The sequence below is a fragment of the Poecilia reticulata genome, chromosome 7 (assembly GCF_904066995.2).
Source record: "Poecilia reticulata chromosome 7, P_reticulata-male-v2, whole genome shotgun sequence".
Classification (NCBI taxonomy): Eukaryota; Metazoa; Chordata; class Actinopteri; order Cyprinodontiformes; family Poeciliidae; genus Poecilia; species Poecilia reticulata.
The window spans coordinates 5490155-5562243 of record NC_088836.1 but is presented as its reverse complement, the minus strand read 5'-3'; the positions used below and the strand labels follow the sequence as shown (position 1 = coordinate 5562243).

The window sequence follows — 72089 nt, the reverse complement described above, 5'->3', positions numbered from 1 at the left end:
TACACATCACTCTCTGTCGTTTCTCCTATTTGTGTTATCTTGTTCACACACTCATCTGTCTTCCTTGATATTTTTCTTTCTTTACTCTTTACAAAATAGTTTTCTACTCCTTTATGTCTTTTTTTTAAAATCACTTATTCTCATGGCATTTTTTTTTTTGCTGGATAAAATGCGCTATCATTTCACTTTCGTCTTCTTCCTTTCTCCTTGAACTTACAGCGGTTATCTACTTATTTCTTAGATCAGCATTTTATCCCCTTATGTGCTCAGTTGTTCCTTGTGAGGGCCAGGGTCGGGGTTGAAGTGCGAGTCCCACAACGCCGTTCTCCAGGAGCATGAGAACTGGAACAACCGCCCTTCAGGAATCACTTTCTTAGTCCAAAACCTGAGTCAGCATTGGATCACCTTTGGGAAGGAAGATGTTAATGGACCCATTTCATTTCAGAACACTGTCTACGGATGAGCCGCAATCTTAAATGCAGGGAAACAAGCGCGACTTACACAAATGATCATTTCCTGACCCGGTACTTTTTTGAAACAAAATATAAATATTCACATCAAGATTGGATCATTGTAGTCGGACTTTGGGGTAGACTAAAAAAAACAACCAAAAAATAACAAACAGTCAATCATCTACTAGGTTATGCAAAGTGTATTTTTGTCAGATGTTGACTTGACACATGGCTGCAATAAACAAGTTGCAGAGATTGCAAACTAGCATGAACCACACATCTCAGAAAAATGGAGAGTACTTTCTCTTCTCTGGAGTTTTTGACATTGGATAGGAAGGGTAAGAACCTTTTCAACAAATGTGTTTCTATATCCCCTTTTTGCACATAAAGTGTTTTTTCAGAAAAGACAAAAACCTCCTCTAGCTGGTGCAAAAAACCTTTTTACAAAAGTGAGAATATTGCCATTTCCGTCAGTTCGATTTTTCAAATTGTGCATAGAAAAACCTTTGGTAGAAACACGGCTATTGTTACAGCAGATCTGAAAAAGCCTTTTACCGAAGTCACTGTTGTTGCATGACTGTTTCATAAAGAGGATGATTTTGGTTGCCCATAACTGTCTTTATTTTATGAAGAATCATTTTTAGCACAATCAAGAGGCTCCACACCTCAGTAGTCTCCAGTCCAGTAGCAGCCTTCTTTATCAGCTTGGTGAGCTTTTTTTTAAATCCTTGGCTCTGATGCTTTTACCCCTACAGATGGCAGAAGAGACTGCACTCTGCACAACAGACAACAGAAGACATGCAGACTGCAACATATTGCTGCATACACCCAAGGACTCAATCTCCCTCCAGATGTAAAGTCTGCTCTGTCCCTTCTTGTAGACAGCTTTACTGAGACTCCAGTCCAGTCTGTTGTCCAACATAGAGAAGTTTATAATCCTCCACTTCTTCTCTCATGAGGACAGTGTTTGACCTAATCTTCTTGAAATTTACAATCTTCTACTTTGCTTTGTTTGCATTCAAAACAAGATGACTCTTCTCCCAGAATGACACAAAAGCGTCCTATGGATTAATCTGTGATACACTCAGTTACTGTCAAGTCATCCCTGCAGATGACAGGATTCTGTCTTGTACTGGAAATCTGAGCTACGAATTGAAAGGGAGTGGTAAGAGTACAGTACCTTCTGCTCCTGAGACGCTGACCACCTGGTTAGACACATGAACATTCATTGTCACAAACTGAATTGAATCAATCTGGGTACTTTTAAGGGATATTCTTGGACAAAAAAATTAAATCAGATCTCAAGGTGTGAGTTGAAGTCAGAGTACTCATGTCTTCCTCAATGCTGGTCAGTGGTAATTAGAACTAAAAATCATTTCAGTCCAAGTGCTTAACAGAATTCCTGTGAGACTTTTGAAATTAATTGTGGGTGTATGTCATGAGGAATCCTTGGGACACATGAAGTTAGAAGTTTCAGCAGCTCATGGCAATTCTTCAGGGGGACCAAGTATCAGTCAGACTTTGGTGATGGTGAGGATGACAGTCTTTTTCTTAGAAGACCAGTGGCAAAAGTCAGGAGCTATGTAGGACTATTGGAAATCTGAAATGGAGAAGGGGTTCTGTTTTTACATCTTTTGAATCTGGGCAGAAGATGATGAGCTTAAATCTCAAGAAGAACATAATTCATCTTGACTGTAAAGGAATGACTCTTTTAAGAGGCTGCAGGTAGAAACTATTTTTATGGTCAATCAAGATGATGAGGGAATGTTATGCTCCCTCCAAGCAATGTCACCATTCTTCCACAGTACCTTCTTTGTCACAGTCAGGCATCAGCAGGATCCCATGCTGGCCTGATTAGGATCAGAAACAGCTCCACCTTCACAGAGAATGGGGCACCACAGAGTAGGAGTGAGAGAAAAACATACAGAGAAACACGTTATTTGCTGCATTGCAGACATGCATGTCTGCAATGTGTCCTGGATCACATGTGAAATTCAGATTTGGGTCAGGAAGTGGATTTCTTCGGTTCAAAACAGAGCAAAATGTATCGCAGCGAGTAGCTAATGCCCTAAATGATCTGGCACAGATGAGGTATCTCGAAAACATATCCGTATATTTAGGACGTGATCCATATTGTCTCAGTAAAAGGACTTGTCATATAACCTTGAGGATTTACCCGGCTTCGAGGCGCTGGACGTCACTAACTATCTGGTGCTGCAGACCTGATACGATGAGCAAGATGAACGCTTTCAAAAGCCTGGAAGCATACAATTATTTAGTTTCAGGATTGGTCGACCATTTAGGATCAAAAGAAGCATTAAATGGCTGCAGACTTGTTTTTGTCTGGGTGAGACGTGAATTATGCTGTTTTAAGTAACTGCATGATGATGACGCTATCGCTAATGCAAACAACAAGCTAAGCCATGTTATTTCTTGTCATGATCCGTGTTTCTATGTGTTTATTTTCTAGTTTCTGTGTGATTCTGTTCCCTGTTAGTCCTGTCTCTGCGTCTTTCCCCGTTGATTGTCTCCCAGGTGTGTCTCGTTCCCGTGATTGCCCCGTGTGTATTTAGTCTCCCTGTTGTCTGTGTTCTTCGTCGGGTCCTTGTCAACTGAATGTCGATTGATGTCACCTGTCTCCGTGCTGCCAGTTTTTCCTCGTGCTGTTTCCCTGTTGTTCCTTGTTGAGTTCTTTGTCATTAAATTCATCATTTTCCGTCACAACCTGGGCCTAAGCGTCATCTCCTCACCGCAATCAACCACCCCTCCTGACAGAAGGACCCGACCAAACGAACGGTGAGGAAGCTATGGCGTACTGCCCCCCAGGTGTGGGACCACGTCGCCACGAGCGCCCTAAACCGCTGGAGGTCCCGGCCCCTGGGCGCTGGAATCACCAGCGCTCTGAGCCGCCGGAGGTCCCGGTCCCAAGGCACCCAAGTCACCAACGTGACGACAAGCTGAGTCCCTGGTGGGGAGCACGTATGGCGTACTGCCCCCCAGGTGTGGGACCACGACGCCACGAGCGCCCTAAACCGCTGGAGGTCCCGGCCCCTGGGCGCTGGAATCACCAGCGCTCTGAGCCGCCGGAGGTCCCGGCCACTGGGCACTGGAATCACCGTCGCTCTGGGCCACCGGAGGTCCCGGTCCCGGAGCATCGACGTCGTCGCCGCCCTCGGCCTCCGAGGTTTCCAGCGCCCGCTGCCGGCGTGCAGCTACCCGAGCTTCCTGCACCCGCTGCCGGCGTGCAGCTCCCCGAGCTTCCTGCACCCGCTGCCGGCGTGCAGCTCCCCGAGCTTCCTGCGCCCGCTGCCGGCGTGCAGCTCCCCGAGCTTCCTGCGCCCGCTGCCGGCGTGCAGCTCCCCGAGCTTCCTGCGCCCGCTGCCGGCGTGCAGCTCCCCGAGCTTCCTGCGCCCGCTGCCGGCGTGCAGCTCCCCGAGCACCCTGCGGTCCCTCCAGAGTCCCCTAGTGTCCCTCCAGAGTCCCCTAGTGTCCCTCCAGAGTCCCCTAGTGTCCCTCCAGAGTCCCCTAGTGTCCCTCCAGAGTCCCCTAGTGTCCCTCCAGAGTCCCCTAGTGTCCCTCCAGAGTCCCCTAGTGTCCCTCCAGAGTCCCCTAGTGTCCCTCCCGAGTCCCCTAGTGTCCCTCCCGAGTCCCCTAGTGTCCCTCCCGAGTCCCCTAGTGCTCCTCCCGAGTCCCCTAGTGCTCCTCCCGAGTCCCCTAGTGCTCCTCCCGAGTCCCCTAGTGCTCCTCCCGAGTCCCCTAGTGCTCCTCCCGAGTCCCCTAGTGCTCCTCCCGAGCTCCCAGCGCCCGCAGCAGCCGGCGCTCCGCCAGAGCTCCCAGCGCCCGCAGCAGCCGGCGCTCCGCCAGAGCTCCCAGCGCCCGCAGCAGCCGGCGCTCCGCCAGAGCTCCCAGCGCCCGCAGCAGCCGGCGCTCCGCCAGAGCTCCCAGCGCCCGCAGCAGCCGGCGCTCCGCCAGAGCTCCCAGCGCCCGCAGCAGCCGGCGCTCCGCCAGAGCTCCCCGGGTCCGCTGCCGGTGCGCAGCTCCCCGGTGCTCCTCCCGAGACTCCAGCCGGCCGTCCTGCCGGTTCCCCGGCCTCTGCTCCGCCCGAGCCCCAGTCTCCAGCACCTGCAGCAGCCGGCGCTCCGACCGGCCCGCCGCGGCTCGAGCTCCGCCTCCTGCGTCGCCGCCCGCCGCGGCTCGAGCTCCGCCTCCTGCGTCGCCGCCCGCCGCGGCTCGAGCTCCGCCTCCTGCGTCGCCGCCCGCCGCGGCTCAAGCTCCGCCTCCTGCGTCGCCGCCCGCCGCGGCTCAAGCTCCGCCTCCTGCGTCGCCGCCCGCCGCGGCTCAAGCTCCGCCTCCTGCGTCGCCGCCCACCGCGGCTCAAGCTCCGCCTCCTGCGTCGCCGCCCACCGCGGCTCAAGCTCCGCCTCCTGCGTCGCCGCCCGCCGGACCTTCCACGAGAGGTCTACCTCCTGTGCCGTGGACGGCCCCCGGAAGGGTTTTTGTGTTTGGATCCCTGTTGGGATCTGGTTTTTGTTTTCTGGACTCTGGCCCTCCTGCCGTCGCCCCTCCGCCCACCCTGTTGGGTTGTTTTTTGTTTGTTGGACTTTTTCTTGTTGGGCGCCTGGTAGTCGCCCCTTGAGGAGGGGGTACTGTCATGATCCGTGTTTCTATGTGTTTATTTTCTAGTTTCTGTGTGATTCTGTTCCCTGTTAGTCCTGTCTCTGCGTCTTTCCCCGTTGATTGTCTCCCAGGTGTGTCTCGTTCCCGTGATTGCCCGTGTGTATTTAGTCTCCCTGTTGTCTGTGTTCTTCGTCGGGTCCTTGTCAACTGAATGTCGATTGATGTCACCTGTCTCCGTGCTGCCAGTTTTTCCTCGTGCTGTTTCCCTGTTGTTCCTTGTTGAGTTCTTGTCATTAAATTCATCATTTTCCGTCACAACCTGGGCCTAAGCGTCATCTCCTCACCGCAATCAACCACCCCTCCTGACATTTCTATGTGCTTGGATTTACTTGTAAAACATTTATTTATCTTCTGTAAACCCAAATTCATTCTACAATGTAGGTCAACCTTTCGCAGTGATCTACAGAAACCCCATTAAAAACATGGTATCTTACATATATGTATATAAAATATCTGATAAAATATCTGAAAATACAATCTAAACCATGCGATTCTTACCTTTTAGAAAGTGGTCACTCCAAACTCTGGCGTTGTTGATCCACTTTTCTTGTATTTTTTTGATACGTTTTCTAAAATTAACTCCCTTGTGACCAACTACCTTTTGGAGCACAAAAATGTTTACCTTTCTTTCTGTTAGACCAGTTGAAACAACCGTACACGACACAGACCTTAGGCATTTTGAAGCTGGATCAACATAACATATTTACTTCCTGACTCCCAGCTGCATTGTGTGACGTCGGTACGACACGTCATCTGAAAGCCAGCAAATATTCTGCATGTCATATTCAAGTTTCTTTTATATATTACCATTCATGGTGGTGATACAAATCTATATGGTATAATCTGATAGCAAAGCAGACGAAAATTTGAAAAGAAACACACTTGGCCAAACCTTCATTACCAAATGCCTGGATTTACTTTTCCTTGAATGGAGAGAGAGCTAGACGATCTCGAGGCTGCTGTTAAATCTGATACAGTGAATCCTTCATTGGTAATGAAGTGGGAGATGACAGATGAGAGTGGATAGTGCTAGAGTCCTTCAGTGAGGAAAAGCTGAGGTAGATTCATGATGTTTTTGCCCAGTGGGAGCTACTTCATCACACAGCTTTTGCTGGCTGAAGACCAGTGGCGGGAAAATACTGGAGGCGTTAGAAAACTGTAAATGAGCCCAGCTTCAGACTCCATATTGCATTTTAATAGATACTGGAACATGCATTTAGCCCTATATAAACTGTGCCAAATGTCCTTTAGGAAGGCAGAGTATATTTGCATATCCACATATGAACATATCTAAAACCAGGATCCAAGGTCGAGGTTGTACGGCCTTTATTGTTGCTATGACTCTCAAAATCAGATGTGTCATTTTATTTGGAAAATAAAAAGGCACATTATTGCAGTATTTGATTCAAACAAGTTTGGGACTTTGAGATTTTGGTACTCTTCCATTTTTAGTAAATTCAGACATAATTAAAATACAAAAGCCAGGCTAGATGAAGCAACACAGTCACAGACTACATTTCCATTAACCACAGAATTGCGCAAATTAAAATTACAAAAATAAATTGGGTTAATGGAAACATTCTTTCTGCACCATACGAGGCAGTGATCAACGGCCTGATGTTACTATTGGCCAAAATAGCAAAGAAGTGGTAGGAGAATGATGATTTGTCTTTTTGTGTGTTTTCTTTTTTTCATACAATGTGCAGCTGGCTCTATCAGATCTCTCACAACATCATAAAAAGTTGTGTGTCATTCCAACGTGTTCAATCCACAGCTCTTCTGTAAAATCGCAGACTACAACTTCCCTAAACACCGCATACGTAGCCGCTCCCAAGTAGGCTTGTCGCTAATGCTATTATTTTGTTCTTGTTTATCTTTGACAACTGTAACATGTAGATGTGATGTGGAATTGTGTGTTTTTTGGTTCCGTTACAAAAAATAAAACAAGGAAACCAACACACCAACTCTGACAGATTATCAGTAGAGCAGTTGTTTAAATTAGCTGATGAGCCACCGCTGTGTTAGATTAGCTAATAGCAGCGGCACACTATAGCAAAAATAAACATAAAGTCTAAAAACATAATATTGTAACGGACTGAATGTTCTATTGGTGTGGGAAATGTGTGAGTGTTTTTTGGTGTTGAATTATGAAACATATAGTGACGTCAGTTATTATGGCAACGAGTCAGCGTGTAGCAGTCGACAGAGAGCGAAAAAAAGATGGGTTTGAGTTGTTGTTTACCAGTTTTCCGAGTTATTTTTCCCTTTGCTATTGCACACTGGACTAAAATAACAATACTTAAATCTCCAGGTATCAATTAGTTAAAGTTTAGTGTTTCTCTTTGCCTCAGTCCAGCTGCCTTCACCTATTTTCACCAACAACTTGAATACACTGCTGAAAGCATCAATTGGACTTCTAAGTGAGTTTCCTAAATACTTTGCAGCTGGAGGACTGACTTTTTTCCCTTCCTGAGTGGGACATAAAATTCTTATGACTGAAGAGGTTTTTTTCTTCCCTACTTTGAAAAAAAAAAAAAACCAAAACAAATCCCAGACAGCACTTTGTGCAGAGCCTCGAGCAGGCCGGTGTCTGAGGGAGTGAACCAGTGCACAAGGGGAGGCTTTTTTTGACACATCTGAATGCATGGTTGTATTTTCGATTTATGAATATTAATTGAGATATGACACTGTTATTGCCTGCAATACATGCTGAAAGATGGCACCTTTCCCAAATCGTCTATAAGGCAATAAAAACTTAAATTGGAGTGCTGCACCATATCCTTTATCTATGATTAATGTGTTTTTTCATGACTATAAGCAAAATCTAGGAATATGGGGATTTTAAAAAATACCTAAGCGATACAAATGCAGCCTTACAGCACCAACCACAACAAGGCTGGGTAATTATTCGATCACCTGAATAATGTGTAGTTGCGCCACTGACTAAACCTGATGGCAGACTGATGGAAACTACAGATTAAAGAGAAGCAACTTTATTTCAGCAGAAAGTTGTGGTATTTTGAGTTTCCTCATTCTCTCTCTGCGTCCATGAAGCTTCCTTTTCAACTCCTCTAGGATTTGCAGTTGTAGTTTCAGTAATCATTTGAGATTTTGAGTTGCTCCCATTAGTAAAAAAAAATCACTTGTTTCCACAGTTAAGCATCAATTGTTGAAAAATAAAAAGGTAAGAGCAAAAATCCCTCCAGCTGCATCTGGAGGGAAAAGCGATGCCTCAACCAAAATAATTATGAACAAAAGTCTACAAAATAAAACAATAACGTGCTGCTGCAATTGAAACTTGACATTTTTTTGTTGCTTTGTTTTCCCTGCTTGTGAAGAAAATCTGTTCTCTTTTTCTCTTCTCATTCTCAATCATAGTGCTAAGGAGTCGGGCCTTGATGATGCCTTTTAGACACCTTCATTTTTAGCAGACATTGAAGAAGTCTATCCGAGGCAGCCCAACAGGCGTGAAATGTGAAAAGGAAGACATTCGGGGACAGAAAAGGCGGGAGGACTCAAATTACACCCCTCATCGCTTTAATACCTATCACCTCTTAGCTCATTCACTCCCCTCCCAGACACTTTTAAACCGTCATTTAATCCCACCTAATGAAATAGAATTCCTTTTTCGCTTTGTTGTTTGAGTAGGGCTTAACAATAATTGAATGGTTAGTACTTCTTTACATAATTTTCTTGTACTAAGAAAAGATGGAATAAAAAACCCATATGAGAGTTTAATGTAAGCTTACTAGGAGGAAACTGGCCTTGAGCCCACAGAATGATTTTATAAGCAGGGAGCGGTGCAGCTCAATTCCTGCCTGGACCACCCACTTCCTGACCTTTCTGAAATGGACTTTAATGCATAAAGTGGAATAAACCCAGATTAATCATGTGTTGGGACATGGGTCATGGACATGTGTGTAAACAGATGGTTGAGTGGTCGTTCTAGAGTATGTTTCTGGCATAAGTGGGGTGATCCCAACTAACCCCAAAACACACTCAGATACCTGTGCCAATACATGTGATTAGAGTGTTTTTTTTTGTTTTTTTTTTACTATTAAACAAAAGTGCAGGTAGGGTGGATACACTCAAACAGCTCAATTGTGAGTTTGAAGAGTTTCAAAGGTAAACAATGCGGTCTCAGTCAACGGTAAACATTTTTTTCTCTTCTTTTTCCAAGAAGTAACATGCGGAAGGGTTGGGAAGCTGAAAGGGGCAAAACGTTTATTAAGGCACCTGAAGATAACACCTAAACCAGGAGAGGTCACAACCTTTGTGCACATGAATGTGGCCGTAGACATGAATACGTAAACGCCTCGTTGAGAGGGATCAGCCCGTTGATGCAATAAGTAACAGCGTCCGCCATATTGAATGTGGCGTGCCTGCGACTCAGAGCCTTGCGACTTGATTTGGACTTAGTCCTTGACAGTTTCAGATTTGCTTCTGACCTGGAAAAGATGACTTGTGAATATCTCGGGCGTTCACACCTTTAGGTGTTACCAGTTCAAATGTCAAGCTGTCCTTCATCAATATCTTAGAGTTCTTTTTTATTCTCAATACAAATTTATTTTCAAAAGTAATTCCTTACAGTTTTTCTCTGGTCGCTTTGGTGCCTATCTCAGAACAGAATTGAAATCCTCATAACTGTTTCTTCAATCTTCAAATCATTGTGTCTCTTCTACACATAAAAAAAAAATCTATATTACAAGGATTTGGCCGGGGTCAACAGCCATAGAGAAGAAGAAAAGTGAGATTGTGGTGAAGGAGCGATGAGGCAAATCATAGGAAGAGTCAGAAGAGGCTGAGGATGCATGCCCCTCGTACGCCATCGCTCCGACATCGTCAGGATGTGGTTTGTGTATTGATCATTTTGATGATGCCATTTGACGAAATGTAACATTTATTGCTTGTTTCACAGTTGGTGACTGTATGATGTTTTTGTCATGTAAGGCACTTTGAACTGCCTTGTTGCTGAAATGTGCCATGCAAATAAACTCGACCTGTCAAAAGACGCTGATGGAGTTCATCTCACCCAGCTCTTCATTCCTTAACCCCATTGAGGATTTTGCTCTCAGTATGAAGATGGAAAGTATGACCACCAGACCACCAGAACTGTATTTCCTACAGCACTAAATGTACAGTTTTCCTTAAGGAGATTGTCTTATCTTCCCATTTCTACTTTTTTCTCACTTTGTGCTCTGAAGCGCTGTCTTTTCCTTTCTATATCACAGTGACTTGATAGGTCAACAAATTACAGTGAAAGCATAAATAACGTTTATTTATCTTGAGTCCAAACCTCTTACCATTGATTCCCCACTGTTACAATTTAGAATACCCGTCACGACAACTTTAGCCATGGTTTACAGCAACATCCCTCAAACGTACATGGTTATATTGACAACATGACTCAGCAATTTAATTCTTATTAGTAGAAAATGAAACAAGGACTTGTCATTCTTGGATCTGAGGCACTGACATGTTCATTGACATAGATATTTACTTTTGCGAGATGAACTAAGGATTGTGTTTTGTTGTTTGTACAAATTGCTTTGATAAATGCACTTACTGTTTTGCAAATGTCGAAGATGACTTTAGACATGCACTGAAGCGACAGAGAATAACTGCACCATAAGTCAATACAAAACGAGAGCTTTAAGTGTTTTCCAGTCTGAGTTTGAAGTTGCATTGAATAAAAGCGGGTTTCTTAGCATATTAATGGTCATGTAAGAACGACTAAAGCACAAGAGTCTGTGCTGTTAAATGTGCGATAGAACAGCCAAAGCAGCCAACTGAAGATGAGCAGGGCTTGGAGGTCCTTCTCTCCTCTGATCCATCAGAGCCTCACCGCCACAGACACGCGTAGGGGACTCGCCGCTGTGGCTCCGAGACCCCGTCTCTCTGCGGGCGAGAAAAGCTGGACTCGACCCAAGAGCAGCTGAGCCGGGGAGAGTCATAACACTTCAAATAACGTGTAAGGGTTATGTGATCCTCTCGGAGCCAGTGAGCCACTCTGCTGTGAATCTGAGCAAGAGGAAAATGAAAGGTGAGCCAGTGAGTGTTGGGTTAGGAAAGGAGGGAGAGAGAGAGAGAGAGAGAGGAGAAGAGGAGCAGAAGTCATAAAGAATAAATCACTGTGCTAAATGAACAAAGGGACGAAAGAAAAATGAGCATGAGAACAGAATGTGTTGAGAGGACAGAAAAGGAAAAGTGAGGTTCAACGAAGGGAGAGAAGAAGGAAACAGTGAGTGTTCGGTGTTAAAGGCAGCATAGTGAACTCTGCAGTGCTTCAGCAGACTGTCAGCATCTATAGGACATTGTTCCTGCGTACTGCAGGCATGCAGCATATGGGTGAGAGTGCAAACAAGTGAGTTAGTGTTTGTTTTTGTTCAGTAACATGGCCATTCTAAACTAGGGTCAGGTATGAGGAACAACTTCATATTTATGCATTTTAGACTGTATGTGCGTGTGTGTGTGTGTGTGACTGTTATGTACTGGCAGTAACTGCTCAGTTGGGTGGGAAATCGGAGCAACGCTCCTCTTCGTGCGTCTGCCGCAACACATCAGCGCTACCCTCACCATCAGATGCGACGGCACACGACTGTCAGTGTCCTCGCTAAAACAGTCGCCGTACGGCTGTGACAAGCCCCAGTGGCGGAGCTCTGCTACAGCCGCCGACTGAGGCACATTTCAGGTTCAGCTTGAGGATGTAGAAGGGAGTGAAAATGCTTCAAGTGATTGCATTTTTAACATTTGTTATTTTTGTTTTGTGATTTGTTACACTCATTTAGTTCATTTAGGCCCCCACATACTCGGGCGTACTTCACTCATCTGAGGTTGTTCTCTCTTCTCTATTCTAGAATGCTATTAAAAATTGTTGACTAAAATGGTTTTAAAGGCCAAAAAAGTTAAGAATTTCATAGATTGTTCTATCGTATAAAAGCATTCCTTTGGGGTATCCCAGCACTCACTCCCTGACCTTTGAGCTTTAAAGCCTCCTTGTAGACCTTTACCAAACTAGACTCCTCAAACCAAGCTGAATTTCTTGGGAATTCTGTCTACTCTGTAACTTGTGCAGCTTTTATTACCCTCATATATCCAGATCCTTCATGCCACCGAATGTTGCTGATTCCAATTTTGCAGTCTCAACTGTTCCATGGCATTCCATTGGAAAGCTCAGCAGTGTCCTCTGCAGACTAAGGGTCTGACACAGTGTTATACTCCAATTAGGTCTTGGAATATGTCCATGGCATTGTCTTACTTCATCACAGTAATGTAGACTGTCTACACTGTGCCCACTATGAAGTATGATGAAGTATCTGATTATGGCAGAATATGGGTGTCAGCTGTACAATATTTGGTAACACTTTATTTGAAGGGGTGTGAATAAGACGGACATGACACTGTCAAAAACATGACATAACATCTGTCATGAACATAAAGAAGTCTTTATGAATGTTTATGACAGTTGTCATGAAGTGTCATTTGCTAAATAACGCTTTTAATGCAAAGTTGCTCTAAAAGTTGCATTGAAAGTCCAAGTGCCAACTTTGCATTAAATTATTATAATTTACAAAATCATGCAAAGTTGGCACTTTTAATGGATTTTTAATGTAACTTTTAGAGCAACTTTGAATTAAAAGTGTCATTATTTACCAAATGACACTTAATGACAACTGTCATAAACATTCATAAAGACTTCTTTTTGTTCAATGCAGGTGTTATGTCATGTTTATGACAGTGTCATGTCAGTCTTATGCACACCCCTTCAAATAAAGTGTTACCCAATATTTTAATGTTGTGTTTTTACCTTATTATATTCTAACCGTGGCATCTACTGATCTAACCATGCCGATTATCAGGACAGCTCTTACAGTAATGTTGAGATATATTCCTGCCCTGTGTGGTGTGTTAAAAGTGATCCGGTGCACTCACAGAGATGATGGGACTGCTCCAATCTAAGATACGGGATATTGGATGTGCTGGTTTGTCTTGGCCCAATATTGCAGTGTGTCTGGAATCCTCCCCAGGACAAACAAGCATGCAGCCTGTTGAACATGTGACGTGTAAACCACGTCACTAAACAACAACTACAGACAAAACAACGGCCATGGCAGAGCACAATGTCCTGTGGATGCTATAGACTTCTTTGCATTGTTTTTCTCTATTGAATATGGAGCACAATCACCATTACTTCTTCCCATTCAGCCGTATTTGTTTACTCTGAACTCACAATGGGAATAAAGAGGTTTTGCGAGATTGGTGTATGGTGTCTTACTCTTCCTGTGTGTCTGGACACCACAAACTGTACAACCAAACCTCATACCAAACATTTTTTTTACTGCCTTGTGCGTCTTCTCTCTGGTTTAGAAAACGTTAAAATCTGGCTGTGTGTACCAGAAATAAAAAAAATCTAAACATGACTGCTCCTGAGGCATGCCTCACTAAGAGGAGATGCCAGGGAAGCTCCAGAGCTCTCTGGAGGAAGTACTTGTCCCTTCTGCAAGGCTTTGGGACATCCCACAATTAAATAGTAAGACATCCAACTGTTTATCTACTGGACTTGGTACCAGTGGCACAAAAAGTGGGTATGCACTTTGTGATGCAATGGAGCATCACAAAGTTTTTTAAAGAAGGTGGGAATATTTTCAAGAGAAGTTAAGGTGATTCAATGTCTTACTAAGCCGGATGAGTTTGTGGTCCATTTAGGTCCTAATAATAATAATAATTGGTCCAGACAAAGCCTACTTTTAACCCAGAAAAGGATTTAGAACAAACTTAGAATTGTGGAGTACTCACTTTAACCCAGAAAAGGAATTAGATCAGTCACTCTTTAGCTTATTTTATCAGAAACTATTTAGAAATGGTATTAGATACTTAGCAACCCTGAACAGCAGCACCTAGTTTACATACTTTAGAACAACATTAGATTAGTTTTCTTTCCTTTGGTTTGTTATTTTGTTTGTATTTCCTTTTAACTCACGTAAAGCACTTTGAATTGCCTTGTTGCTGAAAATGTGCTTTATAAATAAAATGACCTTACTTTACCTAATGTCTAACCTCTTAACAAGTGGGTAAACACACAGAGTAAGAGAGTAGAAAGAGATTCACCCACAGCATTTCTCACAATCGATCTCTCCTTTTTAAAGAGCTTCTGTCAAACCTGCTCATTTAACAACCAAATCATCTCTTCCCTCCTCCTTCCACTTTTATTCTCTCCTCTACCTGCAGTCCTATGTAAGGTTATCTATAATGAATGAGATGTATTGGAGAGACACTGTACATATTAATATACCTCAAGTTTCTGTACATAAAATGTCTGCAGCCAGAAAAAAAAATCTAAGACCATTAGTCATAAAATTACCTGAATAACCTAAGCCTTAAATAAAATCCAACATTACTCCAAGAAGAACCATTTACCCGCTTACTGAGTCTCTTCTGGTTTCTTTTCTCCATTCATTTTGTCCTCTGTTCACTCTTTAGTGAACAGAGTGGGGTGCATTAGAACAGAGTGTGCAGCTGGGAGGACTTGCTGGATACAGAGAGTCTATGAAAAGGTTAAAGGTTGTTAATGAATGTTGTTTTCCTCCCCCTGCTGATACTGTCCCTCTGCTAAGCTCTTGTCTTTAAAGCTGTCAGGTGGCAAGCCGAAACCATTACTGCCTCGGGATAAATATGGGCGATTCATGATGTCGCTTTGTGCGCGAGCGTGTGCTCATGTGTGTTAGCGCCTTCTGCTGAGGGTGATGTTGGTTCAGTTTCTTTGTGCAATTTTTCTAGATGGGAGGAAATCTGGTTGAGTTGGGAGAAAAACCTGCAGTGATGCGCAAGTATGCAAAAACAGACAAAAGAGAATCCCTGAAAGACGCTTAAAGTGCAAAGATATCGACAACATCAAGAGTGCTGCAGAAGGCAGAGAGGGTTGTGGAGCTATCTGCTCATAAATCATACTGAACCAGTGAGACCAGTGCAGGGTATGCTAAAACTCAACTGGGTTCACTTGGTTTTCACTATTTCAGACCTTCACCATCTTGCACTTTTCTCTTTCTCTAATCTTCCCACCCCTTTTCTTGCCTCAACATTTCCCCCGTTTTCCCTTCTTTTCCATTTTCAACGTCCTTTTTCATCACACTGGATTATCCCCTCCCATCCCTCTTCTTGTCCTCTAACCCTCCTCTGCTCTTCTTCTCTCTGCGTTCATTGTCTCTCCAATCATCCACCTCCACTTGCCCATTTTTTCCCCTGTCTCACGTGCAAACTGATATCAGGTACACCCCAGCCCAGCCTGCTCCGATCCATCTCTACAGAGAGCTGCAATTTCTGATATCTGGGTTCGCCCTGCCCCCTCCATCCTCTTCTTTTTTTTTACTCACCTGCACCAGATTCCCTGCCCTTCCTCCTTCACTCGCCTGCTGCTTTCTCCACCTCACCATTTTCAATATCCATTACTCTCTTACCTCACATTCAAGACATATAAAGAATGCTTAGCCTGTCCAGTATGCATCCATCTTCAGCCTGAGTGCCAGTCTGTTCTCGAAGCCGTTTCCACTGAGGCTCAGATTCAACAATAGATCTTTTCCTGGAGGATGATAACTACAACTGCCCAAAGGTTCAAGTGGTTTGAAAACCGCAGTCACTTGTAGTCAAATATAACCATACACCCGCTGGTTTTCCTACATTTAATCACCTTTCAACCACAACTTTGAAGTACTGCAGTGTCTTTATGAAGTGCCTTGTTTCTAAGATGAATTAGAATCAAGCTTACCTGACATGTGAAATGAACTGAAATAAAGACATCCAAGAACTGTGGCCAGGTTTCATCATTGTTTTTTACGAACATTTTCAAAATGTTGCATTAGAAAAGATTGAAAGCGGCAAAATGTTACGTAACTTCCTCAATTTCGCAAAAAAAAAGTTTTCACATTATTTGATGTGGTTTGTGGCTTTTGTAAAAAGAAAAAAGTTAATGCACTACAGGGGGGGACCGAAACACCTTTGTCAAATAAATTCTGATGTTTGACTTCACATGACTGACCAGCTGTTTCTGCTGTCAGCATGTAACATTGCAAATACTCATTGTCATGATGGAACAATTCCACTTTGCCCAGTGGCAACACATTGAAACACCTCTCTCCATGTTCCTGAGATGTGTGGTCCAGGCTAATTTGCAGCCTCTGCTTCCTGTTTGTTACAGACATTCATAGCGTCAACATCTGACAAAATTACACGTTGCAGAGCCTGGTTGATTCCCTTTTCTTTTTTTCTACGTTTTAAGAGTTTACTCAAAATTCGCATGACAGTTCAGGGTTTCACCCGGAAAACTTGCTAAGCCCAGTGACAATTGATCTTGATTGTTGAGTTTGATTGTCTTGATAAAGAAAGCCCACTGATCAGTCCTCTTTTATTCGTAACTGGTTAACTTTTGGTTCCATGCCACCACGCTAACATCACATGTCTGTCTTTGTGGTGGTGCTCCCTTCCTGCAACAGTGAATAAGTCTGCAGGTCTGACCAAGTGAAAAAGACACAATGCCAAACTCCTTGTAATCCCATTTTTATTATTCAATTGAATTTAATTCTGCTTCAGTTCATTTACATATAACGCCAATTCATAACACGTCATCGCAGGGCACAAATCAGTTTAGTTCAATTATACATCATCGCAACTGACGATAGTTATCAGACAATGCTGCTAAGTATAGTTAATTTGAGTTCCAACATTAATGTATGGTCTCATAAATGTGACTCCGGAAGAATGATCAGCCTGATGTGTAACAGCTACAAGGGGTTGGCTGACATAATTTTGGACCTAATAGAAATAACAATATGATGTCACTGTAATTTATTTGAGAATAGTGAGCATCCCAAATTTAGTCCACAATGTCATAAAAATCTGATTTTGTCAAAGATGACAAAGTCTGCACTCTGAACAGGTGCAGAAAGTAGGTTTTTCAATAGAGCTGCGTAACCGTGGACACGTCCTGGAAATAAGCAAAGGAGCCAAAGAGAAAACAGATAAGTTAGAGGAGAGGTGCTTTATTTTATCAGACTGCCTCGGCCTGCAGTGTATTTACAGGAACCAGGACCTGCTGTATCAAACCTCGATCTCCACAAAACTCTCTTTGCCAGACCTTTTAGCTTTTTCGTCATAAGGGACTGTTCTTTCACTTTAGTCTGCACTGCTCTATTGTCCAGCTTACATTTGGTGCATCACCTCTGAAGATGAGATCGTAGAAACTTTTTACAAGAATTGAAAAAAGTTGACAGCAAGGTTAAGGAGCTGAAGTAAAATAAAACCTCAGTACAAGCTCTGGTTCATAAAAAATAGCAAAATGGACTGAACATACATAGAAATGTTCTAATCGTACTGATCATTCAAAGCTATTATTCATGTTCAGTCCTCTGCATCCACAGTGTTCGATCCATACATCAGTTCACTGTATCAGTATGCAGCTCGGGGGTTACTGTCCTGCCTGAGTACTTTTTGTCATATAGTGGGAGGAAACTGGAATCGAGCCCACAACCTTCCTGTTCCCACCGATCCAACATTCTGCATACCTGGACGTTGGTAGCCACACTTTAAAACACAGCTGCATACATCTTGTTTGTCACATTTGCTTAAGTCCAGGGCTTCCATCTTGTCGAGCGACTTGCTAATTTCAGGACCCTGAATGCAGCGTTGATGATAAATCAGAGCTGCCAGCACCAAAATACACACAGATTCATCACTGGATTAGCATTCTACTTTTACTCATCTCTCTTTCGCTTCCTTGCACCAATACAAAGAGACATGCATCGTAGACAGTCTTTTAGGGCCTTTGAATGTGCTTCATTAACTGCATTGGAATGCATTCCAATGCATTGGAATGCATTGGAATGCATTGGAGTGACACTGAGCCAATCTGCATATTTGGCCAGGAGATTTTTTTCTGCGACTGACATGACTAGAAAAAATGTAAGACATTTTACTAAGACCACCATGGCAAAATAAAAACCACCACCTCTTCAAAATGAAGTTTGAAATTTATTTGAACCCCTCATAGTCAGTTCCCATACAACAGCATGGTGGATGTCTTTTTCACGAAACCCAGAAAAATAAAATGATCTCAGCCGGGTTGCAAACTGTTCCATCTGATTACTACAGAGGAGTTGTAATTTCATCTGTACTGTGTTAATATAAGTGAAAAAATGTTTTTCAAAAAACTTTTACTTTGAAATGGTCCTATTTAAAAACATTTTGTTCTACAGATGTGTGACAGCATGAAGCTTGGAAGACTGAAACATCTAGGCTAACAATGCTAATGGACACACTATTGTCTGCTGTTTGTAAGGAAGTCAATACAGGAACACCATTTATTTATTTTTCCTTTGTACTGATTGGCTTTCCTCCCAAGAGTGGAGCTAAGTGGAGGAATACTGTAGGTGTTAGCTGCTGCAGTACTGCTGAGGCAGTTTCCGCTGAGCATATTAATGCACATTATAATGTATTTGGTGTTTGAACTACTAAAATAGGTAGTTCTAGGTGTTTTTGATGGGGGTCTAAAATATTTTACTATTTGCAGTCATCCCTAACTATTGCGAATACCGGGGTTCCAATTTGAGGTATTTGTGACCAAGGTGTGGTGATGAGGCTTTAAAGTGGGAGCGACCACTTTAAAGGTAGAAGGCTAGGGATTTGCATATTCTCCTGTGTGGATGGATGCATACGTTTAAAGTGGATGTTTGTGTGCAGGCTTGTTTGTTTTGCATGCCATTCTATTGGTTAAGCCATCCATATTGAAACCATTTATTTGGTTGTAACTGGAAAAATTAAACTTAAGACACATCTACAGGTTATATAATGGCTGCTGTATCAAGAAACAGTGATGGGGACTATGAGGTGACTTTACCTCTTTATTGTATATACATTATCACTGTTAGGATGTTAGGCTGCACAGTGACGCAGTTGGTAGAGCTGTTGCCTTGCAGCAAGAAGGTTCTGGGTTCGATTCCCGGCCCCGGTCTTTCTGCATGGAGTTTGCATGTTCTCCCTGTGCATGCGTGGGTTTTCTCCGGGTTCTCCGGTTTCCTCCCACAGTCCTAAAACATGATTGTCAGGTTAACTGGCCTCTAAAAATTGCCCCTAGGTGTGAGTGTGTGTGTGCATGGTGTGTCCTGTGTGTCTCTGTGTTGCCCTGCGACAGACTGGCGACCTGTCCAGGGTGACCCCGCCTCTCGCCCGGAACGTTAGCTGGAGATGGGCACCAGCAACCCTCCCAACCCCACTGGGACATGGGTGTAAGAAAATGGATGGATGGATGTTAAGTTGTTGTTTGATAATGACCAAAGTTAAGTTGCCTTAAGAAAACACCAGAAGCAGAAATATGGATTTACTTTGGTACCTCTCATGTATCAGCAAAGAACCTCTATATTTCAGTTCCTCCAGGATTTTGCAATTGTTTGTATGATTTTTTATTTTTTATTTTTGCAATCAAAATTGATTTTGTGATGGTATTTTAGAAATATTTGCAAGAAATTGTCAGCAATTTTTCCACATATAATCCCTTGCTAAATAGGACAACAACAAAAAAAGTTGAGAAAACAAGCAAATACACCAAGGGGCATTTTTAAAGAATTTAAATAGCTTGAAGTCTGTTACTCGTCATGCTGATCAAAGACTTAAAAAGTAAGGCTTGAGGCAGCAGTGTAGTAGAAATAAGAAACACTGCCACATGCTGGTGGGAGTTAGTAGTCACTTAAACCCAGTGTTTTTGAGGAAAATTTGAAATAAACTCACAATTACGCATTAGTGCAGAAAAAATGCAGGATCTGTTGATTTTGCGTAAATTTTTGTGTTTGAGAAATTGCAAAAAACCGGAGGTTCTGGTATTTTCAGTGCTGAAAATGGTAAATGGAAAAATGAGTAGTAAGGTTAGAGCTTTTCTGGCATGACTACTCATTGTTTTACACTATTACCACACTCATCCAATCACACAGACTGGCTGACACCTTATTATTTAACCTGGAATCAAACCGACAAACTTCCAATTGCAAGACAACTACTGCACCCATTGAGCCAAAGTCACTCATACACTAAATATCATAAGATGCATATGAAAGGAAAAGAATCTCCGTAAATGATGAGAAATAATGGCAAAAATATTTTCACTTTATTAATCAATGCTGTTAGACGGTCAAATGTGGTATCCATAAAAGTGGTATTCAAATTCAGCTGGAAACCATATTTCGGTGATGCGTTCATGATAGCATTTGACAGTTAACATCCAGAAATAATGAGATAGCATGAAGCAAGTCCTGTTGACGTGTAGCTTTTCTCGAGCTCAACGCGTCCTTTAATTACTCGTAGTGTCCAGTGATTGGAAGACAGGTTTGCCCTCTGGCTGTGTTCTGGAGAGCAGTGCTGTAGACAAGCTGGAGGTAAATCATGCTGTACAGCGAAGTCCTGGTGAACATAATTAATCACTGCGGTGGTGAACACAGAAAATTAAAGTCCAGGCTGAAAATGATTAAATCATCCTTCCAATTAAAGTATCAATGGATTTATCCAGCACTTAAAATGGAACAGCCCTGACCGATGTGTTTTACTTAACATTAAATGATGTCTCAGTTGGTTAAAATTTTAGAGTTTTTTTATGCTGAATGGACTTTCTTGGGCAAATGTCTGGTTATTTAAACTTACCTTCGGAGGAGAGAGTGTTCTTGATGCTATGCTAATTTCTGTTTTCTCATTTATCGTCAAAGACAATCAAAATTGTATTGCATCTCAATGAAGAGAGAGAGAATATAAAACAGTGCCTGTATATATATATATATATGTACAAAATTGTATTGAGTTAAATAACTATTTGATCCCCCGTAAAAGTGTGACTTAGACACATTTTCTGCAGCTGGTCAACAAGGTTTTATACATTAGAAGATGCATTTTGACCAACTCCTCTTTATAGAAACTTTTCTGGGCCCTCCAACCATAGCATCATGATCAAGAACATTTCTTTTGAAGTAGACCTGATTTATCTTGTGAACGCTGTTGTAGCCAGGTGCGGTCAGCATGGTGAAGTTGTAGTAGAAGTTGCTCCAACTAGTCCTAAATCATTTGCTTGGTAGCCTTTTGAATTTCAGTGGTAAGGATAAATGAAAACAGAGGGACAGACAAGATGCAAAGAATATGTAAAGCTCTCCTGAAAGCACCATTATAACAACCAACGGTCCAGCCATTGGTTGTCTATGTAAGTATACATACATTATATTTATCGCACACCCTATGAAGAGCAACTGGGAAACTGTAATTGTTTTACAGTAGACTATGTTCAGTTGAGGGACTGCCCTAAGATCTGGAGAGATAAAATCAGTAAAAGGACATTTCGTCTCGTTTTCATGAACACAAATATGTGTCTCGTCTCATGAGTTTTAGGTATTGTTACATTACCTAGGACTAATATAAAAAAGAAAAAAAATCTATTTTTTTTTTTTTTCAATGGAGTTAGAAACATCCCCATTTGCATCAGAGCAAAGAACACCGGTGAGAGAGGTCCGACTGTTATCTGCAGGTCACTGTGGAGCAAAATGGCAAAATGAAAGGTATGGGCGTGTTGCTCAGGTGACAGTTAAGGTAAATGAGAGGGGCTTCAGTTATTTTTGGAACAAAGTAATGATGCGGCTGAATGACCCGGAGTTGGGGAGTACAGGTTCAGGCTGCAGATGAGCAACCCATCTACACAGAGGCTCAAAATGCCAAAAACACGCCACACACACTCTACGACCAAACTGTTACAGCCAAGATTTTTTTTTATCATGTGTGATCTCTCAGGTTTTGAAAATTGGCCAACAATTTCAAAAGTTTTCTAGAAAAAAATGTTTATCTAATGTCTGTGTTGTGATCTGGTCCGAGATAGGTTTATCATCTATATGTATGGAATACTTGTAAATAGAGTTGCTACAAGTCAAACAAAAGGGATATTGGAATAATTTGTCAAAAAAAAAAAAAGCCAAGGAAGCTGGAAATAATCACCTTTTTCACTTAATATTATTTCCGTTATTGCTCTGATTTATGGGTTGAAGAATAAAAAAGGCATCCAGAGGCTATTATTCAACACTGTGTTTTGTGGTTACGTTTGAAGTGGCAAAAATGAGAGATTTTTACAATTGGTTGTCTCGTTTGCTAAACAGCTTTGTGTGATGAAACAAGTGTCACATCTAGAGGTACAGTGCGGCGCTGGCTTGTGCCGGCAGCGACCGCTTGTCTTTTTTTGCTCTCTCATGCTCAATTGGTTGCCTGAGACACTGATACGCAGCGACCCGCCCTAATGGACTATACTCTGCCCAGGAGCCCTAATTCACAGAGAAAATGATCACCTGGCGGCGCCCAGCTCCGAGCGAAGGGGAGTGAATGAACAGATGTACGAGGCGAGCGAAGTATCGTGTTAACATGCATGCTGCTATCGCAAACCACAGCTGCAGGTCTGGTCTCCCTCGACCCCAAGGCATTCTCAGCTTCCCCTGCCCCTCTTTTACAACCCACTCTGTGAGTGTCGGAGAGTGGGTTGCAGCTTTGCTTTCCCCGCCTCAGCCTACCTCCCTATCAGAGTGCTTTGCATCGCTCAGCTTTCTGCTCTTTTTCCTGTCTCAGAATAATGCACCACCCGGTGCTCTGGCTCTCCCATAGTACAGTTTTTGCTCTCAAATGCCCCCCCTGCCCCTCTGCCCCTATTCTATCTCCACCCTCTGTGTCTTTTTGCTTTCCTTCGTCTGTCTTTTCCTCCCCCTCCTTCTCTCGCTGTCCTCGAGTGGCCAGGAGAATGATTATGCGAAGCAGGACTTAGATCCATCAATGTGTCATCAGCTCGTTCCCCAAGTCCCCTCCGAGGGTCCATCCCCTCCGCCAACCCCCTCTCCTCGTTCTCCTCCGGCCGTTCTTCGGCCCACCAACTGACGCCGTATTAGCATGGCGGAGAACAGCAGCAAGACAAGGCACACTTGCTCTGACAATAAGGATAATTGAAACGCTGTTTGATTTAGCATTCTTCCTCATGGTTGCTCTCTCGCTGTAATGCAACGGCATATCTGGGATCGAGGGAGGATGGGGCTGAGTGAAACTAAGAGAGGAATAGAGAGAGATTGTGTGGAAACTGTCACATGACCTTGCCATTGAGACAGTTATATATCTATGTGAAACAAAGGGCAAGTCAATGCTATTCTCAGCCTAAAGAAGGAGTCCAGGTAGTCACAGAAAAAGCAATTTGGCTCAAAGCCATGACCGCCTTTCCTTTCTTCCAGAGTCTGTAGATGGCTTTCTTGCTTGGAAAGCATCCTGGATGTATGAGAAGCTAGTGGGTCAAAATGCAGAGCTCTAAGGCTGAAAAATATATTTTGAAATAAAATGTGCTCATAAAATGTGATTTAATGTTTCAGCTTCTGTACAAACCAATGAGAAATGTAACTAAAGAATCTTTAGATGGTGTTATTTGATGTTTTTAAATGTATGCATTTGATTTTCCTCTTTGAGTTGTTACAGATAATAAGCAAATAATTGGCTGCGCTTATTTATGAGCCTCTTAAGATTACGTATAGTGTACAGTGACTAGGATGAAAGTCAGCTTCATAGTTCTACTGCCTCCAGGTCAACGCTCAGTCTCCACTGGAGAAGTTTAACTATCTAGGTGTCTTGTCTTAGTGAAGGGAAGCCGGACTGGGAGGTGGACAGACCGATTGAGGCCTTGTTTTTGAGAAATCTGACTGGTCTTTTGTGGTGACAAAAGAGCTGAGCCAAAAGTTTAAAATCTCTCTACCTTTCTGTCATAGTTCCAACTCTCACCTACCGTCAGGAAATATGGATCATGACCAAAAGAGTGAGATCCTGGATGTAAGAGGATATGAATACAGTGACTGTAGTGGCTGGACGCAGCTTTAGCATTAGGAACTCTATAATGTAGATGTAGCTAAGAGTAGAGCAAATGCTCCTCCACATTCAGAAGACTCATCTGAGGTGGTTCAGGCGTCTAATGAGCAGGAATGTGTGATATATATGGTATACGGTAGAAACTATAGAAATTTGGCCTATGAAGGTGATCTGTAGTCTGCCCTTGGCTGAGAGTGCAAGGGAAGAGCTCGTTAGAGGGTCAATTATCTGGACCTGGTTCGGGTTTAAAGCACAGGCAAAGTCAGCGCCACAGAAGATAAAGCTCACAGAATCCAATGGCCGCAATGCTCAAGAACAAGTCAGATGTCACCACAGACACTGTCGGACAGCGAGGAAGCACTGTGTGGTGGAGCGATGGTGTGACGGTTTTTCCAAAACCACACAAAAAAATCTTGTAAAAGCGTGCAGTGCAGCCACACACAGAGTAAAAAAGCTGTGGTATTTTAATGACCCAGAGTCTTAAGACAGCAGGACATTTAATCAGTCAAACCAGGAACCAAAGAATGTAATCTGCAGTGTGTAGAAGAGAGGAAATACAAGCATTAAGTTATACCATCTTAAAACAAAGCATATCTTTAATATCAGCGATGCAGCTCTCTACAAGTTCCAGTCCCAACACTGAGAAGAAAAGACAGGATTCAACACAGACATCCATTATATTAAAGTTATTGTGTTTCTGTGTAGGAATATATTTTTCATTTATTTATTTAGCTTTGATTTAACCAGGTAGTCACCATTGAGATTATGCTGTTGCCTTTCATTGCCAGGTCTTCCTTAAAATTAGATGTTTTGAGGAAGACCTGGCAATGACAGGCAGCAGCGTAAAACAAAACAGTTACAAATATTACGTACAAACAACATCCACAGAAAAAAGCGTTAAATACGTTTGAACACATACAAATTAATACATTCCACTCAATTAGTTTGTCTTTTTTTCTTGTCAATTATACCCTTTACACAAGTTATATTGTGATATAAATCGTTACCGCCACCCATCACAATATATATTGTGATATAAATTTTAGGCCATATTGCACATTCCTACTGATGAGAATGATTCCTGATCAGAAAGATCCTATGACCCTCAGTGGGTCAAAAGTCATTCAATCGTTGTTGCAAATGTTGTTTGTGCTGCAGCTTTGCAAAAGTACTAAAAACACATTAATACAAAGATTCCAGCTCAGGACTTTTGCATAGATTTAAAACAAACAAGAAATGTATTAAAACATGTTAAAGTCCATGTCCTACTTACCAAGCATTAACATGCAGATTGGAACCTGTCATAGCACCACTGCAGGAACTAACACCCAAGCTCTTCTTTATCTCCACTGTTGGGGTTCAGCCAATCAGTGGCAAGAAAAATGAATGGTGGTTCTGGATTGGATGATTTGCAAATGCCAGTTAATTATCATTGCACCTTGTTAAATCAACTTCTCAACTTGGAATTTGCTTACAATATTTCTGATATGTGGTACAAAAAACTTTACGCATAGGCAGATTTCGGCAAATAATTAAAAATCAGCTAATAGAATTGCAAATACTGAACCACAAGCAAAAGGCGGGGGTGGGGGGTCCACTATATTGCATATTTATATAATAACAGCTCTGGCTGTTAGCATAAAGTTAGGGTACTTAAAGCATGTCACATTATACGCTTGCGCAAATAAACAGGAAATTCTTTTGTTACAGCTCACAACTACAGTCTGTTTTGGTCGGTTGTGACATCATTCCCAGATCTCACTTCTAACATCCGAGGCAAATGTAACGCAGCGTGATGCTCATCTTTCTCCACCCTCAGCCTGTCAGACCAGGCTCTCTTTGAGTGTGTGTGTGTGGCAGGGCGCTGAGGGAAGGAGATCCCCTTTATCTCTACCCCGTGAAAGACGGCTGAATCAAAGCTCAGCAGTGCGGGAACATCATGAACACATTGTCTCCTCAACAGGATCGCACGTTTTCATGGACATGCCACACAGGCAGACACTGGCCAGATTTTTATTGAAAAATAGAAAAGCTTGATGATTTTGTCAGCGTTACATGAGACAAGTTTATATTTAGATGTGTTCATCGATTTGCAGCTGACACACTACACTGCGAGCTGTCTGTGGCCCATAACTCAGCCTGGGCTTCTAAGATTGGCCGAATCCTGCCGCCAGTAAATCATAACAGCAGTGGAACGGAGCAGGAGGATGCCGGCTGACATGCGATGGGTCATTTCAGCTTCAGGAAGTACTTGATGCACTCTAAAAGTGTTTAAAAACTGAAGTCAGCTGGAGGACGAAAACAGCGGGAAGAGCTAAGGTGGAGAACAAGTGGGAAAAGTGTCATTTCATTACAATGGGATGCAGTTTTAGCCCATTATATATGTAAATGTTTGTGTCGTTTTAATTTCGACTCATCTTCTCCAGCGAACCTCTTGTATAAAATGTGTTTACAATTTTTGTTTGTTGCCAAGCAATTTCTTTTTAGCTTGAAAATAGAAACATGCGATATACAGCAAAGCCCAAAATTATGCATATCGTGGGCAGATTTAGGTCAGAAGGGATTTTGTAGCTTAACCAACATGTTATTATTATTATTATTATTATTATTATTATTATTATTATTATTATTATTATTATTATTATCTGACTGTTTTGGAATGGCTCTACCAGAGATCCCACTTGAATCTGATGGAAAATCTGATTAGGATGATGGAAGAGTTTGAACTAGAAGTTCATCACCAGGGATAAATTATCAAAAAAGCAAAAAGATATTCAGCAATCACATAAAGAGTGTGAATGCTATAACAGTTTTTTGTTCCACTGATTATTGAGAATGGTTTAAATCTTTTTTGACAATCCATTTTAACAAGTTGAAATATATATTCTTTTCAATCTTGATAGAACTTTTTACAATGTTTCATTTTTAAGATATTTCTAAATGAGCCAGTAGTCTGAACAATTTGAAATTTGAATATTTGACATGCCGAGGATTTTTCAAGCTTCCCCACTTACAAAGAATGGAGAGGTCTGTCATTTTTATTGCAGGTACAGCTCAACTGTGAGAGACAGAATCTAACAAAAAATCCAGAAAATCACAAGGATTTTTAAATAATAGATCAAGATTTCTCACAGAAGCCCACATGTCCTCCATGGTTTGAGCTCATTATCTGCTTACAAGACACCTGTTCAATCAGTCCAATCAGTCAACTTCTCTATTATGGATAAGACCAAATAGATGTAGAAGGACATCACTGACAACATCGTAGGGGTCCATGAGGCTGGGATGAACTACAATAATAGACAAACAGCTTGTTGAAAAGAAATCATCTGGGCAATTATTAGAAAATGATAGAAACTCTAGATAATTGTCTGTCTCCCTTGAAATGAGGAGCCTTGCAAGATTTCACCTTGTGGAATATCAATGAGGGCTGCACAGTGGTGCAGTAGGTAGAGCTGTTGCCTTGCAGCAAGAAGGTTCTGGGTTTGATTCCCGGCCCCGGTCTTTCTGCATGGAGTTTGCATGTTCTCCCTGTGCATGCGTGGGTTTTCTCCGGGTACTCCGGTTTCCTCCCACAGTCCAAAAACATGACTGTCACGTTAATTGGCCTCTCCAAATTGCCCCTAGATGTGAGTGTGTGTGTGTGCATGGTTGTGTGTCCTGTGTGTCTCTGTGTTGCCCTGCGACAGACTGGCAACCTGTCCAGGGTGACCCCGCCTCTCGCCCGGAACGTTAGCTGGAGATGGGCACCAGCAACCCTCCCAACCCCACTAAGGGACAAGGGTGTAAAGAAAATGGATGGATGGATGGATGGATGGATGGATGGATGGATGGATGGAATATCAATGCTCATGAGAAAGGTGAGGGATGAACCCGTTACTACACTAGAGGACTTCATCAATGAGCTGAAGAGAGCTGGGACCGCAGTCTCAAAGGTTACCATAGTAACACATTACACCGTCAAGGATTGAAATCCTGCAGCTCAACAAGGTCCCCATGTCAGCACATATGCAGACCCATCTGAAGTCTGTTAACGCCCATTTGGATTAATTAATTATTTGCTGAGTTTAGGTGTGGCTGCAATGGAAATTAGAGCTTTCCATTTTTTGGAAGTGGGGGGAAATCTTGATAACTGACAGTGTATCAGTGTGTACTTATTTTCCCCAAAACTAAACCGTGTACTTTTAAGAACTTCAACAATAAATCTTCTTTGCTGACCAAACACTGTTTGATTGGATGCTCTCAACACAGCATGTCTATATCAGTTCATCTGGTGGCTTCGGTTTGCTGATGCAGCATTTCCTAACATTGAATATTAATTAGACTCTGGCCTCCTCTGTCATTGACTTAAAAGCCAGAGAGACTTCTATTTTTTAGGTATTGGAGGCACAGGGGTGTCGTTTTTCAGTGGACAGAAGAGTTAAATTGAGCTTAAATTACCCAAGGTCACTTTTTCCATAGCAGTGGCCGCTAAAGACAATGCGAACAAACTCTTTTATTTTGCTCGTTTACCAATTGAGTTTCTCATTGACCTCTGAAACCGCATGCTTCCTCTGAGCTCCGTGTTGTTTACAGGCAGCTGCTGCCCAACAGCACTTCAAATCCCTCAGCCGTAGGCTGCACACAAACAAGCTGCGAGGCCAAGCAGTTCAACACAATCAGTGCCGGAGCCAAATCAAAAGTCAAAGTCTTTTCATAAGATTAAAAAAACCCTCTCCAGTGGTAAGCATTACCCAAAGGCATATATTTAACTCCCTTCCCTAGTGGTGCTAATTAAAAATACAATCACACATCATACTCTTTATGTGAGCCTTCCTTCATTCTGCCTTCTTTGTGTACTTCCTTGTCCCCCTGCCCCTCCCTGCTTGTTTTTTTTTTTTTTTTATCCTGACGCTTACTTGGATCAGAGGACTCTTTCCCAGATTAAAAAGCGTCTGCAAAATCCGTACACTGTATCCATTCCTTCTCCCCCTGCCACCTGGTAATGCAGGAAAAGCATCCATCTCCTAGGCCATTTCACATGCCAGGTAAAGTAATGTTCCCCCGGGAACCTTAACTGCATCGCACCGAGCGGTGGATGGAGGGGAAGAAACAGGTGGAAACACAAGGAAAAACTCTCAGTGTTTTGTCTTGCAGCTTTGTCTCCAATGGGACGGGAGGAGTTTAAAGGAGCTTATTGTTTTTTTGTCCTACAACACAACCTTATTATTCCGTCTGCTTGCCAAGTTGGATCAGATGAGTGTACAGACTCCAAAGTGCCTGTTGACACGGCGACGCGCAAACACACCGATCAGCACACACACACACTGCAGGCATGACTGAGGCGAGACAGGCGTAGAATATGAGCATTTGGATAGACACACAAACACACACACACACACACACACACACGCACAGTGACGCATAAATCAAACAGAGAACAGACAAACAGTTCACTCAATGCAGTTGTGCATTCAGAACTTAAAGATGTAATCCAGTTTCATTTCGGTTTGGAAACACTTTACATCAAAAATGACGAGGAAAGCTCCAATGGAGGACATATTGATACACTTATTGTTTTTGAGCATGTATGACACATTCCATTGGTGTCCAAACTCAAGGGCTGCATTCTTCAAATGACCCAACTTAGCCGTTTGACACAGGAAACGTCCTCCATCGACCGCGAAAATCTGAAATGAACGGCTTTGAAGTCTGACGGTCTAACCATCAGATTGATTCCCGTCCTTACCTCAGCATTTGTCCTGTCGCCTGGCAACCATGACAGCACCAAACAAAAGCTGCAAATAAGAAACTTTAAATCTTGCTAAACTTTTGTGTTGTTTATGTAGTCATATTTTAGTTCCTGAATTAATCTTTTTTTTTTATGTACTTAAATATACCCCGGCTTCGTCTGCCATTGTTACAAGAAGAACATCCATTTTCTTGCACCCCTTTTCCCTCAGTTGGGTCGGGAGGGGTGCTGGTGCCCATCTCCAGCCAACGTTTCGGGCGAGAGGTGGGGTACACCCTGGACAGGTCGCCAGTCTGTCGCAGGGCAACACAGAGACACACAGGCCACACAACCATGCACACTCACACCTAGGGACAATTTGGAGAGGCCAATTAACCTGACAGTCATGTTTTTGGACTGTGGGAGGAAACCGGAGAAAACCCACGCACGCACAGGGAGAACATGCAAACTCCATGCAGAAAGACCGGGGCCGGGAATCGAACCCAGAACCTTCTTGCTGCAAGGCAACAGCTCTACCAACTGTGCCACTGTGCAGCCCTACAAGAAGAACAATTTCCCAGATATGCGATGCATCTTGGAATAATGTGGACTTCAAAGGTTGTAAAAATGTACCTTTGTGAATGTATCATGTTGCAGAGCTTTGCAGACTCATTATTCTAACGTAGCTCTGTTTTTACAATACAAGCTTGTCGTTGTGGAACAAGAATTACAAAGATGTGAAAAAGTGGTGGGATTAAGGGATGAATGGGATGCTTTTGAAAAATCCAGAGTACAGAAAGGACAAGTTTAAAGGTGTTACTTTCTATTTTATACCTCTTTGAACATCATTAACATGCCACCACTGTGTGTGTTTGTATCTGTGTTTCTGATGTGCGCTCTAGTGTCTTGAGACTGATCTCAACACAGATCTCACACACACACGCGCACGCACACACACACACACACACACACACACACACACACGCGTACACAGTGCAGATACATGTGTCGTCCCTGGAGCTCCTGAGAAGCGGAGATTGCCTCTTTAAGGTGGAAATCAATATCCTTTCTTTCCCCATCTCTCTTCCCTTCCTCCTCTCCTCTCAATTCTTAAACACCCTCACCCCTTTCTCTTTCTCAGTCTCCCTTTCCATCCGTCTCCACGTCTTACGGCTTCTTCCTGATGCGTTCATCAGCGTTAGATCAAAATGTAAAAGAGAAATTGACTAATTTAGTGAACTTACTAAAATTTAAAGCACTTTCTTGGCAATACAGGCCTGGTGTATTTTTTTTCTGTTTCTTTGTTTTTCAGTAATGTGGATAAAACATCAAGCTTAGAAAAATCAAGAAAACAGACCCAAAAGTTTTTGCCTTGCCAGTCTCAATAATTAGACGCCATCATATTTACCTAACATGCCGTAACACCTCCCCTTTGTCACCTCCCAGTTTTTCCCACCCTGCTCATCTAACTGTTCCCATCCCAGCCAACAGCCCTTTGGAGTCTATTTTTTGCCACCCTTCACTAAATAAGGCCGTGCTGCAGCGTTACGCCAGTGTGCTGGTGGAGTGGTGGGGGCGTCGGCTTCTTACCTTGGTATAAAAGCGCTGGGACAGAGGGGGTTCCCTCTCCACTACTAGACCTCCCGTTATACACGTCGTCTTTGTGACTTGATTTTTCCCAATTTGGATTCTAAAACTTAAAACAAAACAACAAAAAAAACAACAGAAAAAACTCAAACAGTACATGTAAGCAGTATCAGATGGCCATTCATTGCTTTTTTTTTTTTTTGTATAACAACATGTTAGTTCTTTGGTAGATAATTTTTCAAACTGGTCATTTTGGAGGAACTGCTTTGACCTGATCCCTGGATGGCAGGTCTGAGAAGGCCCAGTGTGGAATATGGGAGCAGAAAGGACACGAAGGATGGAACAGAGTAAGAGACAATTGACTGATTTCATTGTGGTTTTTTTTCTTTTTATGTTTGTCCTCTTTTCTTTTTGTTTTGTCTTCACTCTTGTTCCTTTTTCCCCTGTATTTCTTCCTGTGTCTCCTTTTCAATCAGAACTTTTCCCACATTTTTGTCCTTCACCTTTCTCTTTCTCTGGTCTGCCGTGATTCTTCCCTCTCCTTCTAATTGATGTATTTCTTTAATTGAAACAATTTCTTCTTTTCCTCTCACCTCGCCTTCCTTCCCCCACTTTTTCCCTCCGTCGACCCTCCCCCCCCACCCTCTACCGTCCGTCTTCCCGATTTGTCCTTCAGCACTGTCAGCACTCAGTATCTCGCTCCATCTCCTTCCCCTGCAGTCCGATCAGCTGTCTCTCCTTCTAACTTTACATGGCCCGGTTGTGATGCGAAGGGACAGACAGCTGCTGGCTGACGCATTTCACTGCCCAGTCATCACATCAAAATCGAGTCCTCTTACACAAACCTCTGTCCTTTCCACTTATTTTCTCTATGATATGTATTTTTGCTGTCTGAGGGATCCTATGTTTTTTTTTTTCAGTCTGATGCTTTCCTTCTACATTTTCTTATAATCCTGCAAGAGAGAAATTCCAATGACCCTCTTCTTTTCTCTCCTCCTCTTTTCACTCCTCCTCCTCCTCCTCCACCTCCTCCTCCTCTTTTTCTCTCTGCATCCTTAAACTCTCCATCGCTGATTCAGCTCTCAGGGAGGAGAGACTCCGCCTGCAGCGATTGCCTCACTCCGCATGGGCCACCATCCCTCTCTGGATCACCTTTGCAACGGTAGGTGCAGAAGTGTGTGTACGTGTGCGTGTGTGTATATGTGGTTAGATATTTGTAAAACATGTTTTTACACACTGCATTTATTTTTTAAAGGTGTCTTTCTGGGTTTGCTTCACTCTGACCTCCTTCCTGAGCAGATTCTGTTCTGCTGGTTTGAAAAAAAAAAAGGTGAATTTATTCTAAATTAAGGGGCAGAAGGGCTTTTTTCCACTTTGTGTGAAGTGTGAAAACAGAGAAAGTAGTAACACTGTAGGATTCTGATAAAAAAAAAAGCACACGAAAGGGTTGAAAGGTCACAGCTCGGGTTTGAAGTGATGCAGTGAGGAGAGTTCTCAGTCAGAAAGTAGAACTTTAAGCCTTAAGCAAACATTCACAGTGCAGAAACTGTAAGTTGAACTAAACACATTCTTGGACATTTTTTCTGTATGGGGGATTTTGATCACCACCCAGGGCGTCATAGTCCCAGGGGAGGCATGAGTAAGTAACAAATGTCCTGTTAGTCTAGTCACAAACAAGTTTTTTTTTCTTTTCTTTTCCCGTATTGCTTATTTTGTCAATGGGCAACTAGCTCCACCTGTATTATGCAGATTCTAAGGACTGTGGGAAATAACTCCATGTATCCGGGGAACGCTGGAAACACAAAGTCGGATCTGATGCAGAGCTTCCAAACTGGCGCTGAATTCAAAAGCAGCAGCTTTTTGAAGAGTCTGGAATGTTTTTCAATAGCTCTGCTTGAATATCTAAAACAGTGATGGAATCTAGATCGGGTTATTCCATATGAATGTAAAAGGTCTTTTAAAAACTGTTTTACTTTTTATTTATTTATTTATTTATTTATTTTTTGTTCATGTTAAAATTCATTTATATTCATGGAAACACAAAACAAGTCTTTGAGGGGAGATCAGCCGTGGTCAGCTTGAGGAAGGAGAGAGGACGCCATTAAACCTACAACCATCACTGCCTGGAGTGTAAGTTGCAGAGCCTCCATTTGAGTTGGTCTGCAGCGTTTTATGAAAGATCACAACAACTAATATGTTTTGTAACAAATTAAAAATTTGTTGCAATATTAGAAACAAACCTCAACGGAGTACTACTGCTGACTTTTTGTGCATTTGACCAGCGCATGAACCTCAGAGTCATTGCTGCCTCGTTTGGCAGCAGCAGAACGAAGACCACAACAGAACGGTCACGTCTCTGCAGAACAGACGGCTCAGAGGAGAACCATGTGAAGTTCTTCGCCTCTTCGGCTCCTTTCTGTGTTTTAACCTTAGTTCTGGAGCAGTCGTCCAAACGAGGCCTCTGCTCTATCTATAGACGGGACACTCGCAGGTGTCACTCTCCGCAGGGAGGTTTTAAAGCAGCAGCCAGGTTCTAAAAGTGTCTTGCATATGCTCCTATCTGTTCCCCTCCTGCCCCTCCTCCCCGCCCCTCCTTGTCTCTGTCTCCTGCTGTCCCGGCTAATTTTACCCAGTTAGCAGATACCAGGGAGATCAGCCGTGGTCAGCTGTCTGTCAAGCATCCGGAGCCCTGACAGGCCTCACAGTAAAATGCTGGAGGTGGCAGGGTGTCGGGTGTCCCCCTGCCCGGCCCCTAGGGCAGCCTGCGCTGCTGTGGCCGTTATAGAACACAGCTGTCCCAAAGGAAATCTTTTGCTCCAACAATCAATAACCAGTTGGGTGCAAAACTTTCTTGATGTCCCACTAGCTCAGAAACAAAGCATCCCCCTTAGCCCCCCATTTTTTTTTTTGATTTCAAATGTTTGTGACAAATGTATTACATTCAGTCGCAAGGATAACCGAAGTCCCAACAGATGTTGGCGCGTTTCACACAATTCTACCCCAGCAATGCATCACGGTGCAGGTGATTCTAATCCATGGGCCTTATCTTGCAATCTACAGAGGTCTGCAATTCCTCCCTGGAGAATAGCAGTTCCTGTCTGGAATATTGTGACAGCAATAGCATAGAGGCTGGAGCGGAGAAGCAGCTTAATTCTTTATAATGTGTCTGTGTGTCGAGCGCTGCACTTGCGCAAACCCCCTCCACCCCGCTTCCCTCTCGTTTAGCCGCCCCGGCCGGTGATTTACAAAACCCTCGTTCCGTCGCCGGGAGAGGACGAGCGTGATTTATGGAAGAGACTTTTAGTTTAATTACTGGGCGGGCAGGGCTGATGTGTGCAGCCCCCATGGCAATGGTTACACAGTGGTAGGAACACACGAAGCAATCCTGGGGGGCTGGGGGTGGAGGGGGGTGGTAGGAGATGACATATTCACATAGTTTTGTAGCTGCTCTTGATAAACTCAGGCAATTTGTATGTCCAAATTGCAGAAGTTGTCAAACTGTGTCTCAAGAAAAAGTACCAGAACTTTAGAGAATACGTCCATTTTTACTGGTGGAAGTAATTCCAAAGTTTCAAACATGCAACATTTTCCCATCATGCTGTTCGTTTTAAGTCGTCTTATTAACAGAGAACATGCTAAAGTCACCAATACAGGTTTGTTCTGCTGCACAGAGCACAGAGTCACGACATGAGTTGTGTTTCAATGCAACGGCCATGCAAAGTTTTACTGATATAAAAATACGCAAATTAATTTTATAGTGAATCAAACCGTGATTTTGTGGGATGTTGATGCTAATAAACAAGACGTAGATCTTACACATTGGCATAGACCACACATCTCAGAAACAATGAGAGCTCCCTGCTGGGAATGAAGCTTAGACCTAGAAATCTCTCAGTGAAAAGCACAGACCCACCAGTGGATGGGAAAGTTTGCTACATCAGAACTCATTCTGGAAATTGTGTTTCTATCTCACTGTTAGGGCCTTTTCTTTGTTTCCTTTTTTTTTGTGAAAAAGCCAAAATCCACCTCAAGCGAGTGTAAAAACTCTTTTGCAAAATGGAGGAAGTTATTTTGAATTTTGCAAATTTCCATCAAATGCTTCTAAAGTGATACTTCAAAATGAGCATAAAAATAGGTTGATAGAGACGTGGCGACAGCCCCTCAGCTACATGTTGTTGCACACTGCTGGTCAGCTGGTTGAAAGAAGGCTGCTGCATTTTTTCTTGTGTGTCAAGAAAGTCACCTTTCTTTAAACATTCCCAGTTTGAAAACCCAACAAAGATTTCTGTGTTGAAACCATCTTCCCTCTACAGTTGGTAAACTCGTGTGGCATGTCTTCCAAGCAGCTGACTGCAGGCTGTAGCAGAGCAGATAACCTGACTCTATGAACAGTGAAATGGGTAAATGGGTATATTCTGCTCAATAGACATGTAAAACCTTCTACTAAACATTGTCTTGTCTGCATTTAACTAAAATCTGTATTGTAAAATACAATAAATCTGATTATTATTCCTGTCACAATCAATATGTTGGATTATTTTAGCATTGTTATGGCATTCTTTGTGTTTTAATTAAACGTTATGTAATGATTGTATACATTTTATAGTTTTCTGTAACAAGGGAGACATTTTTTAAGCTTCTTCCACATCTCACATCAGTCCAAGTTGGGTTCTAACAGAAGAGCAAAGCCTGTTTGGAAAGCGGCTACTTTAACAAAATCCCACTGCAGCATGGAATCTTTTGCTCCCCGCCGCAAGTGGAAGCAATACCTAAGCGTGTTATGGTGGGAATATTGCGCTGTGTCATCAGTAAATGCGAGCTTTGATGGTGATTTGATTAGCTGTAATTGTCATTCAAGGTGAGACAGTGACAGACTTCCTGATGTAGCAGTTTGGCTTCAAGCAGAACTTCGTCCATTCTCATTCAGCTTTGAACGGTCTTGGTCTAGAACCGTACTGACCAACAGCAGATGTAGTTTGAGTTCGGTAAACAACTAAAACACATAGATTAATCCATAGATGGAGAAGATCTTCTAATTCCTTCGTTTCTTGAAGGAATCAACTAATGCCTTTTTATGTTTCTCTCTTAAGTGTATTGGTACTGAGAAATCAGTGCAGAACTGGCCAACCTGAAAGAAAACTGGAAAAACCTGACTGGTTCATATCTAATTACATCACATGTGTATGTGGAGTAAGGTAATTATAGGAAAATACCTTTATAAATACTTGTGGCAGGATTCAATTAAAATTTCTAATTGAGTTAATTGCAGGGTCTGTAATTAATTGCATTTTAAACGAAAAGCATATAACCGACAAAACAACCAACATTTTTAATTACAAAATCCTTTTGGCTGCTAAATTATTGAGCAGACATATGAGCTCAATAACAAAGATATTCATTGTTTCTATTCTGCTATGTAGGGCCTTCAGCCATCACACTGGTGAAAAGTGCTTCAGCTTTGACGTGTTTCAGGAAGCCCTGATCATTTGTGGAACTTCTTTAGAAATGTGAACTGCGGACGCTGACGTTAGCGACGGGGACGTCTGTGCTAGCTGCTACATGTTTAGCGTCCAAATGCTATTTCAGGCTTGAATAGCTTCAGGGTTAGGCTAGCTCCTTTTAGCACCACTCGAACACGGCAGAAGTGTTTTTCTGCATCCCGATCAGATGGTGTTTGAAGCAGAAACGAACCTCTGGTGGGCCGAGAGGAGCGTCTTAGTGGTCCAACACTGTTTGCGGTTTTTGCTTGTGCATCAGATTGACGGCCGTACCAGAAACACATGAAATGTAAAATAATAAAAAGAAACAAAAGTGATTAACTGCGTTAAAATTGTTATAATCTGTGTAATTAACTAATCAAAGTGAATACGTTAAAGCCCCGGCCCTAATATGTACGTATATATCTCCGTATATCTGTACATGTATACATCTATATGGGCACGGCTCTCTGAGTGACCCCTACACTGCATGCTTTATGCTGCTGTAGGTTTTCTTAACACCTCTCTCGGAGCCTTTATTAGATGCCTGACGTTAGCAATGGTTCAATTCATTAAAAGCACAACTCAGCCTTTGTGCATTTGCCTATAAATTGGTATTGATCTCTGAGAGGGACAGGGAGGTGGAGGGAGTGGAAGAGGGAGGCGTGTGTGTGCGGCTGTGTGGTTGAGGCTAATGGGAGAGGGTCTCAGGTGAACGGGTCTCACTGGAGCTACAAGGGCGTCCGCACGGGAGCAGAGTGTGGGGCCGTATGAGCAACGAAATAAAACCGGCACACACTCATGGAAGTGTGGTGCTGCTGTAGTTTGATGGGAGGAAAGGAAAGGGTGAACCGACGAGGAAGAGAGAGAGACAATGAGAGCACATGCTATATAGAAGGGAGTGGGCAGTCGGGGGGTGGAGGTGGGGGTGGGGGTTGACTGCATTGCATGGGCAAGCCTATACACTGCATGGGGCAGAGTGTGTGTGAGAGGGATGAATGAGGAGAGGAACGGATCAGAGTGGTGGAGCAGCGATGGGACAGGCAGCTGAGTACCGGACTAAAAGTTTTCAGAGAGAGAGAGAGAGAGAGAGAGAGAGAGAGAGAGAGAGAGAGAGAGAGAGAGAGACTGCAGAGGCAGCACCTGGGACACTGAGAGAGGAAAAGAAAGACACTTCTTCCCAGTCTCCTGTTCGTTCTCGCTGTACTGCTTCTTCTCTTTGGTGCATCGACAGAGCTGAATAAGAGGCAGGAGGGGTGGGGGGTGGAGGAGGAGGAGGAGGAGGAAGAAGAGGTGGGGGGTGCTCCTGGCCAACATCTGCTTTTAGGTAAGTGCAACATCTTCCTCTTTTCCCTTCATCCTTTAACACCCCACCCTCCTCCTCTCCTCCCTACTTCTCATCCCGCTGCAGCTGAACTCTTCTGTGTGTGAAGCTCAAGGTGAACCGCTTCCTGTCTCTTTGCGCGTGTATGCGTGTGTGACTGCTTGTGTGTGACTGTGTGTGTGTGACTGTGTGTGTGTGACTGCATGCGTGTGTGAGCTGTAGACATTCTGTGGCGAAGCGGTCAACTGAAGCCCCAACCTGAACAACTCTTTTGGATCAGTGTGTAGAGAAGATGCCGGGTCCGTCTGGGTGGAGTGAAGTTGCTCAGTTGTGTTTGAGTTGCAGTCGGTGGGGGGTGAGGGGGGTCCACAGTTTGCCCCTGATTGAACATTTTTCCCTCCTTACTGACTCTGCTGTGAGGAGGAGGAGGTGGAGACACATGGCTGGTGGTGGTGGAGAGGGGAGAGGAGGGGCGGCTTGATGCGCCACCAAGGACAGTGGCCTGCTTGGGGGACATACTTCTTTATATGCCCATATGAACAAGAGCAACTATGGAATGTAAAGAAGTATGTATCCCAGGTCGGGAGACAATCCGACGTCCCGTCTGAGAGAAACTCGAACTTTTCAAAGGCGATTTAACGAGTCCACAAGTGTTTCACCTCATCTCGATGCTTCATTCACATGTGCTGTATATATATTTCTATCTATCTGCATATACATATAGGTGTGTGTATGCGTGTGCGTGGGTGTGTGTGTGTGTGTGTGTGTGTGTGTGTGTGTGTGTTGTCCGCCTTGATGTGGCCCAGTTGAGTCCAGCCTGCTGCAGAAGGATGCATGCAGTAGAAAAGATGCAGCTGCAACTCCAGTCAGCAGTTTCCACTTACCCACAATAGATGTTCAGATATCTCTTTCAACATTTTATTTGTGGAAACCTGGAGTCCCCCCCCCTCCCTCCCCCGCCCCCCGGCCCCCTCCACTCTGTTGCTTGCAATTTAAAGAGCACATTTTCTTCCGTCTTATTCAGTGTGTTTGTGTGAATTCTCCTTATGTGAGTTTTTGTTGCATTAGCGGGCACGCCGCAGGCAGACGGAAGCTTCCAGTAAAGTGGTGCCAGTGATTAAATGCTTCCTTAATGGATAGCATGGCTGTGAGGGGATGGTCAGGAAGAGGAAGGAGCAGAGACGGGCTGCTCGCCCCTTCTCGGACACATCGCCGCGCTCAGACGCCTGAGTCGCCGTTACACCGTCTGAATCAGACTTCAGCTTTTAGGCCTGCTTAGTAGAAATGAATCAGTCGGATTATGTTTTTTTTTTTTTTGGTCATATTAAGAAAGTTCTTTATAGTAAAACCTAATTTTTACACCAGATTATGAACTCAAAATGTTAGTTTCACTTCCTGCTAAAATGAGTTACTAAAACAGAGCCGTTCAGTAAGTTAGAATATTACTGAAAAGTCCATTTATTTCAGGACCTTTATTACTTTGTGAAACACATTATACCGATTAATTACACTCCAATGGAAGTTTGAAAGCCTTTGTTTCTGTTAATTATCAAGGTTTTCCGCTTTCAGCTTATAAAAACATGGAGAAATTCTAATACTACGTCAGACCAATAAAAAAACAATTTTAATACAAAAATGTATGTCTAAGAAAGACTATGCTTAGTATCTGCTTAAAAGGTTATTTCTAACAGGTTCTTTTAATCTGACAAAATGAGCCTGATCTGAACTATCTTATTGAAAATGACTGTAAACCCAAAAGGATTCCACCATGTTTAATATATCTCAAATTCTGCTTTATTAATTATTTAGTTAATTAATACATGTTTTCATGAGTAATGAAATATTGTTTGTATACAGATTAATTATTACTAATAAAAAATATTGCTTTAAGTTTATTTTGTTTTAATTCGAGAGCCCTTCATAATGCTACTGTAAAGTCTAAGCAATCTCTCGAGCACGCAGTGTGTTCATGGTAAAACTCCTGTCTCGCTTAGGAATTAGGAGAAAACACACTAGTAAAAAAAAAAATCAGAAATAAGGAGGTAAAGTGACGCGTAACGAATCAGAACCAACAATGTCAGGCCTCATGATGTCGCCCTAATTCTGCTGAGCCAGCAAAACGTAAAGAGGCAGGTTTGATCATAGTCTTCAGCTCTGATTAAGTATGCGTGTTACAGCGCAGTGTGTGGAGGTGTGACCGCGTGCGTGTGTATGCAGTAACATTGACTAATCTGGGTGTGGTTTGGGAACCAGCATAACGGTCATGTTACACTTTAAGTGTATGCGTTTTGGCCTACTTTGTGCATGCATACAGTATGTGACCTAGTTAGGGTTTACCTGTCCCTGTTTAGGTGCTATTCGGGTCAGCTTCAGGGTTCCTACACAGTTTGCGTTGAGAAAAATCCCTACCTTTTCCAGTGTCTTTATTTTAAACATCTAAAATGCAAAATGTTACTTTGAATCAATGGCAGATATTTCTAAAGCTTTCAGGATGAATGTATGGAGTGGAAACACGGACACAGGCTTTTAAATAGGCGATGGAATGAAGGAAGGGCATGTGGGAGGAAGGAAGGAAACAAGGAAAGAACAAGGAAAAACAGACTCTAAAAAGGACTGCAGGTTGTAAGGAAGGACGCTCAGAGGGAAGTAAAGTAGGAGACAAGGAAGGAAAGAAGATACAAGGAAAGACCAGAGGTGGAACACACTGAATGAAGAAACTGGGAAAGAGGAAGGACACAAGAAATAAAAATTGAAGGGCAAGAAGAAGGCAGGACACAAGGAAGAAAAAAGGATACAAATAAGGATTAAAGAAATGACACTGCATAGAAAGGAATAAAAGGATTCTGGGCAGGAAGAAAAGAAGGTCATGAGAGATGAGGACTGAAGTGAACTAAAAAAGGAAGGACACAAGAAAGGAAGAAAGAAAGAATAGATTTAGACAATAGGATAGGTATTTACTGTAAGTCTTTTCTTTTTCCAACCTATACAGGAACTCAGAGGTTTGGATGTGGGAATGTGACCCTAACCAGGAGTCCGTCCTGCGGACTGCGTCGATTTCTTTTAACAAATCTGAAAAGAGCACTCACAGGGAATCATGAACAAGAAGATCGCGCAAAGACTGTAAAGCAGTTCGATTGGAAGCTAATTGGGCATTAGCAGGAGGAAAAGTTCTAATCTTAGCACCTGACGATGAAGATGAGTAATCTGGGTCCAGAAGTGCATGACATCCGCATCAGTAAAGAACATAAAGCCTCCACCCATCCGTATTAAAAAAAACATAAAGTGTGTGTTTGTGAGGAAGTCCAAGCTGCTGTGCGCGTGTGTTTGTGTGTGTTTTTTATGTTGTTAGGATTTATTGCAGTGATTTGTAAGAACCACAGGGAAAGGTCGTTGTTCTGTGGGGGAATTCAAAGATAGAAGGGCACAGTGGCGAAGAGAGGGGGTGGAGCAGTGAGGGAGGGGTGACGAAAGGGAAACGAGAGAGCAGCGCGGACTGAAGTGGGATCGGAGCGGAGGGAGTTGTGGCGAGTGAGCGTGTGAGATGAGGCGAGGCGAAAGAGGCAGAGAGGGAGCCTGGATTGATGATGGTGTTCAGGCCCTCTGTGTGTGTGTTGGAGGGGGGTGTGGGGGGGCGCACGAGAGGGGTTGGGCGGGTATTGTTCTGTCACTTTGCCTGTGTCAGCAGGTGGAAGCTCTCATCAGGACATTAAATATGCAACAATGCTGACTGCGGCACCGTGCTGAGACAGCCAAAGCCGGACGGCCGGGAGACCCCGCTGAAAGTAAACCGGCGGCACCGTTTTGCCTTACAGTGCTCCAGGCCTCCGTCCGTCCATCCGTTGCGCTATCCATACACACATTCCAGGCAGATGGCTTCGTTTCAGCCTTCTCTGGCTAGTTAGAGATCGTAAAGGTGGCAGACTGAACACCTTCCTGGTTGCCTTGTTGCAACGTTTGGGAACCCAACTATGGTTAAAGACAGTGTTTGAAGTCCATTGGGGCAATTAGGGGCTAGGAATAGTTGAAGAGGTGGAACGCCAACATTCAGACAAAAAAAAAAAAATCTACCTGAAGATAGAACTGACTGTGAATAAGTGCATACAGTTCTGTATTAACTCTTTGGCCATCCCTCATGTCTTTACTTTGTTTGGATCAATAGTTCAGCAGGCTTTCTCAAGATTCTACCTGGAGTTTTTCTGCTTTTTATACTTCACAGCCCGTTTTTTAGCAATTTTAAAGGAAAGTTGGATTGTTTGGAAAGTCAATTAAATCTGACCTAACAGTTTTTGTTCCAATGCTGCAATGCAATAATACAGTGAAATCCTCCAGTTTAAGGGACTATGAACACAGAACCACAAAAAATTATCTCTCATTCTAATTTGTCTCTATATAATTAAAGACAGATTAGGATTTGGGTACATAAAATCCAAACCAGGTAGAATAATAAAACTAATTTTATTGATCACATAATGGTTTTGATAAAGGTATTGGTAGGAATAGATTAAAAATTTTAATCGCGTTGCAGGATCTGTAATTAAATACTGCTGGCCTGTAACCTGGAGGATTTTACTATATTAGTAGATTTTCAACTTTGCAGACCCTATTTCGAACTGAAGTGGTTTCTCTAAATTGTTCTTCGATAAGTGTGTGTGTGTGTGTGTGTGTGTGTGTGTGTGTGTGTGTGTGTGTGTGTGTGTGGTTGTCGTTCTGTCCACATTGCCCTGTGGTGAAATGTCTAGTAAGGTTGCACCAATAAATCTGAACCGATTTCCTCAATATTCGGAGATCAGATAACAGCCAATACTTACAAGAGAAACCCATTATGTCCACTGATTTCATAAACCTCCACAAAGGTTGAAATCAGCCAATGTCCCTTTTTTCTCTACAGTGAGAGAGGACTGACAAACAGACCTGCCCATCAGGTCACACCTGCACATGAGCCGTTAACAGTCACTGCACTGTTTCCAACTTGCTGACTTTGTCTCAATATTAATGAGTTTTCAGACCAAAATAAATCTGAATCGGAAAAAAAAATCTAAATCAGCTGATCAGACTTTTTAAACATCAGTGATTGGCCAGAAAACTGCAATCACTGCACCCAAACTGCCCAGGGCGTACCCCTTGCCTCCTCTCTCCTCCTGCTGGAGACATGCGCCAAGACCCTTACAACCCTACTTGGATAAGTGACTGTAGATAATGAATGGATGGATTGCTTGGGCAATTTTTAAGAGATTTTTATTTTACTTTGCAATAAATATTTAAAGATTTTCATTCCTCACCTAAGTAGAAAAATGTGTTTTGCTGTTATGTGTAGATCTTAGAATCTGCTAAATCTGCAATCAACTGGTCGGAGTTGGTGTGTGTGAAAACACACTGCGCAGAACTGTAGGTGCACATGAGAGGAAATTACAACCAAAAAGAGGTTGTAATTTTTTTTCTACATTGTCGCCCTTTATTGCCAGTTATTTTCCCCTTTTAATCATGTTTATTGTGAGTTTGCATCGGCAGTGACCTCCAGAATGTAATACAAGTGAGGAGTAATAGTAGTTGAAACAGTGGAAAGGTAATGTATGGGTCGTGTCGCCCCGATACAAGGACACAGCCTATTATATCTCGTTCTATGGTTATGTCTAAAGTGAATCCCGTGGGGACTGAAGGTGTGCACCTCTTCCAAAGTCACTGCTCAAATGACGGGCGCACACAGATGCCGCCACATTGTACATAAAGCCACAATGTGGAGTCACAGAGTTTTTCTGGTATGTGCACAACGCATGTCCACTGAGATTCGGAAGTAGAAACTGCTTTATTTCGGTGGGTGTGTTGTCAACGGACTGGAGCAAAGGTAAATCTGTGATTTCAAAGTTTACACCAGTAAACCATTTGTGCACCTGTCATCACGGTGGCGTGTTGAAGCACAAAGAATGGTTCACTCCAAAAGGAAACCCGCTCTGCAGCAGAAGTGCCAATGAGATCGCAGAGGACGAATAAAAAAGAGGAAAACTCATCGAGGCCTTGATAAAAAATGACTTCAGATTTCTAATGAATTACTCATGATCACAAGCCTTAAGACTCAATTAGTTAATTGGTCGAGCGCTGTAATGTGAGAATGATCGGTTTTACGGGAACGTCTCAATCGATCAAGAAAACAAGCGGCGTAATCAGAAAGCAAATTACGATTTATCATTTAGTGATTGAGTCATACGTTGTGTGTGAGCAGGTCAAAGCCAAAGAGCTTCTCGTACACACACACACACACACGCACACACACACACACACACACGCACACACACGCACACCTACACACACACACACACACACACCCACACACACACACACACACACACACATGCCGAGTGACTCCGAAAAGCCGATCCCTCTCTTACGCCGGGACAGGGATCAATGTTGAGGTAATTTGTTTCAATCAATTAAACAGACATCTGCTTGAATTAGTCTCCATTAGACTCCAAAAGGCCAAACCTCGTTCTGTTACGCTGGGAGTGTGTGAGAACGATGAGATCAGACCAGACAAACCTTTCTCTTTGGACCATGTCCTGTCCTTGTAGGTTAGGCAAACAGCATGGTGGGTCTAGTTCTTTTTGTCAGTGTCAGGGCAGAATTGTTTTACAAATCTGGGCAATTGACTGACTTTCTGAGACAGAAGCATGTCTCCTTGTAAAGTCTTTCAGGTAACTTAGTGGACAGGTCATAAAAGTTTGAAAAAAGATTACAGGGAATGAGAAATGTATGATGAATTTATGTGGCTGCATGAAATGTAGGACAGTTCAATTTAATTGTTGGGTCACTTTGTATTTCATTCATTGATTGTCTCTCTTTTTTTTTTTTCAAAATGCAAATTTTATCCCAGAGTGCATTCTCACCAGCCCTATTTAGTCCGCTTCAATCAAAGTCTAGTTCCTTTGCCTACAAGGTCCGGTTTGTTTGTGGAGATGTGATTTCTTAATCAAACTGTGATGCGGATCAACAACGCAAAACCTGGTCTGCCTACAAACCTAGGTCTCGGTTCAGTTGAAGAGAACTTTAATGTGTTTCAAATGCATATGGATACGAAGAGGAACAAAAGCAGGAAGTGGATTATGGTGCAGGGCATTCTGGGTAATACAATCAAAATGAACACGAGAGTCTAGCAGTAGCAGGAGAAATGGCTGTTGGTCTTTTGCCAAAGACAAAAGAGAAATCCTACAACCGCCATTTTTATTTTTATTTTGTGAAGAAGTGAGTTGCACTCAGTGTCTTTTTCAGACATTTTCATGTTGTTTCCTTCAGTGGTTCTTGGTGCAGCGCCACCACAGGCGAGGAGGGGAGCAGGTTGTTGAAAGGGTTTAGTTTGTTTGACAGTGCAGCGTGAAAGTGAGCCGCACCAGCTGAACATGTAACAAATATTGCAATTTTGGTCCCCAATCAGCAGTGGTGGAGAAAGTACTCAAAAAATGTACTTAAGTAAAAGTACAAATACACAGTCAAAAATGTACTCAAGTAAAAGTCAAAGTACCACATTAACATTTTACTTAAGTAAAAGTAAAAAAGTACTGGCTTTTAAAAATACTTAAGTATTAAAAGTAAAAGTACTCGCTGAATGCATCACTTAATCGCTAATATCATTAAGTGTGCCGATCGTATTTAATTTTAATACATCAGAAATGTGCCATTTTAATGAACACTACCACAGATTAAACATGTTCTTATTGTGTTTATTCTCTGTAACAGTTTAGACTTAGATATGTGATTCTATGAATCATAATTTCAGGGATGGAAACATTTTGTCTCCTGTCCTAACATAGCATGAACTTCATTAGTGACATTTATTTAGAAAGAAATCTAACTGAAAGGGGATGTAAAGAAGGTGCGGGCGGGGTGGAGGACATGCAACCAAGGAGCCACGTAGCAGAGTTGTAGTCAAGATCACCGAACCCAAGACCAGCGCCCCGCGCTAAATGACACAATAACATTAAGTTTACCTATCAAAATTGGTTTTCAGATTGATCTGAAAGATCCACATTCCCATAAAAACACCTAGATATTCAATACTTAAGAGCTGAAATGAATTTAGCCAGTATCAATTAAAACTCACTTCATTCTGTTTTGCTTTCATCGCTGTGCTACAATCCGAAGAGGTCTCCTGCTATCCCTAGAAAAATAACGCCCTGGGCGGTTGCCCATATTGCCCATGTCAGAAACCACAACTGAAACATCGCAATTAACGGTAAATAACGTTCAACTATGAACACTGTCCAACGGCGCAACAAGTAACCAAGCAGAAGGAGCACCGTGACTGTTTTCATCCTCCCTCCCACTGCGATGCTTAATACCATGACAGGAGACGAAATCAATCAATGAGCAATGAGCATGCTCTGCATTCATACATTCAACTTTTACTTATTCAACGATTAAATAAATGTGTGTGTGTGTATATATATAGCTACCGCAGTGTACACAAGAACAAAGAACGGCTCTAAGTGAGGCTTCAGTCCTTAGGACTTAGTAAAGATCCGTCCAGAAGAATCGGATCGTTCGTGAATGTTATATCACTATATTGCAGACTTTGGTCACAGCGTTGTCCTAAGCAACACCTCAGTCAACACCTCCACACAATAATTCAGCGCATGAGTGACAACTTTTTTTCATCGCAGATGCAACATGTGTCTCTATACAGCTAGCTTAGCTAGCATCACTTCCACAGATCTTACCTTTCTTTAAGCTTTCCTTCCATGTGACGCTAAAAGTTGGACGACGTCCCACCGTCTGTGAAAGCGAAGCGCTGGTGATTTTACATGTCGCCATATATTACGATTTATGCAGCCATTATCGATTAAACAGACATCTTCTCCCGCTCAGAGGAAACCACTGCGCATGTCTGGAGCTCCGCGTGCGAGTAAAGGTGGAGCCGATGGGTGACAACAGACACTAAGTCACGTTATTGCTTGGATTTTACGGCGCCACCTTAAATCCCTGAACTTCACATTTTAACGGAAAAAAAGAGCAACGCGACTTGGATGTAACGAGTAACGAGACAGTTTTGTAGAAATGTAGTGAAGTAGAAAGTACAGATACTTACTGTAAAATGTAGTGGAGTAAAAGTAGAAAGTCCCCATTATTAAATCTACTTAAGTAAAGTACTGATACACGAAAACTGTACTTAAGTACAGTAACTAAGTACTTGTACTTCGTTACTTCCCACCACTGCCAATCAGACCGAGTCTACCAGACCACCGGTGTGAAAACACCTTGAGATGCTGGGCTGGAATGTATCGGAATAAACTTAACTTCAACACACAACTCCTGTTCATTTTCATGGGTTAGTTTGTGGAGGCGAGTGAATATGAGTGAAAGATGTGTAGAAGAGCTCAAGTGTAATTTAGTTGCTCCCACTTGTACATGATGCGATGTTGCTGACGCCAGAGCCTGTCCGTTACCGTGGCGTATGAGGAGAGAGGGGTCGCTGCAAATCAACACGCGGGATAATTGTTATGCAGCGAAGCTGTGAAGCAGAGGGAAGTAATTAAAGAAACAAGGGCAGTGTGGTGGCGCTGGTGGTGGGACACAACCCCCTCCTTCCCTCTACGTCCCTTTCTCCATTTCCCCCCTGCCAGCTCCAGATTACACACACACACACGCACACACACACACACACACACACACACGCACCCCCACACACACACACACACACACAAACACACTTCTTTTCAAAGATGGGGTCCCTTTTACATTGGCACCCCTGTAATGACTGCCAATGTTTACAGTGATTCTAATATTCTAATTATACTCCACGGGTGTTTATAAGGTCATAACATTTACAATTTTACGACACAGTAATTATCAGTTGACCAAAAAATTAGAAAAATACATTTTCTGTCTCCTGCTGTTCTTCTGATGACAACACATATCAGATGCCGTCACTCGACTCAAAACAAATAATTATTTTCCTAATGAATGCCAAAATAAATGTCGGGTGGTGGGACATACACCATTTTCTTGTAATGCAGCCCTCACAATTCAGGTTCATGCATCAATTTCCTGCAGAAATATTCAGAAATGCACCGCCAGCGGAAGGATCTCAGGGAGACTTGAAGCAGAGTTTCACTGATGTATCTCATAAAGGAATATCTTGGAATATAATGCATTCCAGGGTACATTGTTGCTTCCATTACCGGTGATGAGAATAGTGAATGAACACTGGGAGCTGGTGACTTTGTGTGCTGTAGATTATTTTTATAAGAATAAGTGTCATGGAGCAGAAGAGGAGGAACCAATGTGGTTATTGAAAAGTATATGCAATATTTATTCTTATTCTCCTGGTAATAATTCAAGGCCAGAATAGTTTGACTTAAAATATCAGCTTCACCCAAAAAGTTTTAATTTTAATATCACTTTAAAGAAGAATAATAAATCACAACATAAATCAAGTCAGTTCCTACATAGACTACATAGTTTACTGAACTACTGTGTAAATAATTCAAGCTCGTGTAGATCTGTTTAAATTCATCTGGTACCTGTCAGAGCGACTGTCTGGGTTCAGATGAAAATAATTACATGTGTGAATGTACGCAAGTGTTGAAGTTTTAATGTAGTTCTGCGAGTATGGAATGTCTTTTTTTTTTTCATTTAAACTGTGACGATCTCACTGCTATCTCTTCATCCGTAACACTTATTTAAAGTTATATAAACAACATAAAAGTAAACAATATGAAAAATGTGCTTCTTATATTGCTGAACGTTAGCCTGGACTAGCAGCCAACAACAGGGCCGGACCAACAGCGTGTTGTAACGCTCCGCCTGCTCTGACAGCTCTCTCTCAGGACAGATTTGTTCCCTGGACGTAAATGCATTTTGTGGTCGTAATTAGGGCTACAGCCTATTATCTTTTTTTGTTTTTGTTTTAATAATCGAGTATTTTACTGATTATTCTGACAATCAAGTAACAGAATTATTACAAATTGTCGCCTTTTCCAGATCTTTCATTGTATAATTATTATTAATGAAAAATTAAAAGTATATGAAAAGTGGAAATTATTTTTTAAAATAGGAGAATAAACATTTTATTGCCTAAAATTTAATAACATCAAAGGATGTATCTGTAAATTAAAAAAAAAACCAACACCTCTAACATCAACATTTGAAAAGCTCACCTTTCCAGCTTGACTTTACATCATTACCTTATAGGGCTCATCTATTTTTAGACTAATAACCGGATAGCAAAAATTGCTTAAGATATTCTCTTTTCTTTACAGAATTTGAATCCAGTGAAGCTAAAACTTTGCCACTTGAGGAGTTCTGGGTAAAACATTTAAGCAGGCAACGAAGGTTTATCACCTTAACTGCAAAATGTATTCGACTTTTGGATAAATTACTGCTTTGTGTTTTTCTCTTAGCAATTTCCCATTTTATATGTAATGATTATTTGATTACTAATTTAGTTGACCATCAGTTCAATAATCAAATCCTCACTATTCATTTGATTCATTGTTTCAGCCCTAGTCATAAAAAAACGACATGTTTATTTTGATCATATGTTGCTGCTCACTGATGTCACTTAAAGGACAGCATGATTAAAAAACATTAAATTGACAGAAACAAGTGAAATTCTGATACATAAGTGTTAATACATAGTTTTGTTTCTCATTTGGACCTTTTGTCTGTGCCACTGTTTAACACTGTTTAACTTCTCTGCCCTGCCCACACTTGTTTCTTTATTGTGCCTCCACAGGCAAGGCGTAGGACTGAATTATTTGGTCATTTCTATCCTAATTAATTAATAATCACTCTTCTGTTTTGCCCTTTGTGATGAACGAATGTGGTTGCTGAAGCGATTGCTGATTTGTTAGGGGAATAAGGGAGCAGGTGAGTTGAGGACAACCATAAAGCAAGAAAATAAACATGCAGACAACTGACCTCATTTGTGAGGTTGAGATTTTTTTTAATTACATTTGTGCCTTTTGTTTGTAGAACCTGAGTTGAAATTTTGTTAAAATTGTAATGCTTTTAATTAATCTAACAAAAACAATATTTAAATTATTGCTACTTTCTCGCTACCCTGAGCTTCCTAGATGTGCGTTGGGATCGGTTGTCACAGAAGTGAACAGAATCCTGTTCAAATGCTGTTTCTGTAAGAGCAAAATGAATCATTTCCTAACTTTTGCCATGCATGCTTTATCAGTTATTCTTTAAAATGCAATTCTTATACGGGAAAAGTAATAACATGAAAAATTGCAATAACCTGGTGTCTAAACCCAAAATGAATTCTTAGCATAAGCTAAGAAGCTTTGGGTTCATTTTCACACCCAATTGGCTGATTTGAAATAAAGCTCAGCTCTCCTACTTGAATTTTTCTGACTTCTCTTTTTCTGTCCTTCAACTAAAGTCATATTTTCCAGCATGACTACAAATAACTAGAATTTCACTGCATAAAGGTATCAGTTAGCATTAGTGTAGAAAATGTTTCACATCATTTATACAAAAGCTTTGAGAATTAAGATATTTATCAGTAATCGGGGAAAACTGACAAAGTGATACAAAACTCAACGGTTCTCCAAAGATCTGAAAAAATGTGATACTGGAAGGGAGGAAAGTCTGACAGCAAAGTTATATATATTACCGTTGGATTGTTGTATGCAAAATTTTTAATGTTGCGCACAGAAAAAATCTTGTGGTTTGAAGCAAATCGACCACGCAAAGAGTAATTTTGTCAGATATTGACGCTAAATATGGCTGTAATAAATCAGGGTGTTCCATCACTCCCAACCCAGCTTGGGGAGCCTCTGGCTGGCCACTCAATCTGATCAATTAAGAGATAAATTGTTCAGAAATAGTAAATTATACAAACATGTGGCATGTTGACAAACCCCTTCCAAAGAAGACTGAAAAGTGTGTTTTTGTACTTCAGCATATTTGTTCTTCCACTGGATGAGACAAGACTTATAATTGACCATACATTAATATTTTTTTTATCAGAAAAAATTTCACTTTCGCCTTTGTAAGTTCCATGGTCTGTACACTTATACTGACCTACGTACGGAGAAGCATTCCACCCGAGTACGCCTCAGGCGTTCCGCTCCGTCCTGCCTGTCAGGAGACGGTTATTAGGATCAGCGTACATGAGCGCAGGTGTCAGAAAGTGGCTGAGCCTCTCCGCTGCAGCCAGTGATAAAACATGATGCAGGACTACCATTAGAGGAGAATCCTGCAAGACCCGCAAATGCAAGTGAGTCAGTCTTGGCCCTGTCAGCTGGTAAAACGATCATGTCAGTCAGACTCACTGTCAGCGGAGTGACAGAGCAAGTCGGGCCCACTCCTCCTTCCTGTAAGTGCACATATCTGTGAATCGAAGAGGAGCAGAGTGCAGAGTCAGGGCACAGCTTGTTAGCATTCGTCTGTCATCACCCGCACTGGCCAGAACTTACTGAAGAGGAAGTAGGAGAACGAGGTAGAGGACAGAGGAGTTAAACAAAAGGGACAGAGGGCTTATAGATGGAATGCGGCTACTTTTCCGTCTCCAAAACTGCTTGGAGTGAGGCTATCGTGGTCAGGAACAAACAATTTGTTGACAAAAGGAAAGAGAAACCAATGGAGAAAAATAAGCGGGTCATAAAGAGCATGAATTACACTACCAGCGAGTCAGTGGCAGAGAGTAAATCTGCCGAAGCCGTAAAGAGTTATGCGTTGTGATCTGTTCCACCGATTGCTGTGTGCTTTGAGATAATTGCTTCCATTTTGTTGCAGAGGGACTATTACAGTGTATGATAGTTGGATTACCATCTGTAACCGTGAGCTCCACTTTGCAGAAGCAGTGCTGTATCAGCAGCAGGACTTCTGGAAGATGTAGGTTTAGTGAACACGGTCGGCGTCGTAGCTCGGAGCTATTGTAGTAGTTATGGGCTCCCTTTATAGAATTTCACTTGCTGCGGTGAAAGATTTTTTTTCCTCTGTTTGATTCAGTGAGATAACATTATCTGAATGGAATCATCTCTTGTTGTTAGTGTGTAAAGTTACTCAATAGAACCTTTTGGGAATTTTGCATAGCAATTTTTGATTTGCATTTGTAAAGTCAGAGGAATCTATTTCACCTGCCCATGTAGAAAAGTTCAAAAGGTGTTCTGTGTTTCTGTAATTACTTTAGGGTAGAATTAGGAAGTAAAACAAGATGCAATTTAATTCATTTTCTAACACATTTTGATTTGCTTTCTCAGTCTGTCAGTCCAGGCCCAGTGGCCTATTATTCAGTCCTGAGTAAATTGTAGATGGTATCGATAAAAGTGTTTTTGCAACTGATAGTGCAGTACACCCAGTTCAATTGGGCACCAAAGTTACAACATTTGTTACATTTTCAGCTGGTGTGGTTCCCGTTCACACTGTACTGTGTCAAATGGACCAAACCGTTCACCACTGAAGTGAATACACAAAAACCTTTGAAGAAGACACCGAGTTCCTTTTTCACACAAAAAAAGGAAATGTAGTGTAGTGTTGTCAAAAATGTAGTGGTGTGAAAAAGGAGACAGAGTCTGCCCATAAACTTACCATAAAATCTCAAGGTTGGACAAGAGAGACATGTTATGATTGGTTCTAACACTTTTTACACAACATGGCAGCTATTCTTGTACCGTACTGAGAGGCTCCCAGACAACCCAGAATAAAGTCACCTAAGATTTGTGTTTTTTTTTTTTTTTTTTGGTTTTGGTCTTTGGTTTTGTTCCTCTGTTCATGTGATAGGTGTGTGGATTTGATTGAATTGGAACTGGATTTATTTTGCTGAAAATTCAATAAAAGTATTCAAAATGTAGTGGAGTGAGACTTTAGCAGTTGCAGGATTTCTTTTTTTGTCTTTGGCAAAACACCACTAACCACGTCTCCCACTAGCTCTAGACATGCATGTTTAAAAGTAATTCTAAACAGGTGTGCGTTTTGTCTTGATGTAAAGGAACTCGGTGTTTTTGCTGTTTTGCAGTTTTCTGCAAGTTTGTTCCAGATTTGTGGAGCTAATAAAGGCGCCCTTAAATGCAACTGGCCTCAAGGTAAAAGTTAGAGTTATGATCAGCTATTCAATACTTTTTGGAAGCATCGAGAACTCTCTGGCATCAGGTTCTAGATTACATCAAGTTTTGCAGACATTTATTTTACTTGCATTTTTCATATTACAAAGAGACAAAATTGCACACACATATTTATCACTGACCAGTCAAACATACACCTTGCTTCTGAACAGCTCCTCTTTTGTTTTGCCCATTTGAAGGCTCCCCTACCCCGTTTTTCAAGCGGATTGCTCTGATGTTAGAGTCTATAAGCTAATGTAGTTAAGAAACTGGGATAGGGCAGAAAGGCTGAGATGAGTTATAGGACATTTCACAGATGAGATTATTTGTGGTAGAAATTCTTGGAATGGCTCACGTTAACCAGAAAGCCGTGTGTCACATGATCTAAAACACTTTCATGTTGCGTTGTGGCTGCCGGTGTGGCATTATGCTCGTATGTGTGTTGGACTTGAGTTCCTTTTATGCGTCTCCAGTGGTCAGTCTGTGGCCGGACTCAAAACGGTGAAGGCTACTCAGACCGTCATGAAGCAGGGTGATATGCGCTGAAAAACCGCCTTCTGTTCTCTTGTGGTTTTATTGTAAAAAGAGTAATGTTCTAAAGACGTCTATAAAGGATGAGACGAATAAGAAAATCAATGGCAAAGATACCAATAAGAAAAGAAGTACAACATGTAAATATAATAGTGTAGTTTCAGAATTAATGACTTTTTATAAGGTTTTTCTTTACACAGACAAGAACTGGGTTCTCCATCCATCCATTTTCTTTACACCCTTATCCCTTAGTGGGGCAGGGGGGTTAGCTGGTGCCCATCTCCAGCTAACGTTCCGGGCGAGAGGCGGGGTCACCCTGGACAGGTTACCAGTCTGTTGCAGGGCAACCCAGAGACACACAGGGCAAACAATCATGCACACACACACACACACACACTCTCATACTCATACATAGGGGCAATTTGAAGAGGCCAATTAACCTGACAGTCATGTTTTTGGACTGTGGGAGGAAACCGGAGTACCCGGAGAAAACCCACGCATGCAAAGGGAGAACATGCAAACTCCACACAGAAAGACCCGGGGCCGGGAATCGAACCCAGAACCTTCTTGCTGCAAGGCAACAGCTCTACCAACTGCGCCACTGTGCAGCCCAGAACTGGGTTCTCAATATTTGATAATTTCCTGCTTTTCAGTGCCACTCTCATAATTCTTCTGGCTTATTTAACTGTTGTAACAAAATGAGCTTTGTTACTCAAGATAATTTGATAAATAACTTAATTCTGGAAATTTCCAAATTGTGATTTTCAGAGGTCGAGATTTAGTCAAACAAAAAATATATTACTTAAACAAAAAAAAGTATATGTAGTAAAAACAAGTGAATCAAAAGGCTAGAAGTTGGGTTAACTTTTCCTTTTAGCTTAACCTGCTACAACAAAAATAACTTTTACCGCAATATTGTGTTTAGAAATGATCAACAGGTCAAGTATGTTTGAGCTGTTGTGACGTCCAGATATAAAGGTGTGTGCTTTAAGTTGTGTCTTATTTTGAAGTAAGAAGGAAAGTTTGTTTTGAGTTGCCCAGTTGTCCTGGTCAGTTTAACAATGCGCTGTCTTTTGGGTTTATGCCACAATTGCTGCATTCAATTTTCTGAATTTTCTGAAGGTTAGGAAACTGTATGAAAATGGGTTTGCATATGTCTGTGAGCAGAGACCATGTGAAGAGGCCTGAGCTATTGGTCAAATAAACTAAGGAATGTTCACAGGTTTTTCAAGGTTTTCGTGGGTTTGGACTGTTGTGACCACCTCTGATTCAGAATCTAAAATATTAATACAGATGAAACTTGAACTGGATGATTGAGCTTCAAACAGGGTGCAGGTTTCTTTCACACATTGTTAATATGGTCAGGATAATGTCTTGATAGTTTGTTTACCCATGGGATATAATACTTTCCCTAACAATCAAAAGCTTTGCTGACTTATGACAACTTGTCTATGACACTTACGCTACACGTTTTACATAAGCGCTAAAAATGCTGATCTGCCTAAGATGAACTGAATGACTCCAACTAACCCAGACCGTTTTCTGTACCCAAGTCTAAACAGAGGAGTCATAACAAAATCTCCACACACCTTAAAAAAAGGTGCCAGCGTCCCGCTCCCTGACAGCAGAAAAAACTTGCAAGCTGAAGCCGTCTTTGCACACAAGCACCCTCTCTGAATTTAACTGCATTGGATTTTTGTTTCACAACCAAGTGTATATCAAGCGTGCCTTTGTGGCCCTGCTGCGGCCCGTAATGAATGCATGGCTAAAATAACTAAGTGGCAGAGGGAGTGAGGTAGGAAAGGAACATGGGGATGGGGGGAGGAGGAGGGAAAAGATGAGGCTGGGGGTGGGGAGGTGCGTGCTCAGAGTGAGAATCACTCTGTAAAGGTGGAGAGAGCGAGAGAGAGAGAGAAAGAAAGAAAGGTGAAAACATGAGGGAGGTCAGCTCTGATATGGCAGTTGGTATACATGTTTCCTGATGTTAAAAACCATCAGGAAACATGATGGTTTTTAACATCATGTTTAAAACCATCATGATGTTTAAAAACCATCATGTTAAAACAACAAAGGCTCTGTTGTTTTAACAGAGCCTTTTGGCTTCTTCCTGCTCAGTAAACGGACCTGTGCCCATTCATTTACCCCTGTTCAGACTGTGGCTATCCGTCTGGCAGGCGTGAGCTACAAACTTTTATAAGCAGATAATAAATGTCCCGAGGAGCTCATCATCGGCTAATTCTAAGGAAAGATACCGTCTAAACATTTCTAGTAAGGCTCCGTGAGTGGAGTAGAGAGGCCTGAGTTTTTGTTAAGCATTGTGTATGTTGACGAAGAAGCGTCCCCAGAGAGTGAGAGGGATAATTAAATATATCATCCAAATAGGTATTGATCGTCTTAAGAGTGTTGCCGTTAGATTAAAAGGTTAAAGAATAAAACCGCTTTGAGGATTAAATTATTGTGAGGTAAAATCAAGAGCGTAGAAAGATAAAGACTGCAGTAATCAGAATGTATGAGCCCTGCAGACATGCTTATTGATGTCCTATAGACGTTTAGAATCCCGTCAAGACACATTATGAACCGTAAGCAAACCCATTAGGACGTTTTATCTACCGCAAGGAGAGTCTGGGTTGGCTGGGACGCTGTTAGATGAGCACGTTGGCTGTTTCAGTTGCTCCATATATCAGCTATTTTTTTTTTATGTATTTATTTTTTTTAAGTGCGCAGTGTGGCACCCCAGCCAAGCAGCGGAACAAGGTCAGGAAGCGCTTTTAATTTATTTATTTTTTCTTCTTAATCCAGATGTGTTTTATCTTTGGGGACGATAAGCAGAGGAAGTGGCTAAGCACAGGATACAGGCTCCTGTTACCCTTCTGTCTCCTTCTCCGATCAACCAATCGGGCATGCGAATAGTGCTGAGTCAACCATTGGGTTCTGCTCACGTATAAACGAAGGGTGGGGCAAGGGGGACGTTGGTGTCTGCAGTGGACTGCAGCAGCACTGCCGGCGCTAACCTCACGGCTACAGGAACTGAATCCCCAGCTTCCAAGTCTCAGAGCCTCCGACTCTCTTAGATTGGCCCTAAGCGTCTTTGCTTAGCTGGATAATATACACGCCACCTTACCCATTCCTACAGTCAGTAGGTAATTAGTGGGAATAAATATGGCAAGCCACTGAAGATAAAGTTTATAGCCTGGCCACGGGTCAGCTTGCTTTATTGCCACAGTGAGCCTTGCATTAAGGTAATTACAAGTCATTTCACATTTTCATCATGTGTGAATTCAGGTTTTCTTTGGGTTGAACCTTTGAAGCTGACTTAACTGAAATGCTGTATTAAGCATACTGCCGTTTAAAAGGGATTTATTAACCATTTAATAACAAAACTCGGGGCCAAGATGAAGTGTGTGTGTGGGTCAGTGAAGGCAACATTTTGTTCTGACATTGCCCTCTGTAGTTTGTTTGACTGGATATCTGGTCACCATGTAACCAAATGTTCTCAACCCAAAATCTAACACATTGTTGTTAAATAATGAACTTTTCCCTGACTGCCCCTTGTTAACAGTCCTGCTTCTTGTAATTAATTTAGCAAACCTCAATTCATGCTATAGGGATGGGCAGTATCAGTGCTAATATCAAGCCTACATTTCACCAATAACATTGGAAGAGTTTTATATCCTCTCTTAACCTGTACAGAGCCACAGGATGGGATGGAGGTTCCTTTCTCCAGCAGCCATTAGGTGAGAGGCAGGGTCACAAGTATTTATCCCATCGAAGGGCAGCACAAAAAGCTTAAGAATATTTTATTTAAATCAAACCTTTGCGACTTCAGCGGAAATAGTGATAGTTCTCAACAGTCTATCACTGTCATCCCTGCTTTCTTCAAAGTAAATTGTAGGGCATCTGCTGTACTTCTAACCATTTGACTTACTGGAGAGGCTGCCGGTTTGATTCCATCTACTCCCTGCCACATTGGGCAACACCAGTCTCCATATCAATAAATATGTCAGCCTGGATAGGTAAGCTTGACTCAGGGTTCTTAATTCTGTGGGTTCCATTTGTGACGGCGGGCTCTTGAAACGGCTCATTCTAAGTTCACTGAGGTGACAGGAAGTGATTCTAGGTCAGCCCTCCCACACGGCGTGGCGCCGGGTGGAAAGCGGAGGTCTGGCAGTCACCGAGACAGTTGCTGAGACCTACTTGTCCTGATAAGGAGAGAGAGAGAGAAAGAGAGAGAGAGTGAGCAGGCGGGCGGACATGGTCAGTGAGTGAAGAGGCTGTGAAGCTGATGGGAGTGGCACTGCAGACAGGCTGTATCAGCTCAGCCCCTGGAGTGTCGGGTCATACATCTGTAATGAAAATATCACAATGAACAAGACTGACAGAGTCAACTGTGGGACTGGTTACAGAGTGTCACCCCACTTACATGGTGCTGGGCTGGCAGCTGCACTGTTACACCACCTGTATGGTATATGTCTCCCCAGGGACACCACACACTCCAAACTCCTGACCTTTCCCTTTATGACTCCTTGACTGTCTTGGACCGCCGGCGTCCAGCTGTCCCTAACCATCATCTTCTCCTCCCCTCTGTCTACAATATAAGGGCAGGAATGCAGTGGACAGCACAGTCCCAGAATAGACAAGTAGCAGCCCATATCACCAACCACACAATCTGCCTGATAGAGGGCATCTACATCACAAGGCAGCCTGGAGCAAGAGTGCAGACACATGCAGCATGTCGGCCCACGTACAAAAGCCTCAGCTGCAAAGATGCTAAACTTGTGAATGCACAACACCTTTTCTTATTGTGGGTTTGATCCCGATGGAGACGCCCCCCTCCTTCCACCTCCCCGCCCCCAGTTTAGTGTTGAAAGAGGAGTCACCGGCAAAGCCTTCAGCTGGCATCTGATCGAGGTTAATGATAAAACGCAATGGGTGTAACAATTCTGTTTGATGTTGGATCTGAGTGGAGGTGCGCCGGGTGATGGCGGGTTGGATGTTTGATGAGTGTGTGGGCCGGAGATTGGTGGAGTGAAGCACTGAAAGCGCAGCAAAGGGATTCTCTCCCTAATCTACAGAAAATCCTGCCGTGAAAAGGATTCTGGGTGTAGCGCTTTCTCCTCTGAAGACGATATTCGCGCTCGAATGCTCACAGAAGCTGGCAAAGCAGTCTTCGCTCTCGCTCTCTGTCTAATGTGGACACTCACAGATCATTATCTGCCAAAAGAGCAGCAGAGGCACGGTTCAAACGGGGGGCCTCGCTGACATTGAAAGCAGACGTGAGCAATCCGTACGAGTTATACGCCTGGAGTCACCGGATTCACGTGCATTCCTGCTGCCTCGCTGCATGTTGTTGATAGCTGTAGCTCTGGAACTGGTAGAAGAGTAAAGCCATGAAAGCTCAGATTCTCCTCCAGATACCACATGCTGAGTTTCTATGCAATCCGGAAAAGGTGGAATGTGATTTAAAAGTAGGGAAATATGGTAAATTAAGGAATGGTGGAAATTTTGTCTAAATTCATCCATTGTACATTTGTTTGTCCGTCCGTCCGTCCGTCCGTCCATCCATCCATCCGTCCATCCATCCATCCATCCATCAGTGGTCTGCTCTCATGTCCATCCATTCCTCTCCCCTCTGGTCTGTTTTTTGACATGAAAAATGTCCTCCTGCTCCTTCCAGTTCGTTTTACACCTGAGTCATGGATGCACAGTCATCAATTTGTAAAACTCTTGGGTGACAACTTTATTAAACATAAGAGGGATGGAGTTAACAGCAAAGGATGAGAGATCACTCTTTTCCTACCTTCGTACATATAGTGACAGTATTTTATTTATTTTTTTACACAGTTTGGATGCAGTGAGTCTGCTGTATTTGTTATCTCAGAAGGGGTGGACAGCTTTGATACAGGACTGACAGTGGAATTACTCACACACACACACACACTACAAACGCTTACTTTGTGAGAGCCAACGCTAGCCCAGGTCCCTCTTGAGAATGAGATCCGGATCTCAATGGGGTTTACTTGGTTAAATAAAGGAAATAAAAATAGAGGTTTGGAGCATCTCAGACCTCCTGTCAAATATGACCTGAATTTGGAGAAAACACTGCATTTTCTGAGGTTTTCAAGGATTTTAGGCAGCAACAGGAGGTTTTAACAAAAGTGTGTCTGCTGATAATTGCGCCAACAAAGGAATGCAAACTCACTTTATTTGGGTTTCACAGATTGGCTGAAAAACTTGCAGTAGAATTTATAACCTCCAGGCTGAAACTACATGAAACTGATATTTCTCTGTTTTTAGCAATACATGTTACATGATGTTAACCTTCAGCACCACTGTTTATTCAAATGAATGGATCCAATTTCAGGTAACACAGTCCAATTAGTGATCCATACGTGGTTGGATCAAACTGGATCACCATTTGAATTTTGTTTTGTTCTTTTTTACGTTAACTTCGTGTTATTAGACGACTTTTTATGGCAAAGTAAAAAGACTTCCTCTGTTCCTAAATTTGTGCTCAAATTTAGAAACAAAGGTTGAATGTTTGTTTGCTGGAAGAACCCAAACTACCTGTCAACCAGACTTCAGGTGATGTCTTTACATTTCCCAACCACTACTTCACATTTTTCAGTCTAATATTGACTTTTCGATATCTAATGGACAAACTTCTGCCTAGTCGGTGGGTCCCTCCATTTGCTTACCTGGTTCTGCCATTTTACTCCATTCAGTATAATTTTGTCTCAGATGTGATTTGTATTCAACCTTCTTATAAAACATTTATCTGTAACTACGATAGATTTAGGCTGTAAGAATACTTCAGATTGTATTAAACAAGGCTTTGTTAAAGGTTATGAGGTTCTTCATTTGAATTAATAAATGTCAGTGGTTCCCCTAGCCTGAAACAACAGGACTGCATCCAAAGTGCATCATATAACATCTCCAAACTCTAAGTAATCACTTTTATTAATGAATAGTCAAGTTTTTATTAAAAGCTTAATTAGACACAAGTTTATTAGAGACATACATAAAATTTAACAGTTTGAGCAAATGTGATAACAAGTGTATGAAATAATATTACAACTTTTTAAAAAAGAAAATCAAATTGTACAATTGAAAAGCAATTGTAATTCCCATTGCTGCAAAAATAATACATTAAATATTCCACTTGTAATGGTATAATTATGATTATGATACACATCCCAAAGCAGTAATATTAAATAAATATCAGCTGGAAATATTAGTAGCAGTCTTTTGAATGTTGTGAATGTGTCGATTCTTCAAAGGAAAATAAAGACAAATTTATTAAAATAGTCCTTCAACTAAATTCAGCCTGTATTTTTTTATCTTATGTTGATATTTTATGGTAAAGCACTTTGTGTATAAATCAAGTTTACTTCAATAAACAAGCTGAGGTTAGCTGAAGAGGCTGACTGCTGATATATTAACCAGCACAAGTTGTAATGACTCCTATAAAGCTAATGCTAATTTACAGTCAACACTGTTGCTTTGTCATGTTACCAATCATCAGAAACAATTTCTTTAAAAAATAAAAAAATAAAAACATGAACTGAAGGAATGGTATGATTTAAATCCTAGTGGTTTAAAATGTTTCAAAAACTTACCTTACTTTCTTGTTAAGCATCTCTGTCCAGATGGGAAACTTAGAATGTGTTCAAAATCATTCTAAGCTAAAGTGGTTTTAAGCTGGTAATAAACAGAGCCTCTGGTCTGCTGGGACTAGCCTAAGGGAGAACCCAATCTGAATCAGAGAGTAATCTATGCCATGTACAACATTAACTACTCCTAATCTTTTAATAGAACCTCTCTTCAAAACGGCATGAACGATGTCTTTAAAGCTAAAAGCAATCAGTTGAAGACATTGAACCCTGCCCAATAAAATAGTGACATATATTTCTGGATCTACAAACATAAGCACCAGATTGATCAAACAAATGCAGTTTTGTGAGCAGATACACAGAAATGCGGTAATAGCAGCGGTACTATCCATGAGTCAGGACCAGATCTAAAGCTTTCAAAACATAGAAGCCACAAGAAGGAGAGAGGCGCTGAAACTATGGGAGGAAAAGAAGAACGTTCGGACACGATGGGAAACAGAAGGACAGCAGGGTTGAAGGAGACGGTTTACATTAACAGAAACGAGTGTCAGTCTGGAATGTCTGGTTGAGTAAGAATGTGGAAATCTGGAGTTTCCAGGTGAAACAATGTCCTTATGCAAAGTGTTGTCATCATAGATGCTGGGGTGATGTGAGATGAATGCTGATGGTCCAGTCTGCTTAAGACTGAAGAGAAAACTGCCAAAAGAATATCTGATACTCTCTCACACACACCCACACACAGATACATCCTACGTTGGGCTGTGGTAGCCACTGAATACATCTTGTATTAAGTTGTGCTGCGTATTTTTCAGTGATGACGTTGTTTGTTGTTATAGTTTCCTGGTTTTGTTTTTTTCTCTTTCCGCACCATGTGGAAGCAGACTTCTAGGTTGCTCTAATCTCTGTATCCGTCTTTCCTTTTACTGTTCTTTCCCTTTAAACCTTTTTCCCACCTTTCCCTCTTTCTTTCCCTCCTCTGTGTCTGATGCATTTGAAAGAAATCCAAAGCAATTTCTAAAAAAAAGAAAAGTTTTCTGTCTATCCTTTATCCACTACAACGAAGCACCAATCACCCACACACACACCCACGCAACACACACCCACACACACCTTTGATATGTTGTCGTTTACTGTAGGTCCTTTTGCATTATGTGAGCAAATCATGTACCTACAACCAGAAGGATCTGTAAATGTGAAAGCTGAGATATATTATTATTTACATAAATAATAATAACATAATTCCATAAATAAAACATCAATCTCTAAGATTTTGCAGCCAGTACCTACAATAAACAGTTTATTTCCTAATGATTAAGTTATTAGCTGGACTAATTAAACCAGGAAATGAGTTACTCCAAGGACGAGCAGAGTGGTGAGCCAGCAGCACCGCTGAGTCCATGGACTCTGTGCTGCCGCGCTCACCACCGCGCCAACGGTAAACGGCCTTTTCCTCGAGTACAATCGTCCCAAAAAACGGCCGAGAATAAAAGCCAAGGGTTTAGGAAAGAAACGGGTTTGAGCACGGGGTATGAGGGTGAGAAAGAAACAGGAAGAACGGATGTTCTGCATAGCGCCGGAGGTCAATGAGAGTTAATTTTCCTGCCGTCCTATCCGCTGGCTTCATTAGCAGTATTGACAGTTAGGTGATGAATTCATTGTTTTCTCTGGTTTGTCTGCAGCCATCATTTATATGCACTCCTCTGTTATCTCTCAGGGCCCTGCTCCCTGTTTTTCTCATCGCTTCTTCATCGCCTACATTTTTCTCCGTCCTCCATCTCTCCTGCTCTCCTCTGTTCTTGTTCACCATCTTTCCTTCTTCAACTCTTTAAGCACACACAGTTTTTTTCTGTATTTCCATACAGTAAAGAACACAAGTTACCATTAGTGACACTTTGCCAATGTGTGAGATGAGATGACGCACACATACGTGATTCCACTCACATTTGGGCTCTTGTCTCTTTCAGATTATTCCCTCTTCAACCTCTTCTTCTTCTTGGACCCAAAATGCTTTGCTAAAGCTGGTAAAATGGAACCAAATCAACTGTTCAATGGATTTGGTCCCCTTCAACCAGCTGTAGCTGTGCATTGATCACTCCGAGGAGCCGACTGAGCCACGCAGTGGGACAAAAGGGACGCCTTGTTTTCCTCTCCACACATAAACTCATTCTCAGCACCGGCGACTGTGTGCATTTATCTCTGTTAAACAGATTACCAGAAGCAATTGACTTAATCTGACTTAAACAAGCCAAGTAAGTAATTATAGATATCTTAGTGCATGCATTGTTATGCTGTGTAAAGCTGTAACTGTATTGTCCTTTGGAGAATAGAATTGTTCTTTCGAGATTTTCCCCAAAAGTCTACTGAGAGGTGGCGTTAGTAAGAAGAAAAACGGCTGAAACTGTGTGAGAAAGGTGCTCAGGTTTGTGTGCTTATGTGTGTATTAAATATCAGTTTAATAAATCCTTATTCTGAACTTCAAAACCAACTAAGTATGTGCTTACAAAGCGGTGCTGGAGCTCATAAGTAATAAAGTTGTTCTCATCAAGTGATCGTGATGTTTTTAATAAGAACACGACTGGGATCCAGCTGGTTCCTGGGCATAAATCACATCCAAAGTTTAATTGACATTAACATCATGCTGAGCGGCAGATTTATGCAAGACCAACGCAATCATCATCAGTGGAAATTGTTCTCCGTTACACCTGCAGTTTTTCATGCCTTCGTGAAAAAGGCCAGTTTTTGACATTCTTGGTTAAGATATGTATTTTTACATTTACCAAATCTTTTTGCACATGGTAAAGGGCTTAAATTTGAGTAGATTTATGCAGTTGGGGGGAGGAGAGGGAGATTACCTCTGATACAGTTAATATCTTCCAGGTTGGCCACCCTTACTTCACCGTTCAACAGTAAAGTCGTTTAGTGTTGGTATACCAGCAGTTGCTATTCAGTTGCATCTTTTCCAACCGTTGGCAGGATTATGATGTAGCACATGTCAATTTTACAATCTTTAAGGGTCTAAAATATCTAAATAATCTGACAGTTTTAAAGCATCATTCCTCTCCAGAAAGTGGTTTTAGTCAGAGTGTCTTTTTGGAATTCCGGCCCTTCAGGCAATCAGAGCTCTTACCACCAAAAATCAATTGGAAAAACATTTAAAGAATTTTGAATAATAATACCTCCTAATCCCACCATGTGACCATCTGTGCCTTTCCAGCTTAGTTTAGTTTGCATTAATACTTTTTATGATAACTGTGTCATAGTTTCCTCGTTTTGTTTTGTGTTTATGACAGAATTTTTGTCGTTAAGTCATTTTAACCTTGCTTGTATAACCTTTGATTTTAACATTGTCCCAGGACGACAGATGGAAAATTGCTCTTTGATCAAAAATAGACTTATGGATAATTTTGGTGCAATTACAGAAATGTGGTCAAACGTTTTCCCTGCCAAATAAATGAAATGAAATGAAACTATATGGAAAAATATATATAAGATAACTAGAATAAACACTCAAACCTTTGACACCTAGCATATAGCGCTACCTATGTTCTTACTTTTCTTTATCTTTCAATTAAAAGAGGCATGCTGGCATAACATTCTAATTACATATCAATAGAAGACCCTTTAAAGAATGTATGTAAAAAGTATTTCAGTTATGGATTTTCATTTTTTGTAAATGTAAATGTTTGGGATTGTTCCTTTGTAGGTTTATGCAAAGTGTGTTGTAATTGTATGTAGGCTGGGTACCATACTGTGGTGCGTGACATGATAAATAAATTAAAAAATTTAATCTGCTAAGGTATTTTACTCACTTCTTCCTACACAATTTTTAAGTAGACATTTCCCTCCAGCTGCACAGATCAAAATTAAAGGGCTCTTACACTAGCAGTGTGAAACTGATAGTGCTAAGAATAAACAACTTGTTCTATTTTAAAACTTTAATTAGTTGCCTGAAGCCAAAAGGACTCTTTAAGAGCTTCTAGAATAATAATAATAAAAAAGTCTGGCAACAATGGTTGCCAGTGGGAGCAAAAAGGGTTTGGTAGTCCTAAAAATCATTTTTAAATAGATGTAACTGAAGCATTTCCAATAGATTTTATTTATATTTATTTTAACCAGGTCAAAGTTTCCAGCAACTTTTTTTAGTGATATTTTTGTTTCCCTGGGGTATAAATATAACATGACATAGCAACCCATTTAGCCACTGGTCATGAGGACGGATGACAATCCATTTTTATCTTGCTACCAGACACACTGAAAAGGAAGGTGAGAGAAAAACAATCTCTGAAACTCACTGTTGGAGAGCAGCAGCAAAGCATGGTGTCTCTGGATGAAAATGTCACAATGACGACTCTCACACCCAGGGTTAAACGTAGTGTTTCTCTTCCAAACTCCCAGGGGACCGTGGTAATGCAAGGCATTATAAACTTTCTGAAATATCAATACACTGTAAATGTACAGAGCCTTAAAAACGCTGATAAAGAAGACAACTTGTTCTGTTCAGACTGTGGAACATCTGGAGATGAGAATTCTTCATTAAATCGAGACAATTATAGGCAATCCTGAGCATCCTCTTCATGAGACTGTTCAACGGTTCATGTAGCGGGGCAATGATTAAAAAATACATGACAACGCCCCAAAATTGTTGGGTTTGCCTAGTCTAAGTCTGGACTTAAATCAGTAGGGTATGCACAATTTTCACAGCAAAGTAAAACATTCATTGCTGATTATGACAGATGCTTGATTGCAGTCATTGTCAGTGGCTCAACCGTTTAGCAGGTAAAATCAAATTAGCTTTTGTCACTTCATATCAACACTTTTCTTCGTAGAAGAAGAATTGTGACATACACTGCATGTTTGTCACAATTGGGATGGCGACACAAAAATGTTTTCTAACACCATCTTTTCATGTGATTAAATTGGATCATATGAACACCAAGTCTTTCTGTTTTGGACAGTTGGGATTTTACCAACAGTGAACTCTAAGCTCTGAATCAGCTTTTCAGCTCTGCCCACAAATTTTCTCTGGGACTAATCAGGACTTTCTTATTGGTCACTCCAAATCATTGGCTTTATAGTCCTCAAACTATTTTAACTACTTAGGCAATTTGCCTAATTAGACTGTGCATTTGGAAACTACATTTGTTCCCAAGCTGCAACTTCCTGGTGGATGTCTTCAGATCAACTCACCACATGAAGTCAATTTTTAGTTAGTTTTGGAGTTTCCTTTCTGCCCAGGCAAGCTTGAACCAACATCTGTGTATGGGCTGCAGCTTCCTTTCTCAGCTCGGTATCCAAAATTCAGACTTAAATATGTCCACTTCTTAAACATTGATTTTTTCTCCTTTTTCAGTGTTATGAAGACTGAACAATCCCATTGTGTTCATGAAGTGCATGTGATTGCTTGAACAATTGAATCGCTCCCTAAGACGGTGTTTCCCCAACCCTGGTCCTCAACGCCCACTGCCAGGCATGCTTAAGGTGATTTGTGGCTGCAGCCCTGGTGATTTCAACTGACTGGTATTTGCTGAACTGCAATCAGCTAAATCAGGAGTATTAAAGCAGTGAAACAGCTAAATCATGCAGGCAGTGTGTCTTGAGGACCAGGGCTGGGAGACATTGCCGTAAGGCATCTAGAAATTTTACCCAAATCTGAACCAGACCTGTAGAGGTCCACAATTCTCATTTTGATTTCTTAACTGATTCTTTTCACACAAGGTCTTAGATTGTTTTCACACCTGATAGTCCGGTAGACTCGATTCAGTTGGGGACCAAACTTGCAACATTTGTTCCATTTTCAGCTGCTGTGGTTTATTTTTACATCGCACTGTCACATGAACCAAATCCTTTCAGCAACCTGTGGCGCTGCACCAAGAATCACTAAAGGAAGTGACACAAAAAAAATCCCCTAAGTGGACACTGAGCACAACTTTATCCTTACTGAAATGTAAACAACAGTGCAGTGGTGTCAGATTTTAGTGGTTGCAGGAAGCGGCCAGAGTTCACTTCCTGCTTTCGGAGCGATCTCCGGTCCATTTGGCGTTCACATAGGCATTAAACGAATCACTTCAACCAAACCAAGACCTCAAGTTTTTAGTGAGACCAGAGTTCACTTTTTTGGTCTGCACCAGAGTTTGATTAGCCTTTCACACTTCCCCTAACGAACCAGAACGTTAAATGAGCCAGAGTTCACTTAAAGCTGACTAAACAGGGTTGGTGTGAGTCCACCCTTAGTGTGTTGCCCTGAAATACATTTGCAAGTTTGCATCCAACAAACTCAAATGCCACTGAAGCCTGGCATTGTAATATTTGTGTATGCAAACTATTGATTTTAAATAAAGTGTCAATAAAACAAATGGCTCTCTCATTATTATGACACTTAGCACATAAAAAAAATGTCAATCTTAAGGGCAGGGAATGTCTAGTCAAATTAGGCAGTGAATGAATTATTTTTTTTTTCAGCGTCTGGTTTGAACTCTGTCATCTCTACCCAAAGGAGAGGTCGATCACTCAGTTATAGTAAATGATGGCATTAAAAAGGTGACACTGCAGAACTTTAGGTGAAAACTGAATTGAAACAGAAAGAATTGAAGAAGTTAACGTGATCTGTCTTTCCATGCCAACAAAGGAGCTAAACATCTTATCCGCCTCCTTACCAGCTCCTTGTATCTCCCGCTGTGCGGAGCTTAGGGAGGTGTGACAGATGTTTTAATGTGGCTGTGATTTCTTATCACCACACAGCTGAAAGCTCCATTTGCCTTGGTCCGCTGTGATAGATGGGCGGCCGAGGCCGAGGGGAGAGCAGACGCTACCTAGAGAATGTTTCAGCACAAGCCCTCCAGAGCCTCTGAAGGCGCAAGGAAGCTCCACGAACGACACACACTGCTGCGAATGGTGGATGTGGTCATTTTCGGTTTCCCGTGTCCCGGGTGTGATGAGCGAACGAGTAATTATGGAAAGGGAGGGACGTGAACGCAATTACACCGGGGATGAAACACAGCTTGTCAAGACCCGGGGGCGCCGCCGCCGCAGAAATGGAGAAATCAAGCAGAACACACGAGTTACAAGCAAACTCGCAAATAAACAAACAAAATGACAGCAATTTTGATTAAACCCCAGTGTGTTTACAACGCGTTAAATCGACGGGATTATTGAAAGTCAGCAGCATTACGTCTCCTCGATGTGACCGAGAGAGAGAGAGAGAGAGAGAGAGAGAGAGAGAAAAGGGAAATGCCCCAAAGAACATAAGCAATTCATCACAGCAAACCAGGTATGTATCACAGAAACACTTTTTTCCTTATGCCACAGGGACTAAAGGCGCACCTGGAATGAAGTCATTGCCGCACATTTTAAACTACTACACCTGGTTGTGGTTTTCTAGCCAGTTATTACACTGTAGTTGCAGAGAGAAGCTTCCCACAGAGCAGGAACTTTAAAGGAAGGAGTCTGTTAGCTGAAAACTCAGAGCATTGCAGGTAACGCTCTGTTCTTTGTCTTTATATGCTTCACAAACATTTTAATACAATTCATGTTTTAAAGTGGGGAAAATATCTGTCAGGATCTGGGGTTGTTTGACTTTGGTTTTGGATGTTTGGTGTTCCTCAGTTTATTTCTGTTTTTGTATTTTTCCACATCTGTTCTTCCTTCATGATTCTAGTTATGTGTATTTAGTGTTTCTAGTTATTATCTGTTGTTCCAGTTACCATGTCTCTCTAGTCTAAGTCGGGGGTCTTCATCCCGCGGCTCTTTAGCTCTGCCCTGGTGGCTCCCTGGAGCTTTTCAAAAATGTTTGAAAAAGGAAAAATATAGGGGTGGGAAATATGTTGTTTTGTTTTAACATGGTGTCTGAAGGAGGACAAACATCCAATGGTATAACAATGTGTAGAATAAATATTAGACTCTAAGTTATTATTTAGTGTTACTACTATTTCCTGTTCCTCTGGGTTCTCTCACTTGCTCTCCGGTGCCACTTTTCTCTCTCCCTCTCCTCAGTCTGCTTCCTCTCTTTCCACTCACACCTGCAAAAAATTAGCTCATCAGCACAGGCCCTTTGTTAAACTTATAATCTCCCAAGTGTTTGAGTCTCTCATTCACACTCACCACTCGCCGGATCCTTTCGTCCATCCTACTCCCGTCACTTCCTTGTGCTGCCCTGTGTTTTCCTTGTGTTTCCCTGGCTGGATCTCTTTATGGATTTATTGTAGTTTTTTGTTCTCTGATTTTTTTACTAAAAGACCATCATTTGGGTCTTTCTACAAACCCAAATGCCGGCCATCCATCATGACAATACCCACAAAACAATGAAACCCTAAATTAAAAACCCATCCTCCACTGTGACGAGAGAAGCAAAAAATAAAGTTATATTCCTCTTGCTCTGACATTAATTGCTCAATATTTGGAAGCGAGGAAATCACGGACAGTATGACTTCATTCACTTTCTCCGCTGCAAATTGCCAAACTACAACCATAGACAGACTATAATTCAGAAACAGCACAAAAAATCACCATCTATCATTTATAACTCCTTCTGTTCGCTGATTGGCTGGGGATGAAGTACATCCTGAGGAATCGAGTTCAATGGAAAAATCCCAGATGGAGCACTGAAGGAAGAGGAGCAGCGGGGGAATCATATACGCAGGTAATGTCCTGGCCTGTATGGTGTGTTCACTGATCAGAATAAAACAGTCTTTTTGAGTTTTAGACCGATTCTAGTCATTATTGTCCAATGTTTTTGCCATTTGTTTTAAAATTAGACCATTCTAGAAAGCTTTCTTTGTTGGAATTTTCTCCTTTATGAACGTTTTTTTTTCAGGATGTCCTGCCCTGCAGTGCCCTTCATTTTGCATTATTCATCAGGTTCCAGGTCATCGTGCCAAGAGACCTGGAGAGCTTCTCTGAATATTTATGTTAAGATGTACTCGGGCCTCTTTTTAAAATTTTACTCCATGATATGTGACAAAATCTGACTCAGGAATACAAATGGTAAAAAATTATAAACATCTTCAAGTGACCAAAGAAAAAAGCGATGATACTGGTGCATATGATACCAGCCCATCATGGATTATGATAACAGTGCCCTTTACTGTATTGATTTATTTATGTTTATCATTCTGCTTACAATGAACACCAAGGAGCAAAGTGCCAAGTCCCATAAAACAATGGGAGACATTTTAATATAGAAATTGAAATGGAGGTGAAGGGGAAGAAGAAAGGTGGAGGTACTTAGATACAAAATGGAGCTGTGTGCAGCAGCTGTGTGAGTTTGTGGAAGTGCAATGCTATGGTGCCAGGCCTCATCATTCACACTGTATTGATGTTTGACCACATTCATCAGCACTGGCTGACATTATTCCCTGAAGAGAGAGAGAGCTCACTTTTCTTAACTTTTATCCTTATCTGCTCCTTCCTGTTTGCTCACTTTGCCTCCCTCATGCTACGTTGAGAGTTTTATTTCCGTCTTCATGTTAGTTTTATTTCTAACATTTACAGTAAATGTGGAGGCAGTTCTGGCATTTCCTCCTCTTGTCATGAATCATGTTCTTTTTCCTGATATTGGAAAAGGTTTGTTAACTTTGTCCTCGTGTCCAAAACACAACCTGGGCTGGTTGGTGAAAGAGATCATTCGGATTTGAGCAAAATTAGCTCAGAAAATGAATCACACACCTTTACCGACACAAAAAGCAGCTATTTTTTATTAATTCAGGTTATTTTCTATCAAACATAAAAGTTTATTCTGTGATTTGAATCACTTAATGTGAGAAGAAAAGCAAAAACAGAATGAGTCTGAGGGAAGTACTTTAGAACAGTCCTGAGTATCTATAGGCGTCTGGTGTTAAGATACACTGGTTTTCAAAGGTCAGTTTAGTATTTTCTGTTGCAGCATGTTAGCAGTTCTTTTCTGCAAATTCCCAACTTGAAGGAGCTGGTTGACTTGAAGGAGACCTGGGAACACTGAGCTGGCTGGAAGTTGGAAGGGAAATTTCGCCAGGAGAGGAGTGACCAGAGGCAGACTAGCTGGTTTGGGTTTGGAACCCATTCATAACTGCCTGCTATTCTAGTTCCTTTCAGTTTTTTGAATCCTTGTGGGATTTTACACTGGAGCTTATTGTCTTTAATTCTTCTGCTGGTTAAAAGCAGTTTAGGTGAAACCGGAACAGTCACAACACCTACTGCATGGAAAAGGACGGTGAGTAAAAACACCCCTAGATTTTCTGAGTAGAGGTGAAAATCCACATCAAACAAGAGCAGCTATCTCACTGGCAGGGTTTCTGCTAGTTAGGAGGATTTTCTTGCAGTGTAAGCCTGATAACTACAGCAATAACCACTGCAGTCAACACGAGTATATTCAGCGTATTTCATAATGGTGAGCGTAAGAGGAATGACAGCCAGCCTACGATATTAAAGCAAAAAAAAGCATTAAATCAACTGATCCAACCCCTCTTCATTCAGACTTAAGTCTTCATCGCGAGTCGTTTTCCTTCTTAGCCTGTCCTGCCTTCTTCTTCCCTGCCTCTCTTTCTTCTGCACAAGGCTTTTCAGCAAAAACATATTGATTTCCGGCTCTCCCTTGTCCTTTCTCTCCACACATGCTCACCTCCCTGATCAGCTCTTCAGCAAAGATGAAAAAGCAAGCAGCAACACTTCATCTTGAGTGTTATAAATAAAGGGCCGCCAGATATTCAATCAGCTGATAAACTGACATCCAGTGGGAGCCAAAGTAAGAGTCAGCGTTAGAGCAGCTGGGAGGTGTTATCAGAATGCTACGTACACAGATACACATGCATGTCCATGG

The 72089-nt window shown here is 41.9% G+C and overlaps 1 long non-coding RNA gene across 1 annotated transcript; it reads left to right on the top strand.

The window, feature by feature from the left end:
- The first annotated feature begins 29931 nt into the window (after positions 1 to 29931).
- LOC145552169 (uncharacterized) lies at positions 29932 to 65095 on the top strand. Its single transcript, XR_014088120.1, has 3 exons — positions 29932 to 31664; positions 32397 to 32479; positions 63265 to 65095. It is a non-coding gene; the product is annotated as an uncharacterized LOC145552169 (long non-coding RNA).
- Positions 65096 to 72089: the final 6994 nt, after the last annotated feature.